Here is a 72,089-nt window from a genome sequence, read left to right on the forward strand (position 1 = left end):
TATATTTTAAAGGTTATGAATAAATAAATGTTTTGTTTTAAGAATAATGAGATCTCATGCTTAGTTATTTTTCATTAAATAAGTCTTTTATTGTATTTATCTTAAATGGTTTTAAATAGACTAGCTAGTGTGATGTCTCAGGAAATCGGGGCATTACAATAAAAATTGTGACAGTCGGTAGTCCCGTGATCCGTTAGGGGAAATACTGGGTAAGCTGTGCAATCCCATACCGCCTGGAGAAGGTCAAGTGGAATGATTCTGAGACTGTGTAGGTATGGGACTACACAGTTGAAGAGAGCTTAAATAGATTGATTTGTACTAATTATATCAACAAGGTGCATCTTGTTTTTGTTGGGTTTTATGCCCTAAATAAAACTCATTTCAATATAATCGGATTTACTTATTAATGTAGATCAGAAATAACATTTAATATTGCATGGTTCACATGATTTATTTTATGATTATATGTACATAATGTATAAATTCATCTGAAAACCTTTTCACATACTTGATCCTGTTTATTGTGCCGTCAACACATTGGAAAGTAAACATGACTATGTGAATAAAGTTTCCTAGATTTATCAGACTTAGGGTTTTACTGATATGATAATCTACAACAGAGTTTACTTGCATTTGGAGAAATGCTATGTTCTTTCCAGAGCATTGGTTAAAGTAAAGCTCAGGTTGGATGCATGGAGTATGCATCGGAAGGGACCGATATTGAACTTTGACTTAGATTTATTCAACTTACCGTAATATCTATTCAAGTCAATATCGCCTAGTTGATCCTAGATCGAATGATCTTAATCCTGTTATGATTAGGCTCAATCTCAGGAGGCTATTCGTGTTCTTTGATTTGTTAGTTAAGCCTACATTTAGGCGAGGGTGATACGTACATTTTGGGAACACGGTAGTGCAATTGAGTGGGAGCGCTATCATAAACATGAAATCTATAGCTTCTATCTGGCGAATAGTAAGTAAAGGATGATCTCCTTCGAGCTTGACCAAACGAACAGAAATGGTGGAGTACACATTTCACATACGCTGAAATATCATTTATACGGGGTCAAGTGTTTTCAAGATAAAATACATTGTAGGGTGTAACGGTAATCTAATCCCTTTACAGTGTAGATCATTCATATAGAGGATCATTGATCACATTAGGATTATAACAATGGATAACTAATGATGCGTCTATATGGTGGAACATATAGAGCATTCTATATACTGAGAGTGAAATTCTAAGTTCTATGCGTGGATTCAACGAAGAATTAATAAGTTAGTGAATTTTAGTGCTAAATTCTTGATCTACTTATTGGAAGCTCGGTTATATATACCCATGGTCCCCGCACTAGTTGAGATAATATTGCTTGTAAGACTCATGTAATTGGTTTTGATTAATCAATTATAATTCTTAAATTAGACTATGTCTATTTGTGAATTTTTTCACTAAGTAAGGGTGAAATTGTAAAGAAAGAGTTTTAGGGGCATATTTGTTAATTATGATACTTTGTATGGTTCAATTAATAAATATGATAAATGACAATATTATTTAATAATTATTTATAGTTATTAAATAGTTAGAATTGGCATTTAAATGGTTGAATTAGAAAATTGGCGTTTTTGAGAAAATCAGATGCAGAATTGAGAAAACTGCAAAATCCAAGTAAGGCCCATTACTGTACATGGCCGGCCACTTGGTTTGAATTTTTAAACTGATATTTTCATTATTTTAATGCCAAATAATTCAAACCTAACCCTAGTGGAATGATATAAATAGATAGTGAAGACTTCAGGAAAATTACACTTAAATTTTCTATTTTTCCTTCAGAGATATACCTGAGCCTTCTCTCTCCCTATCTTTGGCCGAACCCACTCTCTCTCTCTTCCTCATTGAGATTTTGAAATTCTTAGTGTATGAGTAGTGCCCACACACAGCAAGTGATACCTCAACCATAGTGAGGAAGATCGTGAAGAAAGACTTTCAGCAAGAATGAGTTTTAGCATCAAAGATTCAGAGAAAGAGATCCAGGTTCAGATATTGATAATGCTCTGCTACAGAAAGGAATCAAGGGCTAGATATCTGAACGGAAGGAGTCATTATGTTCCGCTGCACCCAATGTAAGGTTTCCTAAACTTCATATGTGTTTATTTCATCGTTTTAGAAAGTTCATATTTAGGGTGTTAATAAACATACTTGTGAGTAGATGTAAGATCCTGGTAAAATAATTTCCAACAGTTTTTCGGTAGCCCATCTCGAAAGAACTCCACAGTTAAATGTGCTTGGCCTGGGGCAATTTTAGGATGGGTGACCTCCTGGGAAGTTTTCCCAGGAATTGTGTGAGTGAGGACAAAGCACGCTGGAAACACTCGTGTTGGTCTGTAGGGCCAGTCATCAGTCCATGAAGAAGCCAGAGTGGCGTACTCGTGTATAAGAGCCATTATTCTGTGGTTGTAACGGCCCAATGGAGGCTTGAAGCAGGAACGTTACAAACGGTATCAGAGCCTTGACCCAGTCGAAAGTGTTGTCGACGAGGACATCAGACCCTGTAAGGGACGATGATTGTGACAGTTAGTAGTCCCGTGATCCGTAAGGGGAAATACCAGGTAAGCTGTGCAATCCCACACATTTTGGGGAAGGTCAAGTGGAATGATTCTGAGACTGTGTAGGTATGGGACTACATAGTTGAAGAGAGCTTAAATGGATTGATTTGTATTACTTATATCAACAAGGTGTGTCTTGTTTTTCAGTAGCCCATCTCGAAAGAACTCCACAGTTATGCGTGCTTCGCCTGGGGCAATTTTAGGATGGGTGACCTCCTAGCAAGTTTTCCCAGGAAGCGTGTGAGTGAGGAGAAAGCACGTTGGAAACACTCGTGTTGGTCTGTAGGGCCAGTCATCAGTCCATGAAGCAGCCAGAGAGGTGTACTTATGTATAAGAGCCATTATTCCGTAGTTGTAAGGGCCCAATGGAGGCTTGAAGCGGGAACGTTACAAAAAAAATATTTCGTTAATGATTGTGATTCAAATAATTTTTGTAAAGCTTTATATTTTATAGGGTATGAATAAATAAATGTTTTGTTTTAAAAATAATGAGATCTCATGCTTAGTTATCTGAAATGGTTTTAAATGGACTAGTTAGTGTGACGTCTCCGGAAATCGGGGTGTTACAATATGGTATCAGAGCCTAGACCCAACCGAAAGTGTGATCGATGAGGACGTCGGACCCTGTAAGGTGGGGTGATTGTGACAGTTAGTAGTCCCGTGATCCGTAAGGGGAAATACCGGGTAAGTTGTGCAATCCCACACCGCCTAGGGAAGGTTAAGTGGAATGATTCTGAGATTGTGTAGGTATGGGACTACACAGTTGAAGAGAGCTTAAATGGATTGATTTGCACTACTTATATCAACAAGATGCATCTTGTTTTTCGGTAGCCCATCTCGAAAGAACTCCACAGTTAAGCGTGCTTGGCCTGGGGCAATTTTAGGATGGGTGATCTCCTGGGAAGTTTTCCCAGGAAGCGTGTGAGTGAGGACAAAGCACGCTGGAAACACTCGTGTTGGTCTGTAGGGCCAATCATCAGTCCATGAAGCAGCCAGAGTGGCGTACTCGTGTATAAGTTCCATTATTCTATGGTTGTAAGGGCCCAATGGAGGCTTGAAGCGGTTATGTTACATGGAATAACCACTGGTTTTACATTGTGATTACACTAGTGCTATAGCCAATAGTAAAGAGCCTCGAAACCACAAGAGAAGCAAACATATTGAGAGGAAATACCACATCATTAGGGAATATGTGGCAAGAGGGGACGTACTAGTGGAGAAAGTTGATACTAAAGACAACTTAGCTGATCCATTCACCAAAATTTTGACTGTAACTACATTTGAAAAGCACATAGTGAATTTAGGATTAATTGAAATGTATTTATTGTTTTATGTTAGTGCAAGTGGGAGTTTGTTGGGATTTGTGCCCTAAATAAAACTCTATTTCAATGTAATCTTTTATATTCATTTATCAATAAAGAAACAGATTTATTTTCATTACTTATTTAATGTGTTATTTGGTTCATGTGATCATTTATTTATTTACTTGATTTATAAATTCATCCAAATCCTTATCGCATTGATATTATTGTTTATTGTGTTGTCAACACAGTGGAAAGTAATCTAGATTATGTGATTAAATGTATTCCTATGATTTATCGGTACAAATGGTTTAACTGATAGGGATATCTACAATTTAGTTTACTTGCACCTTTGATAAGTGTTATGTCCTTTCCAGGGCATTGGTTAAAGTAAGCTTGGGATGGATGTACGAAGTATGCATGGAAAGGGACCGATATTGAACTTGGATAAGGTATAATAAACTTACTGTAATATCTATTCAATTCAATATCACCTAGTTGATCTTAGATTAAATGATCTCAATCCTAAGATGATTAGGTTCTAGTTCAGTTGTATTATTTATGTTTTTCAGTCTGTTCGTTAAAGTCGACCAATGGATCTTCTCGTGCCATATAGATTAAGGACATGGTAGTTAAATTGAGTGGGAGCACTAATCATAGATACGGAATCTATAGCTTCTATCTGGACATAGAAGTGAAATGATGATTTCCTTCGAGCTTGGCTTAATAGAGATAAATGGTTGAGTACTCATTTCAATGATTATATTAGTTCAATAAAGTATCATTTATAGGTAGCTAATTGTTTTAAGGATAAAATACATGGAAGGGTGTAATGGTAAATTTGTCCCTACTCTATGTAGATCATCTATAGAGGATCATTGATTATTAGGATTATAATAACAATGGATAATTTAAAGCGTATCTATATCGTAGAACATATAGAGCGCTCTATATAATTGAGAGTGCAATTCCAAATCTATAGTGGTGCAAGGAGGAATTAATAAGTTAGGGAATTTACTTAGTAAATTCTAGATCTACTAATTGGAAGCTCGGTTATATAGGCCCATGGTCCCGATACTAGTTGATACAATACTGCTTGTAAGACTCAGTTAATTGATTTTAATTAATCAATTAGAATTCTTAAATTAGACTATGTCTTATTTATGAATTTTCACTAAGTTATGGCTTAATAGTGAAGAAAATAAATTTTAAGGTTTACTTATTAATTAAGAGACTTTGTGGAGTCTAATTAATAAATAATATAAATGATAATTTTATTGATAATTAATTATAATTATTAAATAAATAGTCTAAAATTTATAAGATTAAAATTAGAAAATATTGTATTTGTGAAATAATATATAAATGGTAAAAAAAAAGGCAAAAATATAATTAGTGGGGCCAACATACATGGTCAGCCACTAATTCCCTATTTTCGTTATTATTTTATCATTTTTTATTTCATATAATTCAATCCTAACCCTAAGTAAATTTTTATTAAGAGAATAGGATGGTCTCATAATCCAACTAATGACTCTTAACCTAGTTTACAACTTGTCAGACAACTAGAGAGTTCTTGAGACTTTTTCCTCTTCTTTCTTCTAATTTTCGAAATTCTTAGAGTGTTCTTCATAAATTTTAGATCCTTTGTGATTGAGTGCATGCCCACACATAGCAAGTCTAGTACTTAATCATAGTGTGTGAGACTGTGAAGAATCCAAACACCTGAAGGAGAATCGGGCTCAGATCTTGATAATACTCAGTGACAGAACGGAACAAGGGTTAGAGATCTGAGTAGGAGGAGTCATTTATTTTCCTCCAATCAATGTAAGGTTACTCAAACTTTATACGTGTTTAAATTCTATTGTTTTAGAAATTCATATTTAGGATGTTAATAAACATACTTGTTAGTAAATCTTGGTCCTGGTAAAAGATAATCCAACAGAATGTGCCTTACAAAACATTTGCTTGGTCCTCACCATGGTAGGCTCGGAGTGCCTAGCAATAACAACCGTAGTCTCACTAGTAGGAAGGTCACTAATTGATAAAATTTCCCGACCTATGGGAAACGTAACATGCACACTGTCCTGGACAATGTAAGTCTACAAACTAAGGAGGAACTGCCTCAACCCTTGGTTCAGCTCCTAAATGAACCGACTGTAAAATTTACTGCCTATTTGCTCTAAATAGTAGTGATGCTAGACTCAAGGGGCTAACAGAAGAACCCCGGAAGAAGAACTGGATGAAAGGGCTGGGCGATGGTCTTCGAAGAGAAGACTAAGAAAGTCTTTGTCGATCTGGATGTCACCTCCCTAAAAGTCACGCGGGTTCATCTACACACAAAAGACAAGGGGAAGTGAGCAACTGATAAAGATGAAAAGACTTAGACAAAGTACTGATCTACTAAACCTTAAGGTATTAGTTAGTATCCTAATGTACAAAGCCATAGGAAAGAACAAGATCCAGGTGCAAAACCACAAGTGACATTGAGTTTAGATCACTCACTAGCCAAGGTAGACTCAACCTAAGATATGTCGTACATAGTTCTTGAAGGAACCAAGTAATGGATAAAGGTGAGACAGGCTCAAAAAGCCATGAGGATTCCTTACTAAGGTCGAATAAAGGCCTGAACTGACCAAATTGCTAGGACTGAAGCCATGTGTCGGCCTGAGTCCCAAGACAAACCATGCACCAGCCAGAGATTCAAGACCAAAGAAAGTGCCAGCCAAAGTTTCAAGACCTGGGCATGAACCGGCCATCTCCCTAAACTAAACCCATGTGCTTATTAAAAACTCAAACATTGTTCTTCATGTTCTTCGTGACTCAAAGAGTTAAGAATCAAACGAAGCTCAAATTTCATCGTTTTCATTAAGAAATCATACATTATACATCTTAAAGTTGTCATGCGGATTATAACGTAAAAAAGATTACAATCTAACGTGAGAATCAAGAATTTAAAAAGCTTGAAGTCATCAATGGAAAAATCAATAAAACAATAAGAAAATGAGATTCAAAAATTTACCCACTGATTACAACTAATGGATGCTCGTGGGAAGGTCGGATCTTAGAAAAAAAAAAGTAAGAACCACGGGAAAGAAGAAGCTTAAGGCATTAGCTTGCAAGAGGAAAATGAAGAGTTTTTTTCTTCTTTTCTTGAAGGAAAATTTGAAGAGGGAGAGAGAGAGAGAGAGAGAGAGAGAGAGAGAGAGAGAGAGAGAGAGAGAGAGAGAGAGAGAGAGAGAGAGAGCGATTTAAGTGAAGATGAGAAGGTGCCCAAAATGAACCTTATATAGGATCTGATACCCTGTTTCCTCCAAAAATTTAGTGGGCAGTTACTCTTCCAACAAAATGGCCATGAAGGATACTATGATACTAGAGCCTATGAGTGGGATCGTGTGAAGCAATCAAAATATATATATTCCCATAATGATTGGCAAAAAGTCATTTTTTGTCATGAAGTGGGTATGTGAAATGCCAAATATCTGGCCAAAAAAGAGATGCTCGATTAAGGTTTTAATTGCCAGAGCTGAAGTTGAAAAGTCCTTATCCATACAGACATCTGCACAGGGACTTGTTGGAAAATGGTATCCTAATTTTTGCCCACATGATGTGGCATGTCCACACAGGCAAGATTGATGCCACATGGAATACAACGTGCCACTAGGTAGGCCAAAACCCTACACAACACCTCAATTAACAAGGAATCCAAGAAATCAAACAGGGTTAAGTTACAAGGAAATGGCTAGCCAGGATGGTCATGTGCCAGCCAACCCAAAGCAAAAGGACGGTCGACTATCATGGATAAAGAGCTTCAAGAAGGCCCATTCGAATGGGAAGGGTCCACAGTCTTCCTCCTCCAGGACCAGAACATAAGTTCACTCATCAGACGACTTCAACAACCCACAAAAATGTTAACCCAAGATATGTTTCCAAGAGGGGGTGAATTGGAAAATTAAGCTAATTTTGGTAAATTAAAACTTTTAACACAAAACTATACAATTAATATACTTAATCCAGTAAATGCAAGTAATATGGAAAGCAGTTACATAGAGCAAATAACTAAACTTGTAAGTAAAGAGTTTAATGGTAAAAAATTGCAAACTGTCGATTTTTATAAGGTTTGGTAGAACCAAGCCACCTACGACCTTGGTCTTCAAAGTTATAGACCTAGCTTTGAGTTCCACTATCGAGCCAAGTTAATAGGCTTGACTAACCCTTATCATTGAGAATTTTTCACCAAGGTGTTTCCAAACCTCTCACAATATTTTTGCACCCCCAAGGACTATCAACCCCTTTCTCGGATTATTGTAGTGACAATCTCACTCTAAGAGGGTTGTTTAAAATACCGGTGGCAATCTCACCTCAATTAAAATTTGGAAATTTTTTTTGAATTACAAGCAAACTCACTCTAGAAGTATGATGAAATAATGAAAAAACTAGAGTGATTAGCAAGCACACTTGAAGAAATTAAAACAAAATTTGGCTCAAAGTGTGTCAAAAGTGTTGTTGGATTTTAAACTTGTGAGCTCATAAAATCTCTTGAATAGGTTTGGTATCTGAAATAAATGCTCAGTCAACTTAAATTTCTTAGTAAAAATTGAGTTTATATAGTGTTGGAGTGAAATATAGTCGTTTATAGCCGTTAGCACGCATTTCAAGGAGAATTCTACCATGCTCTAGAATTCCAGATTGGTTAAAACTAGAATTCTGGATTCCAAACAAAATTTTAGATGGCTTACAGTGATAAAATTTGCATTTTTTTAACTAAAAAGTGCATAAATTTTTACTCGTTTGTTAATTTTCAAAAATTTTAATTTTGTGCTCTTAGTTAAATCAGATGTGATCTTAAAAGTCAATTTAAAAATTTTTAATATCATTTTGTGAAATAACTTGTCGCACAAGTTAGTGAGCCAAAATTCGTACTTAAAACATTTTTAAGTATGGACTTGAAAATCACTATACAGTACTTTGAAATGTAAATAAACCTTCATGAAGTCTTGCATTGAGTTCCTTGAGTCTTGGAATGCACTTCGGGTCACTTTTGAGAATTTTGATAAAATTACCATTTTGCCGTTGGAATTGATTTTGCCTTAAGAAAATGCTCAATTATCTTTAATTTGTGCTACAAAATTAAAAAATTATTAGTGAAAAATAATAATCAAATATTTTTTAATCATGGAAACAAGAAGGCTTAAGAGTTTGGGTCAACAATCTCCGCATTTTTGATGATATCAAATATTTGATTATTTTTAAAAGGGAAGGGAAATAATATTGAAACAATATATTAGATTAGCTCCCCCACAATATGTGCAAGGGTTAAAAAATTAAAAATTAAAAATTTTACCTTTTTAACTTTATCTTTCATGATTTTGTAAACTCTCCCTCAATTTATTACTTATATTCAAAAAGCATTAGAAGTCCAAATATTAAGTTGTTGCCAAAAAAAAAAAATCACTATGGAATTTGTCCCACTTTTGATTCATCAAAAAGGGTGGCAAGGGCAAGAAAAAAAATCATAAACACCATTCATTAAAACATAGAACCATAAACATAGATAATCATATCCAAACAAACATATCATCCAAGCATAAAGAGAAAAAGCAAACAAGTAAAACATAACACACTAACACATAGAAAGTCAAGCATATTAAGTCTAAAAAAACATAAGCATTAAGAACGCTGCTAAAACATGATGCAAGGGACTAAGTGGTGGGGCTCCAAAGCAGTCCATGTAAGGCTTTCATTGGGTCATTTCCCTTGGATGTTGTCAAAACCTTACTCCATGTCTCCCCTCAGGGTGGCCATTTTGTTTTGGATGTTGGTAAATTGTGTGTTCATTTCACCTCTTAAGTTTTGGAAATGAGTGCCAACCGAGGTGTGGAGACGAGAAAATTCCAATTTGATTTTAAAATGAGGAACTTGAGACATTGGAGGTGCTTGAGATAGTGATTCTTCTGCTTCACTCTCACTTGCAGGAAAGTTAATATTCTCCTCTTGGTCTTCATCATCACTTTCTTGGTCAACTTTCATTCTTTGTCCTCTTTTAGGTGTGAAAACCCATACATCATTGATAAAAGTGTAACCCATAGCCTTGAAAGTTTTGGATCCGAATATGTCATTAGAGGTGGGTTCAGCTTTCTTTTCATGTGAGAGAGGGATTTCCAAAAGAGGAAAAGGTAGCTAAAAAGGAAATCAAATGGGATAGTTTTGACCATAGCAGGTTTGAACATATCAATAATTACTTTGAGAATGAGATAGCCTAGGTTGATGGGTGTAACTTTTGCTATCATGAGGTGCAGTGTAATTGATCTATGGAATTTATCTCATCTTGATGTCCACTCCTAGGTGCAAGGTTAGCCATAATGAATTTATGAAGTATTTTGGCTTCTATGGTGAGTTGATGTCTGTTTGATCTCATGATAATGGGACTATCACCACAAAGGTTCCTAGAACACTCATCAAAGTTATAGGTTCTATCATTTTAAGAGAAAGTTTAGGGTCAAGCAAAATACCGTTATTAGGTGCTTTTAACAATTCATTGAGCGAGTCAATATTAAGTTCAAAAGCTACCCCTCTAAGTGTCCTTTTAACACATAAAGGTGCATAGCATGGTTTGATGTAAGCATAAAAACCTAGTACAAGCCTAGGATATAAGGGTGTCTTGATATTGATAAAAGAGGTCCAACCTAAAATATCAAAGTGGTGGCTAAAATCAACATAATCAAGGCTAGGGAGATCACATATTTTACCTTTGAAGATCTTCCTAAAGGAGAAATCGTTGACATAACGTTGGTAGTCCTCTTGATCATAGAACAAAGTGGGTTCTTGCTTTGCTTTTTCCCTTAGCTCCCTTTGTTATTGAGCTGTAGCCAATTTCATTTTAGCCCTTGAGGCTGGATTGGATGAGGAAGCCGTGGAAGGAGAATGCTAAGAAAAGAGAGCTTTGAGTTTTGGAAGAGATGAATGTTACGGTTTGGAAGGTAAGAAATGAGATAAAAAATAATGGGGTGTTGGAATTTATTTTACCAGGATCTAGATTTACTAACAAGTATGTCTTTAACATCCTAAATATGAACTTCTAAAACGATATAAAATAAACACATAAAAGGTATGAGAAACCGTACATTGGTTACAGCAGAATTAAATGACTCCTTCCGCTCAGATCTCTAACCCTTGTATCCTTTCTGTAGCAGAGTATCACCAAGATCTGAGCCCGAAACTCCTTCTGTTGTTTCGATTCTTGACAGTCTTACACACTATGATTGAGGACTAACTTGCTATGTGTAGGCATGCACTCAATCACTAAGGCTCGAATTTGATAGTGAAGAAAGCTATAGGATTTCAAAATTAGAAGAATAAAAAGTCTCATAAACCTAGTTGTTAAAGAGAAAGAAAACTAGGTTTAAAGCCTTTGACGCATTAGTTGGATAATGAGATCATACTTTTCCTTTTATACTAATTTCACATAGGGTTAGTGTTGGGTTTTATGCCCTAAATAAAACTCTTTACAATCTGATTAGTTATCAATATAAGAAATTTGAAGTGATTGATGTTTGCATGAATTTTACATGCTAATGGTTTAAATATGTTTATTACATTTACACACAGAATCAGTTAAATCCAGATCATATGTTTATTCACAATTACAGTATCGTCAACACAGTGGAATGTGATTGTGATCATATGAATCAAAAGACTTGGTCCCTGTTTCATCAGTGTTATTGGATTTACACTAATGTGATAATCAGCGATGATGTGTACTTACACTTGGAGTAAGTGTTATGTTCTTTCCAGGACATTAGTAAAGTATACTAGTTTCGAATGTATGGAGTATACATTGGACTGGATCGATATTGCAACTAAGTTAGGATATTACAAACTTACCGTTACACATATCTTTCCAAGTCAATATCAGTAGTTGATCTTAAGATTAAAAGAATCTAAATCCTGATATGCTTGGGCTCAACTCAGGAGTGCTATTCATGTTCTTTGATTTATTAGTTAAGCCTACTTTTGGGTCAGGGTGATACGTATATTTTGGGAACATGATAGTATGATTGAGTGGGAGTGCTGAACATAAATATGGAATCTATAGCTTCTACTGGTGTATAGAAGTCAAGTGATGATTCCCTTCGAGCTTAGCAAATAGAAGTAAATGGATGAGCTCTTGTTTAACTGGCTAATTATTAGATCATTAAACACCATATACAGGTAGCTAAGTGTTTTAAGGGGCAAAATACATTGAGGGGTGAGAACGGTAAAGAAATCCCATCTCGATGTAGATCATCTATATAGAGGATCTTTAAATCACAATAAGATTATAACAATGGTTAAATGAGATAGCATATTGATATCGTGGAACATACAATATGCTCTATATAAGTCTGAGAGTGCAATTCTAAGTTCTAAGAGTGGATTCAACGAAGAATTAATAAGTAGGAATTTACTTGGTAAATTTGGTTCACTTATTGGAAGCTCAGCATATAGATCCATGGTCCCCATTCTAGTTGAGAACATTCTGCTTGTAAGACTCATTAATTGATTCGTGATTGATCAATTATAATTCTAAAGTTAGACTCTGTCTAATTTTATGAATTTTCACTAAGTAGGGGTGAAATTGTAAAGAAAAGAGTTTCTAGGTTTATTTATTTATTAATGGACTTTATATGTCTAATTAATAATTAAATTAAATGACAATATTATTTAATAATCTATTTTAGTTATTAAATAATTAGTTTTGGCATTTAAAAAGGTTAGAATTGGAAAATTGGCGTTTTTGAGAAAATAGAGATAAAATTTGATAAAACTGCAAAATTAAGTGAGGCCCAATAACACACCATGGCCGGCCACTTAAATAGGTTTTTCAAATTAATATTTTCATTATTTTAATGTCAAATAAATCCTAACCTAAACCTAGTAGTTGCCTATAAATAGAAAGTGATGGCTCAGTCACATAACATGCTTTCATTAGTAATCTGACAGAAATTTCTCTCTTCAGAAAAACTGAGCCTTCCCCACTTTCTATACTGGCCGAAATCTTCTTCCTCTCTTTTCTCCTTCATCTTTTTCGACCCTAGTGAAAGAGTAAGTGCCCACACACAGCAAGCAGTAACTCAATCATAGATTGGAAGACTGTGAAGGATCAAACTTGAAGAAGAAGGACATTCGGGCTCAGATCTTGATTATACTCTGCTACAGAAAGGATTCAAGGGTTAGAGATCTGAGTGGAAGGAGACATTAATTCCGCTGCATCAATGTAAGGTTTTCTTAACTTTATATGTGTTTAATTTATCGTTTTAGAAAGTTCATATTTAGGGTGTTTAAACAACATACTTGTGAGTAGATCTAAGATCCTGGTGAAATATATATTCCAACAGTTAGGGCTGATTTATTTGGAATAAAAAAAATGATAAAAATAGAGCAAAAATACCCTTAAGGGGCGGTCATAAAGTGGGCCCTACACTAGTGAGATTTTTGCAATTTTTCTTAACTATTTATTTATTTTTCAAAAATACTACTTTTTGCACTTTCAACCATATAAATGTCAAAACTATTTCTTGAATAATTAAAATAATTATCAAATAAAATTTCCATTTATAATATTTATTAATTAGACTCCATAAAGTCTCTTAATTAACAAATAAACCCTAAAATCCTTTTTCTTCACAATCAAGCCATATCTTAGTGAAAATTCATAAACTAGACATAGTCTAATTTTAGAATTATAATTGATTAACTAAAATCAATTCACTGAGCCTTACAAGCAGTTTGTCTAAACTAGTATGGGGACTATGGGCCTATATAACTGAGCTTCCAATAAGCAAATCTAGAACTTACTAAGTAAATTCTCTAACTTATTAGTTCCTCATTGCACCACTATAGAATTTGGAATTGCACTTTCAATTATATAGAATGCTCTATCTGCTCCACGATATAGATACGCTATAAGATTATCCATTTGTTATTATCCTAATAATCAATGATCATCTATAAATGATTTACATTGAATAGGGATTAATTTACCATTACACCCTTCAATGTATTTTATCCTTAAAACACTTAGCTACCTATAAATGATATTTCAGTGAACTAATATAATCACTTCAACGAGTACTCAACCATTTATCTCTATTAAGCCAAGCTCGAAGGAAATCATCATTTGACTTCTATATCCGGATAGAAGCTATAGATTCTGTATCTATGATTAGCGCTCCCACTCAATTGAACTACCATATTCTTAACCTATATGTCATGGGAAGAACCATTTGGTCGACTTTAACGAATAGATTCAAGAACACGAATAATGCATCTGAACTAGAACCTAACCATCTCAAGATTGTGATCATTTGATCTAGGATCAACTAGGTGATATTGAATTGAATAGATATTTCGATAAGTTTATCATATCTACTTCAAGTTCATTATCGGTCCCTTCCAATGCATACTCCATGCATCCAAACCAAGCTTACTTTAACCAATGCCCTGGAAAGGACATAGTACTTATCCAAGGTGCAAGTAAACTACATTGTAGATTATCCTATCAGTTAAACCCATTGTACTGATAAATCATAGGAATACATTTAATCACATAATCTTGATTACTTTCCACTATGTTAACGACACAATAAGCAAGAATATCAATGTGATAAGGATTTGGATGAATTTATAAATCAAATAAATATATAAATGATCACATGAACCAAATAACATACTAAATAAGTAATGAAAATAAATCTGTTTCTTTATTGATAATTGAATAGAAAAGATTACATTGAAATAGAGTTTTATTTAGGGCACAAAGCCCAACATGGGGTTATTAATTTAGGGTAGAAAATCAGAATGGGGGAATAAAACTTGGTGATAAGGTTTTTATGTGGAAAAAATCACATTTAAAAAGACAAAAGGGCCCTTGGAATTTGGATCCTGCGTCTGGAATTTTGGTTGGTGCAAAAATAAACCTAAATTTTCAAAAATGCGCCAAATTTCTTTTTTTTTCTTTTTACCCAAATGACTCCAAACCTTTTCTAACACCTTAATATGACAAAATAAAGATGCTCAAATAGGAAAATCAGAAAAATGTTAAAAATTGACAATTTACAGTAAGCTTTTCAAAAATTACCAAGCAAACTAGAACCTTATCAAAAATGAGTCTTATGCAACGAGATTGAAATATTAATTATCCAATAGTTTAAGAATATAAAATTTGAGGTATAAAAACTTATGGAATTGAAAAAAAATTTAAAAAGAGAAAGTTTGGCAAAAATCACTCTTTTAGGCCTAAAATCCTATAAATCAATATGTAGCATACCAAAAATTAGTTCAATGCATATTTCAATTATAACAAGCTTATAAGCACACTAAATACACTTAATATGACAAGTTCAAGCATATAGACACAAAATCTAATCATATATGCAAACATTTACATGTTCACTTGTTTCAAAACAAGTCTAAAGTTCACCAAAAGTTCACATAATGACCTATAATTTTGATTTTTCAGCAAGTATAGTTCATGTAGGTCAAGCATCAAGAAATTTTCTCATCTATGCATATAAGTCATGTAAATATCATATTCGGAACAAATATGCATAAATAGCTAGCAAACCTTATATTTAATTTAAGTTGGTCAAGCCTAGCTCTCTTCTAATGAAACTAAATCTCTCATCACTAAGAGGCTCGGTGAATATGTCTGCTAGTTAGAATTTGGTGCTCATAAAGTCTAACATGATATCACCTCTTTGGATATGGTCTCTAAGGAAATGGTGACTTATGTCAATATGCTTGGCTCTAGAATGCAGTATTAGATTCTTAGAGAGGTTAATGGCACTAGTATTGTCACACTTTATGGGTGTACACTCAAAATCAACATCAAAATCCTTAAGAGTTTGTTTCATTCAAAGTATTTTTGCACAACAACTACTCGAGGCTATATATTCAACTTCGATTGTGGATAGGGCTACCAAGTTTTGTTTCTTGGTAAGCCATGACACTAGGGAATTTTTTAAAAAGTGACATGTTCCACTACTACTCTTCATATCCGTCTTACAATCAGCAAAGTCGACATCTAAGTAGCTTACTATTTCTAAGTTTGAGTTCTTAGGATACCAAACTCCTAGATTAATTGTGCCTATCAAGTATCTAAAGATTTTCTTAACGGCACTCAAGTGGGATTCTTTGGAACAAGATTGGTACCTAGCACAAAGACCAACACTGAACAAAATATCTGATCTACTAGCGATTAAATATAGTAAAGAACCAATCATACCACTATACTTGGTGATGTCCACATCCTCAATACTTTCATCTTTGTCCATCTTTATAGACGTGCTCATGGGGGTTTTCATGGACTTTGCATTTGCCAAGTCAAACTTTTGCAGTAGGTCTTTGATGTACTTGGTTCGACTTATGAATATATCATCTTTTTGTTGCTTGATTTGATGTCTGGGGAAAAAGTTGAGCTCTCCCATCATACTCATCTCAAACTCACTATGTATACACTTAGAAAATTCTTTACAAAGAGAATCATTAGTAGTACCAAAACAAATATCATCAACATAAATTTGTACTATACTAATGTCTTTTGATTTTCTTTTTATAAAAAGTATATTGTCTGCTTTACCCATTGAAAAACCATTTGAAATAAGAAAAGTACTTAACCTCTCATACCAAGCTCTAGGAGCTTACTTTAAACCATACAAAGCCTTTTTCAATTTATAAACATGGTTAGTGTATTTGTGATTTTGAAAGTTGGGAGGTTGAGAGACATAAACCTCTTCCATAATGTACCCATTTAAGAATGCACTTTTGTAACGCCCTAACAAATAGGCACGCTATGACATCCGTTAATGTAACCTAATCCCGACCAAACCGAATTTACAAGAAAATAAGAGCGAGAAAATTTAAACTTTAATTTACTTACAGAATGAAAATATAACTTGTAATAACTTAAACTTTACTAACTATTCCAAAATATCATACATGTTTCGGGATTGCGTAAAAATTTTCATAAAACATTACAAGTTGCTTTTACATTCACTGGTAGACCCAGCCCCGCGTGGTCTAGTGTGGCCCGAACATGTACAATCCACTGCCAAGCCCTCAAACTCATGGCTGATCTTAAACAGATTTACCCTATAACGTCCCCACTTCAAGCCTCCATTGGGCCCTTACACCCATGGAATGAATGATTCTTATACACGAGTACATCACTGTGGCTGCCTCATGGAGTGATGACTGGCCCTACAGACCAACACGAGTGTTTCCATCGTGTTTTGTCCTCACTCGTGCGCTTCCTAGGAAAACTTCTCAGGAGGTCACCCATCCTGAAATTACCCCAAGTCAAGCACGCTTAACCTTAGAGTTAACACGGTGCACCTTGTTGATATAGGTAGTACCAATCAATCCATTTAAGCCTTCTTCAACTATGCAGTCCCATAATATACAGTTGAAGAAGGCTTAAATGGATTGATTGGTACTACCTATATCAACAAAGTGCATCTTGTTTTCTGGTAGCCCATCACGAAAGAACTCCAAGGTTAGGCGTGCTTGACCTGGGGTAATATCAGGATGGGTGACCTTTTGAGAAGTTTTCCCAGGAAGTGTGCGAGTGAGGACAAAGCACACTGAAAATACTCGTGTTGGTTTGTAGGGTCAATCATCAGTCCATGAAGCAACCAAAGTGACGTACTTGTGTATAAGAGCCATCATTCCGTGCGTGGAAGGGCCTCGTGGAGGCTTGAAGCTGGGACATTACAAATGGTATCAAAGCCTTGACCCAGCCGGAAGTGTGGTCGATGAGGACGTCGAACCCCTAAGGGGGGTGATTATGATAGTCAGTAGTCCCATGATCTGTAAGGGGAATTACCGGGTAAGCTGTGCAATTCCACATCGCCTGGGGAAGGTCATGTGTGATGATCCTGAGACTGTGTAGGTATGGGACTACACAGTTGATGAGGGCTTAAATGGATTGATTGTACTACCTATATCAACAAGGTGCATCTTGTTTTTTGGTAGCCCATCATGAAAGAACTCCACGGTTAAGCGTGCTTGACCTAGGGTGATTTTAGGATGGGTGACCTCCTGGGAAGTTTTCCCAGGAAATGTGCGAGTGAGGACAAAGCACGCTGGAAACATTCGTGTTGGTTTGTAGGGTAAGTCATCAGTCCATGAAGTAGCCAGAGTGATGTACTTCTGTATGAGAGCCATCATTCCGTGGGTGTAAGGGCCTAATGGAGGCTTGAAGCAGGGACGTTACATACCCTTTCTTGCACGGTAGGGCACCCGTGGGCCAAGCCTAGCAAGACAGTAAAATAAAAATATACACAATAATCAATGATCACTTAATTATTGATGCCACTGCATCTATTCTCTATTTGACATAGACCTACGTGTTATGCTCACACGTCTATTTATGTCTATAAAGCATAGACCCACGTGTTACTCTCACATATCTAATTATAATAAGGCCTAAGAATGGTTTATCTCGAAACTGATTACCGAGTCTAACCTAATAATGACTTGGGCGCATAATTCTTTGTTTCAACATATATATCATGGCATTGCATTCAAAATCATTTAATCACTACACGAGTAACCCTAGGTCATATAACCACTCACTTTAGGGTAATAACCCTAATCTTGGTTCCTCATTTAATCACAATCATAATATCAAACATGAGTGCCACCACGCTTAACTCTACATGTTAACTACTGTCTTACCTGGTATCCCAAGTATGTGGATATTCCAAACCACTGGGTTTTCCTTTACAAGCGCTGGTAATCCTAGTCACAATTCTCGAGAATTCACAAATAGGGTTAATCCCAAAATTCAATTTCATATAATCACATAATTGGCATTTCATTTACTGATAGGCATAAAGAGCTTGGAACGAGCTTTCCAACAATATAAAGAACATCCCAAACGGAGTCCCGAGTCAAAAGTTATGGCAAAAACAAAAATGTGAAAATTCCCGAGAAAGACGGGGCCTCGCCGCGACGAGCAAGGCCATGGCCGCGGCGAGGGGCCCTGTAACCCAAAAATCTACCATTTTTCATAACTTCAAATTTCAACCATTTCAAACCCAAAACTCATTCCAAATCATACACAAACTCATAATCAAAACTAAAATCACCCTAACCATTACCAACATTGAATTTAGGGTATAAAACCAAACTTCAAGATATGTAATTAGTCAAGCCTTTCAAAATCATCACAAACAACAAGCTTTGAACTCAACTTTCAAAGCTTCAATCTATCAAGAATAACCCAAAAAATTTAGAACATAACCCCAAAAATTAAACCCCAGACTACAACCCTAAAATCATACAAAGCTCACTAGATACAAGCTACATAGTCCCAAAAGCTTAAACACCCCAAAAGCATCAAAATAACACATAAAGATTACAACATGCATCAAGAAAATCTCAAGAACATCAAGCAAAAATTCAAGCATCAAACACAAGCTCAAAGCTTCAAATCTAATTCAGAATAACATAATTAAAAGAGATTAAAGGGCTACCAAAGTTCATAAGCTTCAACTAAGCAAATCCCCCACAAATCCTCACTAATTAAGCCTTGATTTTCCAAAATTGCTCAAAGTTTGAAAACAAAGAGAAAGGGAGAGAGAGAGAGGGGTTGGGCCAAGCTAGAAACCAGAAAATAAAATAGAACTTTAATTTCTAAAATTACTTTTGTTGAAATTTGCTTAAGTGGCCAAATGACCAAAATGCCCTCAAGGCATAAAAATGATATTCACACATAATAAGGGTAACATTGTCCAAACTAACACATATAATTTCAGATTATCTCACTTATCATATAAATGCCAAAATAAAATCCCAAAAATGTATTTTGGGCCCAGAACTTGATTCGGCTCAAAATACCTGGTTGTGACTATACCGCGCCGACTTGTCAGAAAATACTTGTAGATAGACAGAATAAACATATTATTTAATAATATAGCTCATAAGCACAATATATCATCAAATTATGATTTTACACTTCTCAGGTCCAAATTACGAAAAATGCCCCTAGTATACCAACGGGGTCTTAAAATACAATTTAAAAGTATAATTCCATATATTAAGTTATATAATAATATAATTCCACATTAGTACATAATTAAACTAGTTAGGGTTGCTAATTTGGTTTCCAAAACCTTAGGGTATTACAGCTTTTTACATCCATTTGGTACAAGATAAAATTCATGTGGCATGCAAAAGCTAACAACATTCTTATGAACTCAAGTCTTGCTATTGGGGCAAAGGTTTCCTCATAATCAATTCCTTCTTCTTTATTGTAACTAGGGGTGTTCATCAAACCGTTTAAACCGCTCAAATCGCCCACACCACACCGCACTGCAAAAATATGCAGTTTGAAATTCTTTGCGGTGCAGTCGCGGTTTGAATTTTTCCTAAATTGCGCAGTGCAGTGTGATTTGCAGTTTTAAATTATTAATATGAGGTTCAAACCGCACCGCACATTATAAAAATACTAATTTTTATATTTAGTTAGGTCCAATATGTGAATGTCCAACCCAAAGCCCACTAATTATTGTATTATTGAAACTTAATTTTTTTTCATATTTATTCTCAAGCCTTATGGTATTTTTGACAAGTGTTACTCAAGCTTTGTTGTATTTGTGGTAGTTTAATTATTGGAGATAGTCCAAACCGCACCGCACCGCACCATTTTTTGCGGTGCGGTTTTTTAATTTCGTGGTGCGGGTGCGGTTTGAGAAATTAGAAAAACTGCATGTGCGGGTTGGTTTGAAAAACTAGTCAAAAACCGCACCACCCGAACCGCGAACACCCCTAATTATAACCTTGGTCCACTAATCTAGCCTTGTTACATACAATAACCCCATGCTTATCTACCTTATTTCTATAGACCCATTTTATTCCAATCACCGACTGATATGACAGTCTTGGAGCTAGTCCCACACATTATTTTTTATAAATTGATTAATTTCTTCTTTGCATAGCTAGATGCCAAAATTCATTGAATTTGGTCTCTTTAAAATTCTTTGGTTCAATTTGAGAAATAAAAGCAATGAAGTTACACAAGTTTCTAAGGGAGTTTCTAGTAGTGACACCTTGAGAAGGATCACCTAGAATTTGGTCTATAGGATGTACACTTTTGAATTTTCACTCATGTGGAAGGTTAGAATTCATACCTTGGCTTTCATTTACCTTTTCCATCGGTGGTTCCTCTTTTGGAGTTTGTGATGGAGCATTGGAAAACTCTCCAATATCGAGATTTTGAATCTCATCTCCCAAACCTATAACATCATCATCTAAACTTTTACTTGTAGGCGAGTTAGTCTTATCAAAAGCAACATGAATAGATTCTTCAACAATATTAGTTCTTTTGTTATATTTTCTATAAGCTTTACTATGTGTTGAATACCCTATTAAAATTCCTACATCGGATTTGTCATCAAATATTCCAAGGTTTTCCTTGATGTTTAAAATATAGCATTTACATCTAAAAACTCTAAAATAGCCAATGTATGGTTTTCTCCCTTTCCAAAGCTCATAAGGGATTTTATTCATTTTGGGCCTAATGAGAACATGATTCAAAATATAGCAAGAGGTATTAGTGGCCTCGGCTCAAAAATATTTTGGTAGTGAAATTTCATTTAGCATTGACCTAGCTATTTCTTAAATTGTTTTATTCTTCCTTTCGATAACTCTATTTTATTGTGGAGTTCTCAGAGCTAAGAAGTTATGATTAACACCATGTTCATCAAAAAATTATTATAAGGCATCATTGTCAAACTCACCACCATGGTCACTCCTAATGGAGATAATAGAGTAGCCTTTTTTATTTTGCACACTCTTAAAAAATTTAACAAGATTTTCCAAAACATCACTTTTGAGTGTCAAGAAAATAACCTATGTAAATTTAAAAAATTATCAGCAATCACAAATGCATAGTATTTACCACCAAGACTAGCAATTCTAGAAGGACCAAATAAATCAATACGAAGCAAGTCTAAAGGTCTAGTGGTTGACATCTCTTTCTTGGAATGAAAACATGTTTTAATTTGTTATCCAAATTGGCATGCATCACAAATTTTATCTTTGAAGAAAGGGATAGATGGCAAACCAATAATAAGAGCTTTTCTAACCAATTTTGAAATAGAATCCATACTAGCATGTCCTAATCTTCTATGCCACAATCAAGAATTATCATTCATAACAGCTGAATATTTATGTTTTCTATCAAAGGAGTCAACATCAATAACATACACATTATCCTTCCTTTCTCCAAGAAAAATAACTTCATTAGTTGAAGCATTTTTAATGGAGCACTTTAAGGATTCAAAAAACACGAAAACCTTTATCACATAATTGACTACTACTAAGAAAGTTATGTTTAATATTATTAAAAAGAAGCACATTTTTGATACATAGAGAGTAGACATTACCGATATCATCAATGCCTAAAATTTTCCCTTTTGCATTGTCTCCAAAAGTGACAAAGCCACTTTCCTTACTCTGAAAGCTTGAAAATCTTGAAGGGTCACCAGTCATATGCTTTGAACATCCACTATCCAAGAACCATAAGCTATGGCTCTTTCTTGTTAATTGCTACAAAAACAAGTTCATTTGTTGTCTTTTGGTACTCACATAACTTTGGGTCATTTCTTTTTAGTTTTAGAACCCTTTGGTACCCATTTAGTCTTACCTAGATATGTAAATTTCTTCACATGACCATCTTGGTTACAATATGAGCATGTAAAGTGAGGTAGACTAGATGATTTTACAAAGAATTTTCTCAAACACTTTTGTTTTCTACTAGGATCATAGCCAATGCCACTTTTTGAAAAACCACATGATTGACTTCCTAGCATAAGATCATAGTCTTCTTTACCTCTAGTAATTGTATATATTTCATTCTTTAGGCTTATCATATGAGCATTTAAATCAACAATTTATTTCTTATATGAGGAGCATGTAGCACGTTGAGACTTAGCTAAAAGTTCATTTTCATTTAATTTAAAAATCTCAATTTCTTTTAGTAGCATGTTGGTCTTCTCTCAAAGATTTTTGTTTTTAGCAAGTAATTTACAAAAATCATCAAATAGTTCCTTAAATGAATTAGATAACTCATCATATGACATATCTAAGTTATCATCATCATTTTCACTATCATAAAAATTTTGGCTAGAAATTATGACCCCATCATCAAGTGTCATCAATCATGCACATGTTTGCTACTTCATTCTTCTCCTCATTTTTTGAGTCCTCCTCATCACTATTGAGCGAATCTGCCAACATCGCCCATCATTTGTATTTGTTATTCTTTCTCATTGGATAATCCATTTTCATGTGTTTGAGCTTCTTACATTCAAAGTAAATCGGTGGATCATCTTTGCTCTTTCTTTCTTTTGAGTCACTCTCTCTTTGTGGCTTCTTCCCAAAGTTCTTTTTGAATTTCATGAACTTTTTGTATTTCTTCGAGAAGAGTGTCATGTCCTCCATGTCACTACACAAACTATCCTCGTTTTCTTCACTAATGGCATGGGAGGAAGAAGACTTGAATACAATAGTCTTTTTTTTCTTCTCAACTTCCTCTTTTCTTCTTGAGTACTCATAAAGATTTCATGGTTCATGAGTGAACCAATTAGCTCTTCCAAGGGAAGTGTTGGGAGATCTTTAGCTTCTTGGATGGCAACCACTTTTTTTTTATAAGCTTTGGTGAGACTTCTCAAAATCTTGGTCATCGTGTCTTTTTGAGTAAGTACCTTACCAAGAGAGTTCAAATCATTAGTAATTGTGGTAAAATGAGTATACATGTTAGCAATAGTTTCATCCGCTTTCAATATAAAGCTCTCATATTGAGTGGAATAAATTGAAATTTTAGTTCTTTTCATAGCATTAGTTCCTTGATGAGTAACTTCAAGCATTTTTCACATATCAAAGGCGGTAGAGGCTTGTTCAATATTTTTAAATATATCTCTATCCAAACCACAAACAAGTGCATATTTAGCTCTATCACTCTTAGAAAGTATTTCCTTATCATTCTCATCATATGCCTCATAAGTCTTAATAACTTTTACACCATTTATAAAATGTGTTAGCAATGTAAGAACCATTGGACACTATATGCCACAAATCATAATCCATAGATTGGAGATAAGTTTTCATTCTAATTTTCCAATAACAAAAATCTACTCCATTGAAGTATGGTGCTCTATTTAGGCTCAAACCTTCTAACATGTTATTTTGCGAATTACTTGGAAACTCCATGCTCTAGATTGTGAAATCTAATCAAATAAATGAGCACTTGCTCTAATACCAACTGTTAACCCAAGATGTGTTTCCAAGAGGGGGTGAATTGGAAAATTAAGCTAATTTTAGTAAATTAAAACTTTTAACACAAAACTATGCAATTAATCACCTTAATCAAGTAAATGCAAGTAATATGGAAAGCAATTATATAGAGCAAATAACCAAACTTGTAAAGTAAAGAGTTTAAAGGTAAGAAATTCCAAACTCTCAATTTTTACAAGGTTCGGTAGAACTAAGCCACTTGCATCGCTGGTCTTCAAAGCTATAGACCTAGCTTTGAGTTCCATTATCGAGTCAAGTTAACAGGCTTGACTAACCCTTACAACTGAGAATCTTTCACCAAGGTGTTTCTAAACCTCTTATAATAGTTTTGCACCTCCAAGGACTATCTACCTCTTTCTCGGATTGTTGTAGTGACAATCTCACTCTAACCAGGTTGTTTACAATACCGGTGGCAACCTCACCTCAATCACAATTTAAAAATGTGTTTGGAATTGCAAGCAAATTTAACTCACTCTAGAAGTATGATGAAACAATGAAAAACCTAGAGTGATTAACAAGCACACTTAAAGAGATAAATACAAATTTTGCCTAAAGTGTGTGAAAAGTGTTTTGTTAGATTTTAAACTTGGGAGCTCATAAAATCTCTTGAATAGGTTTGGTATATGAAATAAATACTCAGGCAACTTAAATTTTTGAGTAAAAATTGAGTGTATATGGTGTTAGAGTTAAATATAGTCGTTTATAGCTGTTAGTACGCATTTCAAGGAGAATTCTACTGTGATCCAAAATTCTAGATTGGAACCGAAATTCTAAATTGGTTACAATCAGAATTTTGGATTCCAAATGGAATTCTGGATAGCTTATAGTGGCAAAATTTTCTGTTTTTTTTTTACTAAAACGTGCATAATTTCTTACTCGTTTACCCGATTTCAGAAATTTTAATTTTGTTCTCTTAATTAAATGATATGTGATTTTAAAAGTCAATTTAAAAATTTAGGATATCATTTTGTGAAATAACTTGTCGCACAAGTTAGTAGGCAAAAATTCATACTTAAAACATTTTTAAGTATGGACTTGAAAATTACTGTACAAGACTAGGAAATATAAATAAACTTTTAGGAAGTCTTGTCTTGAGTTCCTTGAGCCTTGAAATCCACTTCGGGTAAATTTTGAGAATTTTAGTAAAATTACCATTTTACCCTTAGAGTTAATTAATCCTTAGAAAATGTTTAATTGTCTTTAATTTGTGCTGCAAAATCAACAAATCATTAGTGACAAATAATCATCAAATACGTGTTAATCATCAAAATAAAGAGGCTTAAGAGTTTAAGTCAACAAAAAATAGGGTTTCAACCCCAAAATATCTACCTATCTTTTAGGGATATTAATTAGTTATTTTTATAGCTTAATTATATAATAAAAAGAGTAATATCTTCTATTTTTAAGAGATATTAACTTATTTGAATCTAGATCTTTTGTAAGCTCTAATCTATATAAAGAGCATTAGGCTAGGATAAATGGAAAAGGACCTAAGTTCTAAGTCTCGAAAGCCCTATAGCACTCTTATTCTCTCTCTCACACACACCACCTTTAGTTCATTAGACACTAAGTTTGTCTCTCATCTCACTTGTTCAAGATCTGTCATACATTATTCTAACCATCGTAACATTCATAGAGACTCATACTAGAAATTACAAGGTAAAAGCATGTAATTTATGTGGTGTTATCTCTCGAATCAATACAACTAAAAGGAGAGTAGGTCATTACCCACAAAACTAGACGGTCGAACCTTTATAAATCGATGTGTTAATTTTTTTATTTACTTTTATTGTTTACACGTGGTGATTGTTGATCATAAATAAGGTTCCACTGTTAGTTGACCGAATCAGAGGTCAATAATTTTAACAAAACTACTATAGATTTACCATAATCTTTAAGTAATTTACTTCTAATTCTTAAAAATATATATATAGAAAATTATTGATATTTTTTATAGTAAAAAATAATATAAAAGAGTCATTTGTCTACAATTAGGGGTGTTCATAAAATAGCTGATCTAATCTAATCCGCACGATCCAATCTAATTCAATCCGCAAAGTGCGGATATCCGCACTTGTGCAGATTGGATTGGATTAGAAAATTCAAAATCCGCACTTATGCGGATTGGATGTTGTTTGACATGTAAAAGTAACCGATCCAATCAAATCCACGCATAATTATAAAAAAAAAAAAAAATTAAAATTATATATACAATTAACATTTTATGTAAAGAAAATAGTACTTTAAAAATCTAATACATATAATACAAATATATTTCAAAACTTAATAGATCAAATGTATATTATATTCTTATATATAATTTTTTTACGTACAATTTAAAACAAAATTAAATATTTCTTTATACCTACAATTTTTTTCTTCTTTTGAATTTGTTATTTTATTTATTTTAATTTGTTGTTGGAGATATAAAATAAAAATAATTTATTTTATTTTGTTGCTAGTTATGTGAAAAAAAAAATATATATTTCTATAAATATTAAATAATTTAATATTAAAAAGTAATCAATCCAAAATAACTGATCCAATCTGTACTTTTGCGGATTGAATTGAATTGAGTTTGAGCTATTGTGCAGATTGGATCTAAAATATGAAAACCGCACTTAGTACGGATCAGATGCACTATAAGCAAAATAGTGCGGAATGAATTAGATGAACATCCCTTTCTACAAGTTTTAAAATGAAAACATTTACTTACATAGTATTAAAATTTTATAATTTGGCATTATTTATTATAATTTCCCTTTTTATATTACTCGCGGTTTTTATGCTTATATTGGTCATCTTTTAATTTTCAAGGGATGCATAATTGCTCTTGAGCAGTTTGTGTCGAACTATGGACGATGTCTTTCTTATTGTTTCTGAAATTTCCAGTTGTATTTCAAAAACACAATATTTATGGCAAATTGCAATGATAATATTCAACCATAAATCTTTAAAAGCCTGGAGTTGGAGAAAGGAAGATAAATAGAAAAGCTTAGTCTAATCAGAAGATCTCATATCAATTGACAAACTCATGTGCATAATTTGGTTTGGTAAAAGGGGACCACATCACCAACATTATTTTGGTGTGTATGGGCAGTATGTAAAGGACCTATTATTAACCACAGACGTGGCTACCTAAAAGAAATACTAAAAACCACCTATATCGGCTAATATGTAATCTCGGTCTAATTCAATAATAAGAACCCTCAACCAATAATAAAAAACTACCTCATAATGGTGCTAGCTACCTAAAATTGGGAAATGGGTGTTGCAACTTACAATAAACAGTCTTCATTTTGCAAAAAAAAATAAACCTTACTTTGGTATTGGCCAATTTCAAATTGTTGAAAAATAAAATAAATTGAATGAGAAGAGTTCACGTGAAGACTTAAATGATATTTTAAGATGATAATTGTCCTTCCCCTTGGTTGGCATTCCAGGTAATGTTAGGTAACAAAAACTCTTTTTTGAAAAAAATAAAATAAAATAAAAGCTAACTAACTCATCCAAAATATGGTTCATAACTTGAATAGGCTCTTACCATTTTGTCAAAAGGTGAATATGATATATAATCTATTCTATTTGGTTAAGGTAGCAAGCTCTTTTCATGCTATCAAAAACCATAAATCTATAGTTGTAATTTGTATTCAATTTGCATATGACTTTCAGAAGACCACAAAAAGATTTGCAAAAAACAAAAATGAAAAACAAATAAAGATAATAATGAAAACTTGTGAAAAAAGCAAGGAGTTTGATGCCCACAATTGATATGTACACCAACGTTCTTACATTATATGAATTCACGACTATTTTGTTGCCCAATTCCAACCACAGACAACTTTGGCCAGTTTTCTTTTTCTGATTTACCCATCTCACTTTATATTTTCCTTTTCGTACTCAATGCTTTTACTCCCAGAAGGATTTTTGAAAAAAGAACCAAGAGAAAAAACTTAACACAATAAAGTACACGAAAGAAAAAGACCCAGATGAGAGAAAAACAGCAAAAAAAAAAAAAAAAAAATCAAAAAATCAAAATTAAACATAAAAAAAAAAATGAGATTTATTGAATTTCACCGTATAGAAGTAATCACTTTTCCATATACAATCCTAACACGAATAATTTCCCCCAAAGAAGAGAAAGGTAATCCCATTTTCACCATACCCAAACAAAACACTGAAATCTGATCTCACGATTTTCTTTTATTGTGTTTTTGAAGTAACATGTACTTATATAGAACCAAGCCTCAGATCTTTCCTCCTAAACCTAAAAAAATAAACTTTTGTTTTCACGAAGAAATTTCTACATCTTAACTCATATAACACCAAGAAAAACAAAATAAAATAAATACGAGAAAAAAGAAATCACAATAAGCTTTTACAGAAAATTCGAAATATTAACTATAAGAGTATTTGCATGAACAATAACAACAATGCCCCCTCCCCCATTAACACTCTCCTCTTTCTTTTTTCGTTTGTTAAAGTATAACAATCAAACCCATTTCCATAACCCAAAAAGAAAAAAAATAATTATTAATTTTTTTTTTGTTGAAATAAAGAGAAAGAGAATTAACTCCTGCACCTCGAAATGGAGGAGCATTGACGGTTGTAAGGATTGGATTGCGCCCCAGGCTTGCAATTGTAGTATGAAGCTCCACGGCGAGAGCAAGGGACAGTGTTCCTCTGCAGCGCACCGTAGCTGACGTACTTTTTGGTGGCTAAGATGCGCCTGTTGCTCTCCGAGTCCAACTCAAACTCCTCTTCCTCAGCTAAGCACTCGGCTATTGACCCATCGCAGCCTCCCTTCGATCGAACCCACCCGATGAATTCGCCTCCTCCGCCGGCTTCAACAGTAGCCGACAAGCTCACCACCATTATTAAGGCGCAGATCACGATGATACCCACTGACCAAAACCTCGCCATTGTTATCGAGATTGATGACCTTTTGTTTACTTTTATTTTTTCTTTCTCTTTCGTCTTTGAATTTCTTCAGACTTGAAATTGAAAAAGCCTTCTCTCTTTCGTGTTCTTCTTTCTTCTCTTCAGCTCTCTTTCTCTCTCTCTCCTCTTTCTCTTACTGGACAAGACAACTAAGACAAACAGCTATGGTTTGAGGACTTATAAGTGGTATGGGCTAACAAAATGACATGGGTTTTGCAACTTATTTACGTGATTGCCACTACTACTCTTGATGGGGTTTACTTTGACATTTAAAAAAATCAATATGGGCAACCACTAACTTATTGAGTTAATTCTTTTATAAAAATTGTTATATTACTTTAAAGCTTATGTTAATATTCAAATGACTTTGATTTAGTCATTTATCATGTGAAACATAAATGTAACCAGCTAATTCTGTAACGGGGTGATTATTTTTTTTTTTGTGGGGAATTTTAGAATAATATTGTTTGACCAATTGTGAATGTGATTGCTTTGATGTATGATAGTTGAAACTTGAAAAACTTGAGAGGTGTTATTTAGTCATAGAGTTGTTGGTGGTGCTCAACACCTTGCTTGCTACAACTTTTATTTTGGATTTTTTTTTCTTTTTAATTAATCTATTTTGTCCATGGATGAGTGGAGTTAGTAGTTGTTTGAATGCAATTTTATATATACATATATAATATACAAATCGCTATTTATAATATTACTAAACTTTGTAAATGAAAAACTACTAGTTTCAATTATTGAAGAATCTCAAAAGAGTGATTTCAACGATAATATAATTGAATGGCTGCTTTGCCTGACAACATAAAAAAAATTGAATGGCTGCTTAAGATTTTCTTTAATTACTTACTTTTAGGAAATAATGGAGATGAGACAGGCTCTACTCTTAGCTAATGGCAATTTCGTAAATAGTTAAAAACCCATGTGCAAATTGACAATTCGACCTACAAACTATTTACATGGGGTTGACTGATATTGTTATTTTGTATATATTTTTGCACAAAAATAGTAGAGAGGCAATAATATTTAAAGCAAATTAATTAATAAATAAATAAAAAGAGGAGCAAAGACGGCATCTAGGGTTAGCACAAATTCCCATTTGTCTATGTCCATCCAAGAATCTGTTAACCGTAACACGTTTTCTAAATCTCTATTCCAAATTTTAGTGAACTTTAATAATATATAGTTCACTCTCTCTTCAAGAGCTGCCGTCACCGTTAACTAAACTGTTGTCATCTTAACTCTCGATTTTGTTTTTAACGTTACCGTTAACTACACCACTTTATTAATTGTTTCTGTTTATTTATACAGTAGCACATATTTTTTTTTTCTCGCTAAGAGACTATTAATTTTTTGTTTTTTTTTATGTAAGCAGTATTTTAACCATTAATTAATAGCTTGTAGTTTAAAAATTTTGTATAACATCTCCTTTTTTTCATCTCTCTCTCACCACTAAACTAGTTTGAGTGGCTTAACGGCTTAACGCAAGACAATATTACAATATCTATTTCTTTTTTCTTTTCTTTATTTTTTGAAACTCATATGTGCTGTGAAGATAGTTTATTAATTAATGCACAAATATAAATTTACATTGGTTTTGTTAATAAATTATACTTTTGGTAAGTCACAATTCCATTCTTTTATCACTTGAGGCTAGCTCAAGTGGCCATAGGTGGGTGGGTGTGTTTTGGAAGTCCTCGGTTCGAGTCTCAGGTAAAACATGATTGTAATATATAAACGCTCATATCAAAAAAAAAAAAAAATCATTCTTTTGATCCCAATCAAATTTTTGAGTAGGGTAGAATGCTTTTTGTTTTTTTTTTCTTTTGAAAATAGTATTCAGCATTTCTAAACTTTTTCTTTTCATTTTGAAATTAACTTATTTAATATGTAGTACAATAATTAGGGGTGTTAAAAAAATTACAAACCGCCCTATGAAAATAAATTACTCAAATCAAATTGAATAAACTGACAAAAAATAAAACCTAAAATAACTTAATAAAAATTCAAACTATCCAATAAATATATTAAGTGAAAAATTATTCTTGTTATCCATGTTTCTAGATGAGAAACACGTGATATTTTAGAGGAGTATTTCATCCGCGTAATGCTTGGCCCAAGCCTTCAAATATGCAAAGATGGAGCCCATTTGGCCTTCTAGAAGAAGGAGCAAGTGGCATCCTCTCGACAGGCAATGAAGTATATCTAGACGGGAAGCCCAAGAGGTGCTTCCAAAAGGCCTTATAGGGTGACGTGGCTGCTCTCTGATGCCTGGGCCTACCAAATCAGATATTATCCCCTATGTTAGGATATAGTAGTGTGTGTAACGCAAGGAGATATATATCCCTTTGTCCAACGATGTTCCTATGACATTCTTGTCTACTGTAGCTGCACACACGTGTGACACCTGTCTAGATCGCACAAGCTCTCCTTTGTACGGACACTTCCGCCCCACGAGCCAAAATTCTGTTGTGAGCTTCAAAGTCATGTATTTAATGTATTTATCCCAATAGTAGGCCCATTTTTGCACAGAAACCCTAGCGGGTTGCGGATATGCCTGGACTCGAATCTAAGCCTATATAAAACCCTTTATGCCTTCATGAAAGGGGGACAGATAGAAACATACTGAGAGATCTCTTTTAATCTTTCTTCTTCATTAAGAGAAACCTAGAGGAAAAATACTACAGCAAGAACTAGGGTTCTCAAAGTTGTAAAACTTCATATGTAATAAATTTAAAGCCTTAAAGGCAAATGCATTGACTCATGGACTAGGGTTTAGTAACACCTAAACCACGTAAAAATCTCCTTCTCATTCACTTAGTCGTTTGTTTAACATATTAAAGCTCTTAAATATTTAGTTTCCAAACATCTCGGTAAATATTTTGGTGCTTTCATTGAGAACTGTAGAAAGACACAAAGCTACCTAGCATTTATAAGAATGGTGGCTACTAGGAAAATCGTTATCGAGAAACCTCTTCCCTCAGGCTAGGATGTCTCCATGGACGACGCTAATCCACCCTCTCCAAAGCACGCTGAGTCGAGCCATGTGAGGGACGGAGAAGTGTTTGAAACTGATGGCTGAACGGCTAAAACAAACAAACGACGAGAAAAATCTGTTGAGAAAAACCCTGAAGAAGAGGAAGAAGAGGAAGAGGAAGAAGAAGATGATGGTGAAATTAAAGATGACTACTATAAAGATGGATACTACTATGAACAGGATACATGATTCGAGTATTCGACAAGTTAGCTGAAACTCAACAAAAGTTGGCATGTCAAGAAGAGTTCTCTCGTTGAATGGAGAAAATGATGGCTTGCCTCCGAGCAAAACTTGGTGACCTAGAACAAGATTTCGAAGAGGATGTTTCGAAGGAACCTGTCAACAAAGAAAATAGGGCAAACCCTGTCGACGTTGGATCCTCAGCTCCTATAAAGGACAAGGGAAAAGCGAATGTAGGCGAACTTCAAACTAAACCTTCCCTATTGCCTCCCAAGAAAATGTGAACACAGCCATCCAGCCCTTACACACGCAGAAGGCCACCAACGCCTCCAGGCTGGGATGCCCTTATGCTCCACAAGGCAATATTGTGCCAATCAAAAGGCTTGGTACAAAAGTATTGAAGCCTAAGGGAAGAAAAAATTGCGCTAGTGATTTTGTTAACCAGGATAATGGGGTGGAAGAAGTTTTTCTGAAAATAGCTAGTCTACTATAGACCTTTAGAGATGTCTTGACGCCAAGTATGAAATGGTGAAAAGGGAGAAGGTGAGACCCTGAGGGAACGATCTCCAAAATCATCTAAATAATAAGGTTCACATATGTGATCTCCCGGATAGTGACACCAAAAGGTTGAAAGAATAGATTGTTGCTCTAACAAAGTTGGTTCGGAAGCAAAGTGGAGCCATCATAGACTCAAAATATGAACACCCAAAACCGTATGCCAAACGGATCATTAAGGCTTCATTGCCAAAAAAATTCAAGATGCCACAAATAGAGCTGTATGATGGCCAGACAGACCCCCAGAACCCATTTGTTCAAGTACAACAGAATGATGCAAGTGGCAAAAGTAAGTGATGATGCAAAATGCCTTTGTTTCTCGCTGACATTGACGAAGTCTGTTAAGGACCAGTGGAAGGGACTAATTCCCGAATCAATTCACAGTTGGAAAGAGTTGCAATTCGCCTTCTAAGAGCAATTTATAGTTGCTAGAGACTACGCTATGGAGGTCGGGTCCTTGAACTACCTTAAACAACAATAAGGTGAAAGCCTAAAGAACTTCATTTAGCAAATGATGGAAGCAGCTACGAAGATGAAAGTTAGCAATGACATTCAATTTGTAGCCCTCCAATCTGGACTAACAGTTAGCCCCTTCTTATGGAGCGAAATGCAAAGAAAAATGGTCGAAACTCTATCTGAATTCATGTCTAAGGCATAAGGAATTATGCGATTGGAAGATGCTTATTTACAAGCCTTTAGAATCTCTCCAGCACCGACTCCACCTGTAGCATGGCCAAGTTTTACTCCACAAGTTCCAGTTCTAGTAGTCACACTTTTGGGAACTCATTACTCTCCGGTTGTCTATGGAGTCGCTACCTCTGGGAACGCACCTATTCAAACCCATTTCTTTGAGTATGAAGCGGCACAAAGTAGATGCATTATCGCCCCCAAACAATTGAAGCAACAAGCAGATGTTTCAAAATCAAATGTGAGTCATTCTTAAAATAAAAGAGGCATGAAGAATCAGAATTGGAGCAAGGCTCCAAAGAAACCAAGGAAGGAATACAAACCTAAATACTCCAAGTATACAAGTCTTATTAAAACTCGAGAAAATGTTTTCAAAGCAACATGCAATATGGTCGACTACCGGAAGCCTCCGAGGATGCCTCAAGGAGGGAAACACAAAAGAGATCAAAGTAAAGAGTGTGAATATCACGGTGATGTGGGACACACCGCCAATGAGTGCACTTGAAAGATGAAATTGAAACGCTAGTCAGTGCTGAACACCTGGGTTAGTGGATTCGGATCCTAATAATTTGTCCCAAACAGGGGGTAGTTCACAGAAAGCTACTTGCTTCAGAAAAATAAGGAATTGTAAATCCCCCTTAGGGGGTAGGTCTCCCTCAAGCTCCTAGAACACAACTTCTAGCTTTACCCGCTCTGCCAGCACATGCTGCAGTAACGGTCCTTGTTCCAGGTTCAAGGAACCCATATCCACCAGGTTTGGCTCTGCCACCCATTGATGGACATGTTGCCACTATTTTTGGAGGACCGCACATTGCAGGAAGCATTCGAAACTCCTAAAAGAGGTATTTGAAGGAGTTGGATCATGAAAGGGAGATGTCCGCCTTGGTACAATCACCAGTACAGTGCCCAAGAATGATGAACCTTCCTATCACTTTTACCGAAGAGGATGCCAGGCACGTATATTTTCTCCACAATAACCCTCTAGTAATTGAAGCCCAAATTGCCAGTTTTTAGAGTAGTAAGGACAATGGAAGCTCTATCAACATTTTGTTCAAATTCACTTTTTAGGTAATTGGATTAACTGAGACTAATTTGTCATCTTGCCCAATACAACTACAAGGGTTTAACAGAGATTCTTTGATGCCAATGGGGAAAATCCAACTTCCAAACATGTTATCTGAAATTTTAACCACCTGACATGGCATGTCCACGTAAGCCAAGACCAAGTACACATGAAATACAACCTTGCCAATAGCAGAACAAAGTCTCCTTACAAGATATGACAAAATCGTCAAGCAACAAGTGAAAAGAGTTAAGCGAGCCGTCAAGGAGTTGTACCACCATGCCAGCCAAGGGGAGCATATAGGCCAGCCAGAATGCGCTTATATGGCCAGCCAAGCTTAGGCACAAACTGGTCAGCCAAAAGGTGACTTTCAGACTAAGGAAAGGTCTGTTCGGCCAAGGAAGCCTAACCTCTGCAAGGAAAAGGTGTACAAAGGCTAGCCTCCACCTACAAAGGCTGGCCTCCACCTACAAAGGCTGGCCTCCACCTATAAAGACTGGCCATCACCAAGGTTGGCCATAACTAAGGCTAGCCATCACAAAGGCTAGCCATCACCTACTAAGGCTAGCCAACACATACAAAGACCTGGTCAACTCTTGACAAAGTTGGAAGGAACATGACCTACTAGACTCTGGCAGGAACATGGCCGACCATACCTTAATGTGCAAGAATTGTATGGTCGGCCAGCCTTTGGCCTGACAAGTTTTGATGTGTAACTCTCATTTGTGGACAACAAGTCAAGCAACGGTTTGGGCATTGAAAGCCCACAAAAATATAGAGAAAATATCTATTTTCAAGGGACAATTCAGTCATTTGAATTTTATTACTTAATTATGTAAATAATGGCTTCATTTACCTATTTCTAAGGGATATTAAGCATGTAAGCTCTACTATATAAAGAGCATTAGCCTAATTCTAACACCCTAGGTCATTAAACCTCTAAGCTCCCTACACTCTCAACTCTAAGTCTAAAAACCCTAACTCTCTCTTCTCCTCTCTTCTACACGCCCCAAGGTCTCTCTCTCTCTCTCTCTCTCTCTCTCTCTCTCTCTCTCTCTCTCTCTCTCTCTCTCTCTCTCATTAGAGATTTACCTATTGATTCATACATTGTAATCTTAAGAGAGCTACTTAATTCCACAATAATTGTGGTCTGCGTAGTATTATCTTTGGTATCAATATAACCAAAAGGGGAGTAGGTAATTACCCGCTAGCTAAGGGGGCCGAATCTCTATAAAATCTCGTGTCTTATTTACTTCTATGTTCTTATTATGTAACATGTGGCAAGAATCAGCATTAAATATGACTCCGCTATCGGTTGGCCAAATTTTGAGGTCAACAGTTTATTGATTTTATTGAGAGCGAGTTGTCAATTAATCTGATCAAACACTATGGTTAACACAAAGAGAACTTCGACTACAACCTTAGCCTCATTGGGTCTTCCTTAAGACCCTATGGCGGCTGGTCTTAATGTTCATGTTCCAGCCACAACTTGAATCTCCATGAACCTGACAAATGCAGCCACACCTGCCACCATGGCAAGCACCACGAACCTGGCCACCACAATTGCCCAGGTTGACACCACCATTCTAGTTGGTCTCAATGGTCAACCTCTGCCACCTAGGGAAGACCCTCCACTAGCACCTCGAACTGAAGAATGGTCAATATGGAGCAACCCCCGGGCACCATAACTAGATCTGGTCCGATATTGTGCTGGAGAGACGGGGCTAGGAATTGGCGAGCTAACCATCAGCGAGCCCCATATATACTTGGGAGAAATATGTGTTGGATCTTAAATGTATTTCCTTAACATAGAGACATGAAATACATTGTGTATTGTTGACAAAGCTATGGACAAGGCTAAATAGTAATCTACCAATATTACCTTTTAAGAATCTAAAAAGGCCTTGTAAATCTAGGACATAGCTTGCCCTTTTCCAAAAATGCTTAATTTCTTTCATTGGAGATACATGTAGGAAGACATGATCACCTACCTGAAATTCCATATCATTGTGTTTTAGATCTCCATAACTTTTTTGCATGTTCTTAGAAGCAAGCATTCTGGCCTTGATCTTCCCTATAGCCTCACTGGTCCGTTAAACGTATTCTGAGCCTATGCATTTTCTTTCTCCAGTTTCATCCCAGTGAATTGAAGATCTATATTTTCTGCCATACAACATCTCATCGAGAGCCATCCCTATTGTACTCTGATAGCTATTGTTGTATGAAAACCCTATCAATGGTAGATAGTTACTCCAAGAGCCTTCAAAATCCATCACATAGGCTTATAACATATCCTCTAGTATCTAAATTATCCTTTTAGGCTGACCATCTGTCTGAGGATGGAAAGTTGTACTGAACTTCAGCTTTGTACCCATGTCTCATTAGATACTTACACAAAACTTGGAAGTGAACTTCAAATCCTATCCAAAACAATGGACTTTGGAGTCCCATGAAGTCGTACTATTTATTTTACATATAGTTCTACATACTGATATACTGAATACGTTGTTTTCACAAGCAGAAAGTGTGCTGACTTGGTAAACTGATCCACAACTACTCATATGGAATCAAACATACCTGTGATTCTAGGTAATCTAACCCCAACATCCATGGTGACATCCTCCTATTTCCACTCATGAAGTGTCAAAGGCTATAACAAACCTATAGGTCTTTGATGTTCAGTCTTAATCTGTTGACAAGTCAAACATATGGTCTCATATTCCACCACACCCTTTTTCATACCACACCACCAATAAAAGGGTTTTAAATCTTGGTACATCTTGGTGGTACCGGAATGTAATGAATAGGGAGTGGTATGAGATTCATCAAGAAATTCCTTTTTAAGTTTAGCATTACTCGGAACATAAACTCAAGATTTTTAAAGTAACATTTTGTTACTCGGCACTGAGAAATCTTTAGCTTTACCAGCTAAGACTTCTTCTCCTTGAATTTTCACCAATTTTGGATCCACTAGCTGAGCACTTCTAATTCTTTCTAACAAGTCTGATTGAAGTTTTGAATTGTAAGTCTGACAACCACAAACTCAATACTTGATTTGACCATATCCACTGCTAATAGAGGGGAACTCATAGCCATTTTGAAAACTTGCCCGAGTCTTTTCCTACTTAGGGCATCCGCCACTACATTGGCCTTCTGGAGATGATAGAGAATTTCACAATCATAGGGTCCGTTTGGCACAGTTTTTTAAAAAGGTAAAAGCTGCTTTTTGATAAAGCTAGGATAAAAATGTGTTTGGTAAATAGTCAAAAAACAGCTTTTCGAAGAATTTTTTGAGAAACTATAGCTAAAAGCAGAAGCTGCTCCAACCCAACTTTTAGAAAAAAGCTACTTTGTTTAAAAGACTATAATAATTTCTTTTTGTACTAAAATCATATTTACTTATTTATTACATATTAAAAAAATTAAAAGAAATTAAATAAACTAATTATAATAAAATAAATAATTATTTTTTTGAAGAAAAAATAAATAATTATTAAATCTCTTATTTTTTTTAAACAAAAAATAATTTATATTTTATTTTATTATTAACAAACAACATCAACTTAAAATTTTTCTTAAAAACTTGAGTTTCTAATTTTTTTTAAATATGATAAAACATAATAAGAAATATTACAAATTATTTTTATCAAATGCATATAAATTTATATTTTAAAGAAGATTAAAAATATATAAAAAAAAATAAAATATTATATAAAATAAGTTTTACATATTTATGATTATAATAAACTAGATTACAACATTATCATTATCATTATAATAGATCTTAACAACTCACGATACTTTGAAATTTATAATTTACCAAACACTCAGCTTAGCTTTTTTCCACAGTTTTGCTACAGCTGCTTTTTCTCACAGTACAGCTACAGCTGCTTTTTCTCACAGCACAGTTGTGCCAAACTGGCCCATAGTCTTTAACTAACTCCAATTACAGCCTCTATCTCATATTTAAATCTTTATGAGTAAATAAAAATTTAAGGCCCTTGTGATCTGTGTAGATTTCACACTTTTCTCCGTAGATATAGTGTTGCCAAATCTTCAAAGCAAAGACCACTGCAGCAAGTTCCAAGTCATGAGTTGGGTATCAATGTTCATACTCCTTCAACTGATGAGAGGCATAAGCAATAACTCTATCAGCTTGCATCAGAACACACCCCAGACCTTGTCAGGATGCATCAAAAGACCACGAACTTTTCTAATGGGAAAGCTAACACAGGAATCGTAATCAATCATTGCTTCAACTCTCGAAAACTTATTTCACACTTGAATGTCCATATAAACTGCTACTTCTTCTTAGTTAACTCAGTTAAGGGCGTTGAAATCCTAGAAAAGCTTTCTACGAATCGGCGGTAATAACCAGCTAAACCTAGAAAACTTCTGACTTTAGTAACTGTATTCGGTCTTGGCCAATCCTTGGCAGATTCAATCTTCCCCAAATCAACCATGATTCTATCTTTACTAATAATGTGCCCTAAGAAGGACACTTGGGATAACCAAAATTCACACATCTTAAATTTAACATAAAGCTTATGTTCTCATAGTCGTTATAAAACAATTTATAGATGTTGCTCATGCTCTACTTCTGATTGAGAGTACACAAGGATGTCATCGATAAATACTATGATACATATATCTAGAAAATCCTTGAATACTATATTCATCAAATCCATAAAAGTTTTTAGAGCATTAGTTAGTCCAAAAGATATAACAAGGAATTCATAGCAGCCATACCTAGTATGAAAGGCAGTATTTGGAATGTCCTCTTGGATTCTCAACTGATGATTGCCCGAGCGAAGATCAATCTTAGGATAGATTGTCTTCCCTGAAGTTGAACAAACAAATCATCGATCCTAATTAGAGGGTACTTGTTCTTAATTGTCAACTTGTTCAGTTCCCGATAGTCAATACACATACGAAGTGATCCATTTTTCTTTTTAAAAAATAACACCGGAGCTCCCTAGGGTGACACACTGAGTCGGGAAAACTCTAAGTCAACCATCCCCTGAAGTTGTATCTTTAATTTCCTGAGTTCAGCAGGAACCATTCTACAAGGTGGAAACTGGCTTTGCTCCAGGTGCTAAGTCAATGAGAAAATCAATTTCTCGGTGCAATGGTAACCCTGGAAGTTCTTCTGTAAATATGTTAGGTTATTTTTAGTATTAATTTTAGATTAAGTTTAGTATATTTTTAATTAAGTTTTAATCATGTTTGGAGCATTTTTACGCTTGTTATCTTTTATTTTTGCAGATTTAAAATAGAAGAAGATTAGAAAAATATCAGAGAAAAAGATGGGAAAAAAGATAAAAATATCATGATATTTAAAATAGAGAGAACTGTGCAAGAAAATAATGCTGAAACTTCAAGCCTGAATTCGACTATCTTCTGATTAGATTTTGGAAAAAGTCAAAACATGAAAGTTCTAGATCTCTCTTTTATCTTTCTAGAACATCTTGAATCGTTCAATTCCGAGCAATATCGAGAGAGTTATGACTAAAATACTATCAGTCGACGCAGCAGAAAAAAATATCTCGTTTGAGGTTTCCCAAAAATTTAAATTCGAATTAGAATTTAAACATGTGCGTTTTTTCCATCTTTTTAGGCCTTCAATGCCTATATAAAGGGAAGAAGGGAGTTGATTTCAGCAAGCAATTTCAGAGAGAAAAAAAGTGAGAGTTCAGATACAGAGTAGAGAGATCAACTGCAATACTGGAGACATACTGCTCAGGGTTTTCAGCATTCTTCTTTTCTTCTCTTCTCTATTTTTCATCTCTTTTCTATCAGTTAATATGTGTATTTATGCTTCAATGAACATGTGTAGCTAAACACTTTAATTAGGGTTAGATGGATATTGTTTAACATTGTTTATGGTTTAATATGATTAATTTTCCCCCTAATTTCTATGTATTCTATTTTATTTGTGCTTAATTACTTTTAATTGCCTGATCACCAATTATCTGTCTATGAGTTTGATGCGAGATCTGAGAAGTGAGTGTCAAATATGCTATAGTAAAATAGAACTGAATTTCGATATAGGACGAGAGTACCTATATGGTTTAGATAGCTTATAAGGTTTTTTATGCTTAATGCCTGTTGCATGTTAAATTTATCACGAGAGTAGAAAGTTTACATGTAATTGAGATTTATATATCTGAGAAGACTATAAATTACCTTAGTAAACCTGCTATTGCATAGAAATTAACATTAGGAAAATAATCATATTAGGCCATATTCAATAGAAACAATTGAAGTCGAAGCCCTAGTTTTTATTAACTTTCAATTTTCTTGTATAATTGTTTCTTACTAGTTTCTTATTCTTAATTCTTTCTTTATTTTTTATTTAACCAAATAGAAGTAAAAGTTTAATTTTAACGTACTTAACTACACTCCCTGTGGGATCGACCTCACTCCTAGTGAGTCTACTACTTTAAACGATACGTACACTTGCGTGTGCAAAAATATCGCAACAAAATACATCTAAGAACTCTTGTACCACCTTAATGTCCTTAGGTCGGACTGACTCTGGTTGGGTGGTATCCAACACTACTGCTAAAAACCCTACGCATCCTTCATGCAACAAGTCTTTAGCCTTCAACATTAAGATTATTGGAATTCAAGAGCCTTTAACTGACCCCAAAAATACAAATAGTTCTTCACCCTCAAGTTGAAAGGTTACCATCTTCCACTTACAATTAATACTAGCAGCGTACTTGGACAAGAAATTCATTCCAAGTATAATATCAAACTCTGCTATACTCAATTCCACTAGGTAAGCACTCAACTCCCTATCCTCAATCCTAATCAGCGTAGACCTAATCCACATTTTAAAGATAACTAATTCTTTGCCATGCATCAGGGTTCCAAACCCTATATCATAATTGCCACATAACCTATCCAACTTATCATTTACTTTGGCTGCCACATAGGAATGTATGGCTCCAGAATCAAACAATACAGAGTAAAAAAAGTTGTTGACTAAAAGCTAACTTGTCACCACTAAAGGGCTAGATTTAGCATTGACTTGAGTAAGGGTAAACACCCTAGCTAGAGCGGGTTTGCCTCTATTTTCTACTCTTCTTTCTTTAACTTTAGGCAATCTCTTTTATAATGTCCAGGTATACCGCACTGGAAACATGCTTGGTGCTTACACTCACCCAAATAATGCTTCTTACAACTAGCGCATTCCAGGTAAGTGTAACAGCTCTCAGAACCACCCTGTTGATTACCATGGCCTTAGTTTTCTCAGAACTTCTTATTTTGACTCGAGCCACCGAACACAAATGGAACTTTCCTCTTTTGATCAGTGGTTAAGTCGCTACCACCTACTGAAACCAGAGGTAGGAGAAGTAGTGGCCTCACCAACACTTTGTGTCCCAGGGACTCCTAAATCCATTCTATTGTGCCCTCAGCTTATGGTGCCTTCTCTACCATAGCATCATAAGTAATCGTGTCATCAGTGGTAATCATCAAATCATGTTTGATTTCATGTTCAATCCCGCTAAATACTTTTCCCTCTTGTTGAAATTGATTAGCATAATTCTCGAGGCTAATCAAGGCAATCTACTAAACTGGGTCATGTACTCTGTAACCGACATATTGACTCCTCAAGCCAACTAGGTGAATTATTTCGTTTTTGTACTATGAAGTGCTTCATTATAGTACTTAGCGTTAAACAAATCTTGGCACTCTTTCCAGGTAATTTTAGTAATGTCACGAGTAAGGGACACTATATCCCACCACACCAGGGCATCCTCTTGGAATTGAAAGGTGGCACAGGTCACCTGATTTTTGCCAGTGACACCCAGTATTCTGTTGATAACTGTTAACCATTGCTCGACTTTCATAGCATCTGGACCTCCCAAAAAGACTGGAGGTGCTTGCTTACAAAACTTTTCATATAATGGTTCCATACAATTACCAACAACAACCTACTCCACTTGCACAACAGGAGCAAGAGCTATTTGCACCTCAGGAGCATGCATCACAGAAGCACCCTTCTGCCTTAGGCATCAGATTTCTTCGTCTTGATCATTAATTTTGCCTTGAATTTCTACAAACCTCTACTCCCAATTCTAGGCAGCCTATGGTGGGTTAACGTTATTCGACCATTAGCTACACCTCTTCGACCTCTGCCTCGACCATGAACATTAGGGGGAATATGAACTCCCTAACCACCACTTGATCGGATCAAATTTCCTTGGCTTCTCGTGTTTTTCCTAGCATCCATTCTATTGAACTAGCCTGCAAAATCATAAGTTAGCCTGGTCAGACCGCAATCAAGGTTAAAATCTAATTACCGCTTACTTGGGAATTTAAAAAATGTGCATATTCAGCTATCGGGCTACTAACATGCTTCCTAACAAACTTTTCTTATTTCATATTGATAACCCAATCTACTAAATCATTTAAAAGCTTACTAAATCGTAAGTTGAGCTTATCTCTAATGATGATTGTACATATCGTGACGATCTTTGAAAGATAACATGGCGGCTTTGATACCAAAGTGTCCTATTATAGGCACATTATCATGATTTTAAATTACTTTGCGCTCCATTGTTAATCAAAGAGTTTACCAAAAACATGAATAATTAAAAGTTTCTTAATTAAACTTAATTTTAAATATATAAGTACTAAACGCATTTCGGGATCTTGTTTACAAAGTTACATTAGTGTTCAAAATACAGTTACAAAAGTTGTTGTCTAGCGACTATCAAAATAAAACTTGTTGTCCCGTATATCTAAACACTCTAGGTTTAACTGCCTTCATATGTACAATCTTTATCTAGCCTGGCCTCACTTTTGTTCAGCCTTTGCTTTGCCTTTACCTACACATGTAAATAATATCTGTGAGTCTACAAACTCAGTAAGAAAAGCATGAACATAAACTGGACTATAACCAAGTGCCATACACCCAATCACAATCCTATTATGCGTCCAACACGTACTAGGTCTAGTATGTTCGTTCGATAGTATGATTGACCGCAATATTAACTTATACTTGGTACTCTAATCGTTATCGATGTGATAGCGTCAATCCGTAGTTTGCCAAATATATATTTGTCGGTATTCATTGCAACTCTACGTACACTAATATTGCTCTTATTGATATGATATCTACTAGGCAATCATAAAACATGTAAGCTAAATATATAAATATGGATGCAACTATTATACTAATCTTACCTTAATTCTGATTTCAGGTGTGTCGGTCAGCTTGAGTGGAAACAGTTGCTTGAAGATTTAGAGGCCTCTAAGTCACAACATATAAAAACTGGTAAGTGACTTGTTAAATCACTTTTCGAGAACATAAACTCAAAGCTAAAACTTTCTCTATCGATTGATAGCGTGACAATACCCTAAACATCGATAAAAGGCAGATTAATGAAACTTGGGGAAAAATACTCCAAAAAATAGCAAGTTGTATCTTAAAAAACGACGGACTATTTTTCCTGGGTCCCTGCCTGCTAAAAATGATAGACCACGATTTGTCGTTTTCTATTACAAATTTTCCAAAATTCTCTTTCTCAACACAAAAGCCCAAAAACTTTTATAAACCTCCAGAATACATATTTCAGCCATAACTAACTTAATTCAACCAATAAATTCATCATCAAAGCTCAGAATCAGTTTCTACCATTCAAGGACCAAGTTTGAGCTTAAAAGTTCAAACTTTGTCCAAACTCATTAATAGGCAATAAAACCCACTTAAAACAACACAAACAACTTAGAATTAGCATCAGGATTAACCCTAAACACTTTAAGCTCATGTAGAAACTAAACTCCCAAAACTACAAGAAAAACCTAGCTTTTTCACTTAGAAAACAAAGAGAAAAAGGAGTAGAAGCTTACCTTGGGTTATTCTTTTACTAACTACTCAAATTCTTGCTACAAGCACTCAATATTTTGGTCTGAATTAGAAGAGAAAAACTGATTTTCTCTTTGGTTCTATAGTGGCCAAAGGTGAAAAGTAAGAGAATGAGATAGGTTTTGATTTTTCTTATCGTTGGATAAGTATAACTTATCTAATTTAATTCACCTTATGATGTAATTGATAAACTTAGGAATTACCAAACACTCCCTTTAAAATTAAATAATAACAATGGAGAGTAAAATGATAATTTTACTTTTACTTAACCATAAAGTAATCCAAATAATCTTAGAGTAAAATAGTCTAAAATTACAATCCTGAATACTCTTGACATTTCAATGTCTAACTATCATATGCCCCGCTACTTCTAAAATACTACACTGTATCTAATAGGGGTGAGCATAAAATCTGAAAAACTGAAAAAAAAACCGTTCAAACCGACTTACCGAACACCATTGGAACCGAAACCGACAAAACCGAAAATCGAAAAAACCGTTAACGGTTTAAACCGCCATTGAACGATCGATTTTTTTTTTGTAATAAACCGACCGAAAAAACTGAAACCGACCGTTATACATATATATTAATTTATTAAGTTTTTTTTTCATGTATTATAGTTAATATATTATTTTTTTTATTAATAATAAACTTAAAAGAATAGGATAATTAGTTTTTGAACAATTAGTTTATATGTTTATATTTGTAAAATGTAAAATAATGTATTTATAGAATAAATTGGATTATTTTTTTTTTAAAAAAAAAGTTCAGTTTGGGCGATTTAAACCGACCAAACCGAAGTTCAAAACGATCGGTTTTAAGATATGTTCTGGATTGGTCGGTCGGTTTTCGAATTGCACCAATCCAAACCGAAAATCGAATTTTGGATTTTTATATAGAAAAAAAACCGACCAAACCGACCGATGCTCAACCCTAGTATCTAAATGAATCTAATGGCCAAATCGTTGAATTCTACTATTATTAGATATAAAATATAAAAAACATAAAATTTCATATATAACATAATTAATATGACTAGAATTCAAATATATCTTCAAAATTATGAAAATAATAATTTAAAGCCTATTTTTAACAATAAACCTTAATTATCTGTTTAATTCTCATATAAAGTTAAACGGTCATTACAATATCTTTGAAGCTCTTCAATTAGCACATCTCTGCATGAAAAATGAAACTCAATTTGGCATATTTAATTTGCTTAGAGAATTACAAGACATGGAACCTGTTTAGATAATACTTGTTGAAAAACTAAATCTAATCGTTTTGCCTTTGAATTATTCTGGACGTTACCCTCAAATAAGAATACCATGTCTAGGTACAAACATGCTCCACACATATTATCCTACAAAATGTCACATCACCTTGTGTAAAAATTAAAATAACACTTATCATGACTATTAGATCATTTTAATCAAATGGTGTAAAATTAGTGTAAAGAATGTGTGTTAAGCTGTCCCTTTACATATCTATTTATGATAAACAACTCATTTTAGTGTTCATTATTTAACTTCTTTATTAGTACTATACATGTATATCTGCACATAACAACTCGTCATACTTTAAAAAAGTAGTTAGCTTACTTTATTTTCTTTTTAAAAAGCATTTAATTAGCACTTCTAATAATCGCCATTTATTAAAAGAAACTGCACAAAAGGACACGGATAAATCTATTAGACTGAGAAAGAACCAATTTTATTTAATAAAAAAACACTACTCATACAGATTGTACAAAGAATCTAGCAACTACCAAGTCGAAATTTGAAGATGAACATAGATGGCAAATCATTAGCATGATAAAAATATGAATACTTGTTCAATCAAACCGACGTTAAGGAATATAATTGAGGAAGAAACAAAGATGAAGTTAGTTGAACTCTACAATCATTACAAGCCATAAAACTTTTTACAAGTAAAATGTAGTAGACTTTACATGAGTCATGACGAATAAAACTCCACATCCCATCCCACAGTGACCTTTTAAGTAATATGATATTGAGAGCATCATGACCCTTTTTGCGGGAATATATATAAATGTACCATGAGCTTCTTTACTAAATAATTTGAAAAGCACAACAACGGCTATAAAATTGTCATTTTTTTACCCTGTCATTTATTTTATAGACGGCGTCAAAAGGTAGTGAGAGTAAGCGCTGCACGTCAGATCGTGGGCCCATCCCAGATCGCTAAGGCGGTGTTTGCGCGTTCTTCCTCATACCAACCCTCTCCTAATGCCAGCTAGCTACTACGTCTTAACAATCTTTTAAATTATTTATTAACCCTTTCCTTTTTAATATAATAAAACTGAAGAGCTTTCTCTTTCCTCACGAATCTTTTCTTACTTAATTTAAAGGAAATAGAACAGTGAAGACATTCTCTCACATGGACAGAAATACCCTTCAGTCTTCTATAATCCCGAACAACCGACTACGCTACTAACTGTATTTTTGTTGTCCTAATCTTTGGTCCAATATCAATATGGTCCAACAGCTCCAATACCCAGTTGCAAATATATTATCAGTCAGTCTTAAAAACACATCCAATTAACGAAATAAATTAATAAAATAAGAACAAACAATATCCCAAGCGCTGATATAGGCAAGTATGCACTATAATGACATCCTGGAATGTAAGCTTGGTTCAGGGATCGTGTCATAAACAAGAAACACGAAAAAATCCTCATCTGTCCGTGGCAACTAGGTGTTAATTGGGTCCCACATGCAGGTTTTTAAAGTATAATAATAATGTATAAGCCAAGGCAGTATCAACAAACTTAGTCACTTGATAATATATGATTCATTTGAAGTTTTCAGTCAGTAAGCTAGAGGAAGCAGACTCTCTAACTTATTATTAGCTAGCCACACAGAACTCAATCTCATCATTAAGAAAATATTGCTATATACATCTGACTCAAAGCTATGGTGGACATTTACCTGTCACCAGTTCTTTGATCACATTCTTCTACACGTCCAGTCCAGTCTATTACATTTTTATGGGCATATTTCGATCTTGAACAAAAAGGTAGGCATCACTGCGAGAGCAAGCAACCAAGGTACACCAAACAAGTGTTAGAGTTGGGTGACCATGTCAAGGCACAGATTCACTACAAAAGAATCTCAGAGGAATTAGCATTGGAAAATTTATATGCAAAGAACAATCCTGCAAGTGCTGCAGGGTTTTGAGGGATTAGTTTGTGTTTTTCAAATGGAATGGAGATCCTCAACACAAGGAGGTTAGTTTGTAACTCATCCATGCTTGGATCAATGACAATGGTGAGAAGATGGTGGAAAGAGTTACATTATTTTGCATGGAAGAGCATCATCGACTTGAATTACACAGTAAGCATATCAATCCAAATGTTCGTATGGAAGAGAACCACTTCCTAATTACTGTTTTTCATTTATCACATAGCACTTCTGTGATAAAACAATTTCAAAATGGTACTTCACCAGTTCGAACAAACTAAAGAGTTTCAAGTTATAATTAAAATCCTTAATCTTATCAGGCTGTGGATGGGAAGTTTCTTGTGTGGAAAAATAAAGAAAAGAACAATCAACTTGACATTTCCAAATTCCATATCTCTAGAAGGAGCTTGCACCATATTTAAGATTGTGACCCTTTATCTAATACAATTTCAATCTCATGTCAGCAACGAATAAACAGGGAACACTCTAGCAGATAATAAATCAGCATTGTTGCTTAAAAACGGGAGATTAAGGTAAAGGAGAAATGTAATTAGTCATAAAAATAATTTTACAGAAAAAGCACATTCTATGGGTAGATGGAATCTTACAAAAGAAGAGAACAGATATCAGCTGATCAAACAGTGCACTGGAAGCTCTAACATTCTTAATGATATGGTGGTGTCGACTGAACATAAATTTCAGCCTCTTCTTCCTCATCATCGTCATCATCTTCATTGGCATCCACCCAGTTACTGAGATGGCGTTGTGAAACACCTTGACCATTAATATCTGATGCACAACAATAAACCACAAGTTTCTTCATCAAAAAATTAAAAACAATAACCCACAGTGACATCAGTTAATGCAGGGAAATACAATTGCACAGTTAACCCAACATGCTTACTAACCTTGATGTTCGTTGATACAATCCTTTTCCATGTTGAAGCTATTACAACAAGTCAAGGAAATGCAGCTAGAATCCTAAACAATTACTAACCCATTCATACAAGACTTCTGAAATTTGATAGAAAAGTTGAAATTATACTGTCTGCCCCAAGCACAGCGTGCAATGTTGAAGTACTTGGCCCAAGAACATGTAAATAAAGACATGAGAGTGCCAGTAGTACATAATATAGGGAATCAAAAGCTAATAGTTATTGAAGCAATAATCAAAATTGTAAGATGGTGTATTTGCAGCAACATAATATAGACAGTAAGAATTAATTGGACATTGTAGGAAACCATAGCTTCAGGATACGTGTTAGGGTTAACAGGTTCATTTTCTCTATCTGATGCCGATTTAGATATATGCATTGCACTGATCCTATTAATTTCTCTCTGTTCACTAGCATTTAAATTTTGTTCCTCTCGAACCTGTCTTCCTTCATTGCCATTTCCATTTTTTGCAGCGCTTCCTGCACAAGATACAGAATTTAAAGCAATTGAACAGAGATTCCCCTTTGAAACTTTGAAAACAAAATCGTTGACCTGAGAGATCGGACCAAATTCTGGTGTGGTCAGATGGATGCTCAGAAATATTTGCTCCAGTCTTGACTTGTCCTTGGGACGCCGTTCCATTATCAGCCCCTACATGCCTTGTGGTATCAGCTTGTGCACTTTGCTGAGGATGGCTTTCATGGAGTTGTGATGTCAACATGGTTGCAAGTACAAATGTGGCGTCAAAGTTTGAATTAGAAGCATCATCTACACCAAATTTTGGTGCCATAAGAATAGGCCTGTTTCCGAGACAATCATTAATATCAAATTACATTGTCTTAACTTGACACTTGATTCTTAAATGCAAGAAAAAAACATTTGTAACATTAAGGGAAGGTACATTTTCTTATATAAAGAATCAGCTACTTAGTCCAAGACACTGTGTAAGACTTTCCAAATGCCTGTTATTAGTCATGAAGGATTTTCAAATGAAATGATTAATGGTGTTTTTAAACTAAGAATATTGCAGTAATATCCCAATATTTGGAAAGTAATTTTAATGGCTTGTACTAACCACCAAACTAAGAATATTGCAGTAATATCCCAATATTTGGGGTTTTTGGCAAGTTTCTAACCGAATGGTACAAAGTACAAACCATTAAATTACTTTCCTGTGGTTGGAAGCATATATCTATAAAGGGGAATAAAACGGCTCGAACCATAAATAAAACTTCAATTCCAAATCTTCATGAACTCTTGCAGTTAAGAACTCACATGCAATAAATGTGATTTCTCGTAAGAGAGATAAAGATACTTTGTAAAAATCATAACATGTTATGTGGGATTCAGCAAATTTCAATAGAACTGAAATTGATGAGCCCGCTTTGATTTTAAAGCAGGTTTTTGTACTTAATCCCAAATGTTTAATTTGGCAGTATATTAAATTTTAAAGTTAACACCCATCCCAAATGATTATATGCTTATTTTGAAAATCAAATACATATGAAAAATAATCATTTGGGGTAGAGGGCAAGAGGACAAAAGCAGACAAAGTTAGAGATAAATGTGCTGGATGAAAACAATATCTTACTCGCCAGCTTTCTCAAAGAATAGGTGAATGTCCACTTCACAGCCTTCACAAAAAGAAAGAAATGCCTGCCATATGAAACAATCAGAAAACATCGCCATCAATGAAATTAGTCCCATTTGCTTTCCAGAAAGTGAGAGTGAGGGACAATGAGATCACTCATAAGCACATATTGGCAAATGTATAAGTCAGCTTTCACAGAATGGCATCAAGTAACAGAATTAAATGCTGGTAGTGACAGCAAGCTGAAGAAGGTCATTAGTAAAACTCAACATTAATGTGTAAAGCTTTCCCTTACAGTTTATAACTTGATAGATATTCAAAACTGTGAAGGACTTAGTTAATAAACCTTCAATTCCTTCACACCAAAAGTCACATCTACCGGGTCTCCAGTGTGGGTGTACTGAACGAACTCCTCCATGGGATCTATCCATAGTTGAGTATGCAGTGATGAGTCATTTTCTGCAATTAGAAACCCAAGAATAAATATGCTAGTTGCTGTAAGTTCAGTAATGCATATTATAGACACATATGGAGTGAAAATAGAAAAAGCCTTGACACCTTTCGTTGGGTCTATATAACTTCTAAGTTCAACAGCTTTGCCTCCAATTTCACTTGCTACATCACAAGGCAATGAATTGGGTTCTGTTGCTATAATAGTGATCTCCTGAAGGGATGATTGAAAGTTAGTTAGCAATCTGTTGAGATCTCGAGGCTTTACTACAAAGTTACTTGGGAATTTTCTTCTATCCAGGGACAACTGTTGTATATTTGGTTCGACGTTGCAAGTAATCCAGTAGGTTTTTCTCATACCTGAACAAAATAGAGTGCAGACATTGATATCTTGATGATTTAAATGAACATCATAACACTGACCAAGAAAGATGGATAGTTTAGCTGTTTTGTATAACATGACATGCCATCATCTTTTAATACAAAGAAGAAGATGTATATCTAAATAACCAAATGACAAAATGCAACTTCTGTGTGTTGAGTATTTGTAACCAAATGAACAACATGTACAAACTTTTGCGTGAAGACAAGTTTCAGGTATATCTTATCAAAGATATTACCATTTTCTATTATAATATTACAAGTATTAGAAATACTGACAAATGAAGAATCCTAAAAGACATTCTTTTTTATTAATCCAGTGGAGAGCCTAAATCTGAAGCATTCTTGAAATCTTTCCATGGCTTCACAGTCGTCTATTGAGACCATTTATTACCATATATCAGTGTCTAGCCAATATGAAGCTTCATTCTAATAGACAATAAAATTTAGAAAGAGAAATAAAAAAATTCCAAAATTGAGGCTACCAAGACTTGTTATCATACTATAGATAGCCTTATAAAACCGAACCCATATAGATGGTGTAGCAATTGTAAAATCTATAATCACCTCAAAATACATCTAATCATAACATGAGGGTCCAGATCTTCTGTATCAGTTCTATCAAAAAAAAAAAAAAAAAAAACAATGGGGCAAACAGAAAAATAGCTAAATCAAAAATACCATTAAAGCACTCCAAGGTCCACTGCACTTTCGATGCATCGGAATCAGGCAATTTAATGCTCAAGCTATCTATGCTTGCTACAGGCGTCCTTAGTACAGAACAAACAGCCTGAAGTTCAGACAGAGTCAGTAAGAAACCAAAAAAAAAATTCCTGTTAAACTATGCAACATGAAAAAAATTAAGACAGTTTTCAAAGTACCTTTAACAGCACGCTACATTCGACTTGATTGCCAGAAATTGTATAGATATCAAAGAAGCCAGGTTTAAATGTAATCGAGTTAAAGGCAGACCGCGACGAATTAAGAGTGTGAAGAGCAAGCTGCACAAAGTACACAAGAGCAAATAATGAATTAGAAAAAGAAAAAAGAAAATTGATCTCAAGCTGAATTATAGGAAACTTAGAGTCTTCCAAAAGCTTAACATCTATCAGAACCCTATGCTAATTTCTCGATGAAAAATCAAACTGCCATTGCTGAAATTAACCGGCAAAATTAGAGAATCCAATCTTATGACATAAATAAAACATATGTAAAGAAAAATGATGTTGCGAGCGTAATTCGAGCCACAAACACAAAAATCCAAGAATGGGTATGCTGTAAGAAACACTAATTTTGAATACAAGACGAATGCACAGGTAAAAAAAAAAAAAAAAAAAAAAAAAAAAAATAAAAAAACCTGAGAAGGAGAAGATTGAATGGCTAGGTCGTTGCCAACACGCGCAAGGCAGGTGACGGAGCGCGCGAAGGTCTTGAGGGCGTTCCCGCTCAAACTCAACTCCATTGCTTCCCTTCGTCAACTTCAACCTTCTTCTTCCTCTTCTCGTCTGCCAGTGGCGGGAAATTGCTGGAAATACTTATTATCTAATCATAGGAGCTAACATTTTTTTAAAGATCTTTAAAAACATGAACCGTCACTTAAAAATATACTATTTTATTTTATATTTTTTTCCACATTATTTTTAATACTTTTTATTCTAGCATAATCAATGATAAGCATTTTTAAAAATTATTAAAATAATATTATATTATTATTTAGTAAATATTAAATAAACAAATTTTCTTAATTTATGATATAATAATAATAATAAATTTAAAAAAAGAAGATGTAAAGGATGTTATGTTAAGACATTTTTTGTGACATTCTTTTTCATTTCAATAGTAAGTATTAATTAAAAAATATTAAAAATATATCTATGTCATCAAGTATCATTCATAGCATCTTCATCTTAATAGACTTAAATTCCTATTACTTAGAAGGCACTCGTGTCCTTAGGACCAGTTTGGCACAGTTGCCCTGTGAGAAAAAGTAACTATAGCTGTGCTATGAGAAAAAACAGTTATAATTGTATTGTGAAAAAAAATAGTATTTAGTAAATATAATTTTAAAACAACTGTGACTTAAAAAAGTTGTTGTTGACCGAGATTTTCGGCAACTATTAAAATATGATTATAGTAAAGAGCTGTAAGAAAGTGAGATGAGGATTTTTACGTGGTTGGGGCGTTAATGAGCCTTAGTCCACGAGTCTGTGTTATTAATGAATGTATTTAATACAGATTCCACACTTGAGAGAATGTTCTTCTCATAAATACAGAGAATGTTCTTGGTGAGTATTTTCTCTTCTGGCTCTTATGCAACCCAAGATTCTCGACCCCATTAAATGAGCTTTGAGGGGGTATTTATAGTGTTTTGGTGGGGTGATCCCTAGGATTGTTCTTACAAATGTATCTGTAAGTATCCATAAAGTTGGGTATTCCCAATGAATGTACCATGGGTGATGCATGGTCAAATCCCTAGGCGCTGTAGGGTTTTTATGAGGAATGTCCTTTTTGCCTTGTGATTGACGTGACTCTTCGCAGAGTAGCCGTCGCTAGACTTAAATGATCATTACTGTAGCGCTGTTGTTTGGGGGTTGTGCCGTCAGACTTTATTGCGTGTTACAGTCCCAACACGCTTCCTCCCATGCGGCATTAAATGCGACTTGATTACTCGGGAGAGGCCTGACACATCCCGGAGAGGCTTCATGCTACGCGAGCTTCCGGGAGTACCTTGTACTCCGGATGCCTCCTCCGGGACCCATGCCCAGGGTGCTTCCTTGTGGCGCACAAAGACTTATCAAATATTTACAAGTTATCTGATCCACGTGTCCCTTTTCGACTGGTCCACGTATTTTGGGCGAATTCAGGGGCAACATTTACCCCCCAAGCCTTGTTTACTTGGAAAAATAAACCAAGGCTTGCTCAAGTGCCTCCGGTTGACTCCTCGTTTCCCTGGCTCAAGCCCAGAGCGCGTGAGGGCACATTTAATGATGACATTTAATGCAGCGATTCGCTTTTTGCAGGGATGTCTCCGGCCGCCTCCTTGGTTTCTTGACATGAGCTTGGGGCGCGTGAGGGTGCGTCTAATGATGGCATTAAATGCTGCGATTCGCTTTTTGCAGAGGTCGATTCGTTTCACGCCCTTTGATTGATGCGGCGCATTAATGGTGTCAGACGGATACTCAAACGTTTCCACCGCCTTTATGGCAGCTTGATCTGATCCGTTGATTTTCGGGAATTCGAATCGTGCATCTCCCCCACCGTACGATTGGTAGGTGGTGACGCCTGTTCCTCATGCACTTTTGCCTATAAAAGCCACCATCTTTCCTTCATTTTGGTTACTTTCCATTCCTTGCCATTTTTGTTCGAATTTCCCAGAGAGAAAATTCTTCAAAACAAAGATTTAACCTGCCTTAGCACTTAGACATTTCTTCCACTTTTCCAGTGTTTGCTTTCACCAGTTCTTCTCAACTTTTACTCGACCACATTCAGGACCCCCAGTTCAACGACTTACTGTAAGTTTCTTGCATCCTTAGATAATAACATGCTTTTACTTGCTTCGTTTGTTTTTCTGGGTTCATACTTTGAGATTTCTGGGTGTGCGAGTGTTTAAGTTCTTCAAGTGTTCTGTTTTATGTCTACTGCTTTAGTTGTAGGATCGCCATTATCATGTCTCTGTTATAATGTGTATTTTTGTTGAAGAGAGCCATGTGTTCTTCATTCAACAGTTGCTTAGGGCATAGAATGGTTTTTTTTTTCTTTTTTCTTTTTATTCTGTAAAACCACTTTCTGCGATTTCACTGCACCCGACACTTGTTCAGGGGATCTTTCTAGGGTTTCCCATGTGACACGTGTCCGGAGGGGGCCTCTTTCCAGCGGTTAGGGGACCCCCACTCCCTTTTTCTTGACTTAGGGTTTGGTATGGGACCTAACTGCTGGAATTTTCTTTTTCCCTTTTTGTTTTTCGCAGAACACAAAATTCCTGCTTCTAGTTCGAAATCTTCGAAGAAGAGTGGGAAAAGCATGGCCACGTTGGAGGAGGTTTCCCTGGGGCCTGTTGCCCAGGAGGGGTACAAATCTCGAGCGACCGGGTGGGAAGCGGCTGAGCTTCGATCCACCCTAATTTGCCCTCACCAGCTGGAGAATATTATAGAAGTTGCTGGGATCAAACCCTCCACTTCAGGGACCTATCACCGGCCTCCTCGCGACTCGGAGACGCCTAATCACAACTATGACGGCTTCGGGGCTTGGAGTTAGACTCATTTGATGGTCGGTGCCATGCTCCCGCTTCAAGATTATTTCGTTAATTTCCTTGTATTTGTCGGCCTTGCGCCATACCAACTCATTCCTCAAGCTTACCGCCTGCTTTCAGGCTTATTTATTTTTTATACCGCCCACGGATGGGGATCTCCCAGCCCGGCGGAAATTTTATATTTTTATGAACTTGTATCCGTCCCCAAGAAAGGGGACAAACTTAAGGACGGTTTTTATGGGTTCCGGATCCATCCTGCTAACGAGGGGGTGGTTCCGTATAATAGGTAGACTCACGTTAAGGAGTATCGCCATCACTTTTTCTTCTCCTCCGGGTTCAGGGCCGTGGACCACCCGGAGCTCCTCACGGAGTGGGTGCGGATCCCACCTTACCAGCGGACGCCCCCTACTCAAGCTTTCCTCCGAAGGGCCCAAGCCTTTGCTTCCTACGACCGCGCCGATCTCGATGTTGGGGGCTTAGTCACCACGGAGAATTGTAGGAAGGCCAAACTTATCCTTCCTCACCAATCCGTGGAGGACTCCAACCTCTCGCGGGTCATTTGTCCCAATGTGAGGGCGCCGGTTGCGAAGAAGGCCTTCCGGGATGAGCTCATTGCCACGGCAGAGAAAAAATACCAAGATTATCTCTACCGGAAGGCCTAGGAGAAAGCATACTCTCATGCCCAGGCTGCCTCTGGGAGAGGACTTCGCGTGGGGAGTCCGGTGGTGCGAAGGAGTCAAGCAATTGCCAGGAAGTCCGAGGCTAAATTTTTTGACAAGATTCTTCAAGAAGAGATTGGGGATCGTCCTGCCAGGAGGCCCCTTCGTATTGAAGATTCTTCCGAGAAGCAAACTTCCCGGTCACAGCCTTCGGTCCCCGAACCAAACTCGGGGGCTCCTGGTGCTAGCACCTCTGGTGCCGGCGGTAAGTCTCCTTTGATAATTCGTTATGTTCCTTCCGTTGATGAATACACCAGTCGTAGGCCTGTAGGGTTCGACGAGCGTCTTCGTAGATTTAGGATGCCATCGACCCGGTGGCGGGATCGTTTGAAGGAATTTTATTTTTCGAACTTAGGAGATTACCTAGGTCGGTCCCGGATGGGCTCCGGCCCTCCGGAACCTATTCCCTTAGGTCCTTCAGCTTACATAACGTCCAGCTGGTTCCGGCCCTCGGACAGTTATCTCGGAGATGACGCTGCCAGCATTAAAGTTCGGGACTTTGCTAGGGCCGAATTAGGAAGTTCGGGTAGGAGTAGCTTATTTGTTGTATCTTGTATAAGCGGTTCCTCACGGACTTCTAACACTTGCTTATTTTGTGAAACAGGTATCTCCATGGATGCCATTCTGGAACAACTTGCCGGAGTTCATACTCCCGTGGCCCCTCCGGCCTTTACCTCCTCTCCCCCGACCCCTTCCTTGAAGGTTTCTTCCAGCGCTCCCCCCGACACTATTGACTTAGTGGATGACGAGGAGGTGCTTCCGGGAGAAGGCCAAGGGAAGGGATGGGACTTCTCGGAGGAAGCCGCTGAGGGTGCGGGAGAGCCTCGAGCCCTTCCGGAGGAAGCTGAGGAGGGCGAGGAGGAGCTTGAGGTGGCTCTGATTCGTAAGCGCAAGGGCAAGATGATTGCCCAGGATGAGCCGAAGAAGCCTCGGAGAGCCGACACTCCTGCTCATGGTCTGGACGGCGGGGTCTCCCCCATGGAGGAAAATCCTGCTCCTCCCAACATCGTGCTTACCCCGATTCCGGGGGACGAGGTGAGGCAGGAGCTTCGAATAGCCAAGCATAACTATGCTATGGATGAGTACTCCCGGGGGTACGCCGAAGTGGAAGCCCTTAGGAGGATTCTGCGGGCGGAGGTTGAGGCGAGCATCAACCACCCGGATTACCAGGATCCGTGGAACCTTAATCTGGACCCCTTATCGGATTGGTTCCGTCGCTTCCTAGGGCCCACCTTGGCTCCTTTTGCCGCGGAGATGACCGGCGAGTTCGCTTCTCAGCTTACCCGATGCGCGCCTAAGCGGTTCGCCACTTGCGCTTCCCTGAACTCCATCTTCCAGGTCCAGGACCTCAGTCATTCTCTCACGGTGGTAAGTACTTCGCAATTTTTGCTTTTCCTTTTATCGTTTATATTTTATTTTTTCTTTGAGAAACTTCTTCTTCTTATTCTTGCATTATGGTTCAGCTTGCTGCTGAGGCTGGCCGCCTCTCCAAGAACATCATAAATCATGGCTTCGTTCTGTCCGACTTTGGGGACATGAACGATGTCAGGAAGGTCCTTCAGGACCTCACAGCGGAGAGGCAGATCTATCAGGAGGCTGCCGAGCGCCAGGAGGCGGCTGCCAAGGCCAAGGAAGAGGAGGCCAAACGGAGGGAGGCCCAGGCGGAGGCCATGATCCGGGACGAGGCCCAGCGGAGGGACAGGATGGAGGCCCAACACCAGGAGGAACTAAGGGCTCAAACCGATGCTGCTGACAAGGCCAGGCGAGATCTCCGGGAGGCCAGGGAGGCTTTGGATGAAATGGTCGCCAAGGTGAGATCTTTAGAGGAAACTCACCAGGCGAACATTGAGTCCAAGGCCGCTCTAGCTGCGGAGTTGAAGGAGCTTAGGGATTTCAAAGAACAATCCATTAGGAAGGCCAAGAGGGCCGAGCTCCTCTCTCCCGTTTCCTGCGCCCGGTGTCCGAAGCGCTTCGACGATGGTGTCTACATGGCTTGGTCCACCAATGATCAAAATATCAAGCTTACTTTTTATCCCAAACCCGAGGAAATGATTGCCAAATTTCGGGAAAAGAAGAAAAAGCTTGATGCCGTGCTAGAGGCACGTATTGGACCTCGCCTTCCTCCGCGGGCTGACTGAGCTGTCGTACAACTGACCAAGATTCCACCCGTTCCGTTTATAACTCTTTTTTTTTTTGTACATATTTGCTACTGCCTTAGAACAATATATATATAGGTAGCAGCTTTTATTTGAAGGGGAGACAATTATATTTTTAAGGCCTGTCCCCGGGCCATTTATATGTATATGACCTGCCCTTTGGGCTAGGATATTTTTTATGCGATCTTTCTTTTGTCACACTTATGTTTTTTAACCTGTCCTTTGGATCAGGATTTTTATACTTATGCTTTTTATTTTTGTGCATACTTTCTGACCTGCCCTTTGGGTCAGGATATTTTACTTAGTTTGTTTTTCTGTTCGTCCGTGCGGTATACCCTAGTACCCCCCTGAGTGGCATAGAAACTTCGTTTTTAAGGCACTCAGTTTTATTTAATATAGAAGAGGTATACATTTGGACGGTACAAACCCTTTGAACAAACTCTAAGTTTTATTTCGCTACTGGTAATATTTCCTGAGGTGATCGGCGTTCCAGGCTCTTGGGACGGTGGTTCCGTCCATTCTTTTTAGTTTATAAGTGCCGGAACCGATCTCGTCCTCGATCTCATATGGTCCTTCCCAATTTGGTCCAAGTACCCCCACTCCGGGTTCTTGGGTGGCTGGGAAAACCCTTCTTAGGACCATATCCCCAATAGCGAATTTTCTGTTTTTAACCTTGGAGTTAAAATACTTGGTCACCTTCTTTTGATAAGCAGTCATCCGTATTTGAGACTCATCCCGGAGTTCCTCGACTTGATCCAAAGCTTCTTGGAGCAGTGCCTGATTAGTGGCAGGATCGTAAGTCGTCCTCCTGTGGGATGGGAATAATGTTTCTACCGGGACCATTGCTTCGCAACCGTACGCCATTGAGAAGGGCGAGTGGCCGGTTGTGGTTCTGGGGGTCGTCCGGTAGGCCCATAATACCCTTGGCAATTCTTCAGGCCAGTTATTTTTACAGGCCAGCAGCTTCTTTTTCAAGGTGACCTTTACGATTTTATTGACCGCTTCCGCCTGGCCGTTTGTTTGAGGCCTGGCTACCGCGGAGAAGCTTTTCACTACTCCGTGTTGGTTGCAGAAGTCGGTAAATTCCTCGCAATCAAATTGCTTTCCATTGTCTGAGACTATTTTGTGAGGCAAGCCGTATCGACACACTATGTTTTTGATAACAAAGTCCAATGCCTTCTTAGCAGTTATTGTCTTCATAGGCTCAGCCTCTGTCCATTTGGTGAAGTAGTCTACTGCTACTATTGCATACTTTACCCCTCCTTTCCCCGTAGGTAGAGACCCGATGAGATCTATTCCCCAGACCGCGAAGGGCCAGGGGCTGGTCATCAGGGTGATCTCGTTTGGAGGAGCTCTCGGTATGTTCGCGTACCTTTGGCACGAGTCACACTTTTGGACATAGTCTATACAATCTTTTTTCATCGTTGGCCAGAAGTACCCTTGCCTCAATATTTTCTTTGAGAGGCTGGGTCCTCCCGTATGATCTCCACAGAACCCTTCATGGACCTCTAGCATGATTTTTCTAGCTTCAGGGTCCGATACACACCTTAAATAAGGCATGCTGAGTCCTCTCCGGTAGAGAATTTGGTCCATCATTACATAACGATGAGCACAGTGCGAATCTTTCGAGACAGTGCCCTCTCTTGGGGCAAACTCACCTGTGGTTATGTATTTTATGATGGGGACCATCCAGCTGGGTTCTTGCCCAACCGTTAGTGTGGTCTCTTTTATTTTGATGCTTGGCTCTGCCAAGCGTTCCACTGGTACTACCCCCAGCTCTTCGATTTCGCTGTCCGAGGCTAACTTAGCCAGACAGTCCGCGTGAGCGTTCTTTTCTCGGGGGATTCTTTCTATTTTATAGTCCGTGAATTCGTGGAGCAGTTCTCGGACTATTGTTACGTACGCGGCCATCCTCTCGCCGCGAGTTTGGTATTCTCCGGATACCTGGTTTACGACCAGTTGAGAGTCACTGTAGACTTCCACTCTTTTGGCTCCTACAGCTTTTGCCAATTTCAGTCCTGCTATCAGAGCTTCGTATTCGGCTTCATTGTTTGAAGCTGTGAAGTTAAATCGGAGTGCTGCCTGGAGCCGTAATCCAGTTGGTGATATCATAGCCACTCCGGCTCCCGAACCGTTCTCATTAGAAGCTCCGTCTACAAACACCCTCCAGGTGGGGATTGGTGGTACCGGCGTATTAGCTGTTGCCTCGGCTTCATTGCATTCGGTAATGAAGTCTGCCAAGGCTTGGCCTTTTATGGAGATCCGGGGTACGTAGTGTAAGTCGAATTGACTTAGCTCCATTGCCCACTTGAGGAGTCTTCCGGATGCTTCAGGCTTCTGGAGAACTTGCCGGAGCGGATGATTGGTTAAGATTTTGATCGGATGGGCTTGGAAGTATGGCCTCAGCTTCCTTGATGCCATCAGGAGGCAGAATACTAATTTTTCAATGACCGGGTACCTTGTCTCGGCTCCTATCATGCGCTTACTGACATAGTACACGGGGTGCTGAATTTTTTCTTCCTCCCGGACCAGGGCAGCGCTGACCGCGTGCTCGGAGACGGCCAAGTAAAGGAACAAGTCCTCTCCAAGGACGGGTTTCGATAGGATAGGCGGTTTGGCCATGTGGTCTTTTAACCTCTTGAATGCCTCCTCGCATTCATCCGACCATTCGAACTTTTGGCATTTCTTCAGTACGTTGAAGAAGGGTATGCACTTGTCCGTGGATCGTGAGATAAAGCGGCTCAGTGCGGCTACCTTTCTGGTCAAGCTCTGCACGTCTTTATGCTTCTTGGGGGATGGCATGTCCAGGAGAGCTTGGATTTTCTCCGGGTTTGCTTCGATCCCCCTTTGGCTGACTATGAAGCCCAGGAATTTTCCTGACTTGACCCCAAAGGTACACTTTTTCGGGTTGAGCTTCATACCGTATCTCCGGACGACTTCGAAACATTCTTCTAAGTCGCTTGCATGGCTGTTGCATGCTTTGGATTTGACGAGCATGTCATCTACGTATACCTCCATGTTTCGTCCCAGGAGGCTTTTAAACATCCGGTTAACCATTCTTTGATAGGTTGCTCCGGCGTTTTTCAGTCCGAAAGGCATGACTAGGTAGCAGTATACCCCCTTATCGGTCCTGAAGCTAGTGCACTCCTGGTCTGCCGTATGCATTTTTATTTGGTTGTACCCAGCATAGGCATCCATGAAAGACAGCAGTTTAAATCCGGACGTGGCGTCTACCATCTGGTCAATCCTGGGTAGCGGGAAGCAGTCCTTTGGGCAGGCTTTGTTTAGATCTGTGAAATCTATACAAACTCGCCAAGTCCTGTTCGGCTTGGGCACCAGGACTGGATTGGCCAGCCATTCCGGATAGTACACGTCGCGGATCATGCCACTGGACAAAAGTTTGTCCACCTCTTTCTCTAAGGCCTCGGCTTTCACCGAGTCGAGCGGGCGTCTCTTTTGCTGTACAGGGGGCATGTCCGGGTTGACATTGAGTACATGGGTGATGACATGAGGGCTTATGCCGGTCATGTCTTCTTGGTGCCATGCAAAGATGTCGATGGCGCCCTTCAGTGTTTTTATTATTTAGTCTTTTTCCTCCGGATCCAGGCTCTTCCCTATCCGGAGTACTTTGGTGGAGTCGTCGTCGCACACTGGTATTTCTTCGACGTCCTCCATTGGTTCCACGACCCTTTCGGATCCTATGCGAGGATCCAACTCATCCTCTTCAGCCTTTTCTATCTCAGGAGACCCCCGGACCATGAGTACAGGTAGGTGGGTGGCAACATTGTAACACTGCCTGACTTCTCCTTGATTTCCCCTCACAGTTCCGACTCCGGCCTCCTGGGTAGGGAATTTTAGGCACAAGTGTCAGATTGAAGTAATTGCACCAAAGTCCACTAGGGCCGGTCGGCCAAGGATCGCGTTGTAGGCTGTCGGACAGTCTACCACCACGAAGGTGCAATATTTAAATGTGCTCTGGGGGGTATTTGGGCACAGGGTAACCGGGAGCCTTACTTTTCCCATCGGGATAAGCGTCGTCCCGTTAAACCCCGTGAGCTGTGACCCACTAGGCGAGAGGTCCCGGTCGGTCAATCCTATCGCAGTGAAGGCTTCTTTGAAGAGCAGGTTCACGGAACTCCCATTGTCAATTAAGACCCTAGCCACTACTTTGTTTGCGATGGGGGTCTCTATGACCAGCGGGTCGTGGTGAGGAAAACGCACCGTCTTGGCGTCTTCTTCCGTGAACGTTATGGGTTGGTCCATTAGCCGAGGCCTTTGAGCTGGGAGTTGAGTAACCTCCCACACCTCATTGTGTTTCGCGGCCTCGGCATATCGTTTTCGCTCCTTGCGAGTGTTTCCTCCGATATGGGGACCTCCGGAGATCATGGCTACCCGTCCATTAGGCCGGGGCGGTAGCCCGGGAATATGCTGGGTGTCACCTGCGGGAGCAGCTGGAGGCAATACTCCTGCTGTACCCCCTGGTGTTCCCGGAGGCATACCCCCGGCCACCTGCCCTGGATTAAGGTGGGGCAACCTATTTTTGATCCACTCATAGAGGTGGCCCAAGCGGATTAGATTTTCAATCTCGTCTTTGAGATTCTTACATTCATTGGTGCTATGACCAATGTCGTTGTGGTACTCGCATCTTTTACTCGGATCTCTCCGGGAGCTGTCTTTGTACAACGGCTGTGGTCTCCGGTAGTGCGTATTTTGCCTAGTGGCAAAGTACACACGTTCCTGGGAGTCCGTGAGCTCTGTGTACTGAGTATATTGGGGTGTGTACCCCTTCTTCTGGCGCTTCTCTCCCGTTCGGGTGCTGCCCTTGGAGGACCTTTTGCTCCTCGACCCCTGGGTAGGGCCTGTTAAGCTAGCAGTCGGGGCAGCCTGTGAAGGAGCTCGTCCATTCACCCCGGACGGGTTGTCGTTATGGGAAGATGATGGTGCCAAAGCTTGGCCCTGGCTGTACCCGGGAGTAGCAGAGAACTGTATGCCACTCACTTGTGGAGTCGCGGTCGGGGCAGTACCCGAGGGCGACACTCCTGGCATGTATCCTGCTATCCCGGTGGGATAATAGCCTCCATAAGCCACGATCTGGGCTTCTTCGAGGTTAATATACTTCTGGACCCTTTTCTGGAAGTCCTGGAGGCTAGCAGCACCTTCTTGCTGCAATTCATTCCAGAAGGGAGTCCCAGTGCGGATTCCTGCTTGGAGAAGTGCAAGCTGTTGTCCGTCATCAACCTTCTTGGTCTTCGAGGCTTCCTCTCGGAACCTCTTGATGTAATTCTTCAAGGTCTCGGTGGGCAGTTGCTTGATGTTGGTCAAGGCACTAACCTCCAAGTTAACCTTTCTGGCGGCGACAAACTGTCTCCGGAAGTTGGTTTGGAGTTTGTTCCAACAACCCACGGATCCTGGTTCCAGCTTTTTGAACCATTCCTCCGCTGATCCGCTCAGAGTGAGGGGGAAGCACAAGCATTTGGCGTCATTGCTGACCCGCATGACTGTCATGACACGGTTGAACCGTGACAGGTGGTCACTGGGATCGGAGTTCCCAGTATATGCCGCCATTTCGGGCATCTTGAAGTTTTTAGGGAGCTCCGCCTCCAGGATATGCTTGGCACACGGCTCCCGATCCTCGCTGTCCGAGTCGGAGTCGTCTCCCTTCTGCCTCCGGGAGACTCGAGCAATGTCTTTTCGAAGTATGGCAAGTTCCGCCATAATCCCTTCGTTTAACGTACCCGAGGAAACCACGGGCCTGTATCTTTTTTGGTCAAGGTGATCCCGGAGGTCACCTTGATTCCCATTGATTTGATTTCTCAGATCAATGGGAGGACATCTCTGTCCTCTTCTTCCTCTACCCCCTGGTTCCTGGTGCACAGAAACGCTTTTCCGGTCCCCTCGATCCTGAGGGCCAAGACTCCCTCTCTGGGGCTTGCCCCTCTGCGGACCTTTCCCTTTAGGGAAATCTGAGCGGACCCTTCGCGGATCCTGCACCTTTTTCTTTCGCCCAGGGGTAGAAGTAGGGTTTTTTGTTTGATTTCCCTCAGCAGGGTGCCTTATAGGGCTAGGTTCCCTAGGTTTTCGCTGCTGGGAATTAGGCGAAGACGTCGCTGGCTCTCCGTCGAGCCCAGCGGCCATTGCCTTGGGGTGCACGTGAATACCAGCTGCCTCCATGGCTTTCTGCATGGCTAGCATCACTTCCTGCATTTTTTGGTTTTGCGCTTTCTGAGCTTCGATCTCGGCTTCATGATCGATAGCTTTTTGTCTGAGGAGCACCAGCTCTGAGTAACTTCCTCCGTCGTAGGCATACTCGTCGAGGTTTTCCTCGTAGTTCTCGTCGGGGACTATTTCTTCTTCTTCTTCCTCGGACTCCTCTGCCGCTCTTGAGGCCACATCTTCCTCATTTGGATCTTGAGCATCTTCCAGAGGGCGAGGATGACGTGTACTTCTTGTCTCCACCATTCTTGTGAAGTCAAATGCTTGTTATGTAGCAGCTTTCCTCAGCTCTCAATGAAAGCACCAAAATGTTGACCGAGATTTTCGGCAACTATTAAAATATGATTATAGTAAAGAGCTGTAAGAAAGTGAGATGAGGATTTTTACGTGGTTGGGGCGTTAATGAGCCTTAGTCCACGAGTCTGTGTTATTAATGGATGTATTTAATACAGATTCCACACTTGAGAGAATGTTCTTCTCATAAATACAGAGAATGTTCTTGGTGAGTATTTTCTCTTCTTGCTCTTATGCAACCCAAGATTCTCGACCCCATTAAATGAGCTTTGAGGGGGTATTTATAGTGTTTTGGTGGGGTGATCCCTAGGATTGTTCTTACAAATGTATCTGTAAGTATCCATAAAGTTGGGTATTCCCAATGAATGTACCATGGGTGATGCATGGTCAAATCCCTAGGCGCTGTAGGGTTTTTATGAGGAATGTCCTTTTTGCCTTGTGATTGACGTGACTCTTCGCAGAGTAGCCGTCGCTAGACTTAAATGATCATTACTGTAGCGCTGCTGTTTGGGGGTTGTGCCGTCAGACTTTATTGCGTGTTACAGTCCCAACACGCTTCCTCCCATGCGGCATTAAATGCGACTTGATTACTCGGGAGAGGCCTGACACATCCCGGAGAGGCTTCATGCTACGCGAGCTTCCGGGAGTACCTTGTACTCCGGATGCCTCCTCCGGGACCCATGCCCAGGGTGCTTCCTTGTGGCGCACAAAGACTTATCAAATATTTACAAGTTATCTGATCCACGTGTCCCTTTTCGACTGGTCCACGTATTTTGGGCGAATTCAGGGGCAACAGTTGTATATAAGTGTTTGGTAAAAAATAATTAGATAGTTGTCAAATATACAATGACCAAAATAAGTATCATATGTATTATTTATTCAAATAAATTCATACATATTAACATATTTATAATTTTTTTTATTTTATTAAAAACAATAATAATTTTTTTATAATATTTAATTTTTGTATATATAATGAAATAATTAGTTAGACATTTAAAAATAAAAAAAAATTAACATAAATATTATCTATTAAATAATTTTAGATTATTATAAACTTTGCTCACAGTTAATTTAATATGACAAAATACAATATAATTTAAATAAAAAAAAAAAGAAATTACATATGAATATATTTTAATTATGCCTATCAAACCTGCAACAATCATATCTCTGTTATTGTCCATTTCATTTAAATTTAAAGTTGTAATTGGCTCATCTTCCTTTTCAATATTAATTTAATTATTTGCATATAATCTGGATTGTTTTTAATTTTCTCAAAATGTCGATCACGTTTTGCATGCCTTCGAATGTAATTATGCAAGGCCATTGATGCAATCACTATTTTTACTTGCTTCTAGTATGGATAACTAGGCATATCTCTTAATATTTTCTATCTTTTCTTCCATACTCGAAAAGTTCTTTCAATAACACTTTGAAGAGAAGAATATGTCTGGTTGAATTAGAATACCTCTTTATAGCCAGTAGGTTTGCTACCTTGTTGAAATTGTAGAAGATGGTATATTTGGCCTTTATATAGTCCTAAAAGACCTGTAAACATGCATAATAAAATTCAAACTCAGAACTTAATACACACATCAGAATAAAAATTAAACCATAAATGAGGATTTATGTTATTATTTTCTGAATTTCGGTATTTATTAGCAACAAATTTAATATATTAAGTATTTATGTCACAAATTTTTTAATAGTAAAATTAAAATTTAATATAATTTTATTAAGTGATAATTATTAATTAAAATACACAATTTATTTTTTATATATAATTTAAAATATTTTACTAGTTTATAAATATTAATTGCTAAAAGGGTAAGAATCTTATTAAATATTTAAATTTAAATTAATTATTTTAAAAAAATTACTAATTATGATTAATTTAATTCTAAAAAAAATGAATTTTTACCTATTATAATATACTATTACATGTAAAAAAAATAATGACCATCATGATTACAATAAAAATAATAAAAATGTAACCATCAAATAATCACTCATGTGTAATTTATCAAAGTTGCACACGTTCATAATTATGTAGGTGCGAAATATAATTAATAACTAGGTCAATGTTAGGTTCATCAATCAAATATTTTCTGACTTAGTTTGCTTTCAATTCTTCAAAACTACCAAACTAGGCTCAGCCTAAGTGTTTGTTTCTTTTATTTTTTTTTCTTACTTGGATAGTTGGGTGACTTGAAAAATAGTAGTTGGGATCACCAAAATACTAAGACAAATTTATTTGTATCAATATGTGGTCCATTCCGGTGCAAACCCACATTATATGCTTGGCTGAAATCGATTCGAATAACTTCCTTTTTGTTTTCTTTTTATCCCTTTTCAGAAAAGCTTCTTCAGCCCTTAAAAAAATATTAACCTAATTGCCTTTTTTTTTGGGAGTCATAGTAAGGGAGTAAAAAATGAGGGTTTTAATAAAAGCAACTAAAGCTTTGCAAGATAGGTGTCAAAATGTTATGAATGATTTATTTTTATATGATACATTTGAAAATAAAAGCTCCACCATCTCTTCCTTTTAAAAAGAATTTTAGAAAAATATATAGTAAATCTCATTTAGGGTTTTTTTTTGGTACCTCGTGTTAAGTTTTATTATATTGTATGAATTGGATTATATATTATATTATTATGTAATACTACATTAAATTTAATTTATACTGAAATATTATATATATTTAGATGTTCATAAAAATCAATACCACATATAATTTTATATAAAAATATTATATAAAATATAATTTAATATAATATGATATAATCCAACATACCAAATGAACCGTCAAAAGTAATTTTGGTATATCTTTTATTTATTTCGGTATAGAGAAGAGTTTTTAATTTCATTTTTTCATAATCATATATGTTGTAAATTTTTAGAATCACGGGTAATTTTAAAAAAAAATTAAATAATTTTTAATGGTGAAAGTAGAATTTAAATAATTAATTATCACACGTATAAAACAAATGCCACGTATATATTCATTCCTAAATAATTATAATGCATTGTTCATGATTATGAATAGAAAATGATTTGACGTTGTTAAAACAAATAATAAAGGTATACTGAAACAATATCTTTAGAAGGTTAACTATAGAATTACCAAAAAAATTTGTACCATCTATGTGATATAGTTCCTCTAAATGAAAAGATCTCCATAAGTTGTACTGATTATGAAAGTTCGTTGTCTTTCAAAAATGTGTTTCCGGATAGCTAACTTGTCCATCCAGAAAAAGTTTCGTGGAATGATAGTTACCATCAAGAAGGGTGCTCCCGGATGACTATCATGACCACTCCGGGTGTGGTCTTCAAGAAAACTAGCCTCCCTCTACAAAGGAGTTTTAGATGGCTAGTTGTTCTTCCTGGAAGGGTGTTCCAAATAGTCGACTCCAATTGGCTCTTTTCCTATCCGGAAGCCCCTTCAGCACTTGCTTTTGTCCTTTGTCCAAGAAGTGCATGTCTCATCCGTAAGCACCTTGTCTTGTACTGACATGAAGTTTCTGTTACAAAGAGTTTGTTAAAGTTGTTAAGTCGTAACTAACTTAACAACTTAACGGTTGCATCCACTATCTTAGTATCGCTATCCTAAGCGTATAAATACTACCAACACTTAAACACACTGGATTGACGAGTTTGAGAGAGAAAGAGATTGAGAGGTTCATAGAAAAGAGAGAAAGATTGTGTTTGGATTTTGTATGAAGAATCTTTTGTAGATGAAGAAAATTCTTGAACAAGAGTGTGAGAGTTGTAACACTTTGAAGAGATACAATAGAGAATCTTTCTCAACTATATTGTGTTCGTTCTTGCTTAATCAATAAAGAGAATTTGGTAGTGTTCTAAAATTAGAGTAGAGTCATAGATCATGTTGTCGAGTGAATTTCGCAACACCAAATTATATGATATTATTAGTGACAAGAAGCAATTTACGTGAAAAGACAAGTGCGAGTATTCAACCTAGAATGGCGAGTACTCAACTGGGAATGAGAAATAGTTAACCAAAAACTGGAAAATAACAATGAGACAGAGAAATTATAGTGGTTCAGTCAGATTATGGTCTGCTTAGTCCACTGTAGCAAGAGATTCGTAGGTCGTATTTCACGGTGGATCACCCCTTTATATACAAAGCAGATGTCCGATCAGTTGTACAAGGATTGCATTCATTGTTAATTCGTTTTTACACATTGAATTACAATAATTAAACTAAGAAACGTTAACATTAATAAATGAATGACAGTTACTAAGTTCATCAACGTATGCGTCTTCCGACTCTGCGAGTTGACTGTTCATATTCCGATGTTAAGCTCGCAGGGTTATCATTATGTTTAGGATGTCTGCGTCCTTAGGTAGTCGCTTCTTGTAGACATCGTATGTCGAGCTGATAGAACCTAGACATGTGAGTCTATATTGCATTATAAAGGTTGCAGGGTTCTTAAGACCAACTCGTATTTACAGAGAATCGTTCTCCTGGTTTACACAAGGACAAGGGGAGAATGCTCGCATATATTCGATATATGCGATCTACTCTCTTGTTTCGGATGCGATTAGACTTCGGTCATGCTCGCCACCTCTCACTGGTTATATCTTAAGCGAGGTTTAAAACTTCGAGGAGTTTGCTTAGAAAGGCGTTTATCAATTCGCTCTTGCTGCTTTTCAGAAGGTTCCTTATACACCGGCTCTCTCCAAAGACTCGCGTTCTCAGGGATCAGTTTATGTTCGCAAAGCTTAGCAGTCGTACATAATAATCGCCAGTCGCGATCTTGTACAGGAAGGCTTCCAAGAATTTTTGTTGTTTCTCTGCGAGTCGCGTCGAGTGTGGGACGAGACGGTCTATCTGCGAAAACTAAAAGAAAAGAGTAAGTCAGATTAAAACCTCAAAGTAACTTAGAAAAATGTCTAAGTCAGAAAACATGCGACGTACTAGGTCTACGGTTAAAATCAGTTCTAATCCCTGGGACTTTGAAGATGTAGAACCACTTTGATTTCCAATCTCCCATATTAGATACCATTCCTTCTACCCCGTTAATTTCAGAAGTAGTCCATTTGCTAAAGCAGTAGAAACCATTGTGAAGGCCTACGCTTTTTATGTCGTAGAAGTAGCTGAACTCTTCTACTGAGGAGCCCTATGAACGTACTCCATATACATCGCGTAAAAAGCCAGGGTGGTGCGATAACTATTGAGAGTTAGCTGGAAAGGTGATACATCATATCGCTTGAGGATGGCCGCGATAAAAGGATGGAAAGGGACTGATACCCCACATCGGAGAATGGGTATTGAGATTACCACATCCTCTGTGGGGATAATCGCAGGATTTGTAAAAGGAAGGTGCGCCCTCTGAGTTGGTTTAGGACGTAAAGACGCAAGTCGTAGTAGGTTCAGCCTCGTAAAGGTGGTAAGGTCTGATTTGGTAACCCTCGAAACCAAATCCTCGCACGAGAAAGGCTCGTTCAGCTGGGTGTCATCGACCGAGTCAGTACCGCTCCCTTCTGCCTCTTCCTCTTCATCGCCTGATTCGCGAGCTGGGGCCGTCCAGTCGTCATCTGTCTCCTCGACCTCGACATCAGGCGCATGCCTCGAATGAATAAGGTAGTCGCGGGCTGACACCGTGGACTCGCTGTCTCGAATATCAATGGTCCCAGGCTCAGCGAGCTCTTGCACCATTTTCTCTATGTCCGAAGAAGACATTGGACCTAGCTCTATGCCTATGGTAGGCGCGATTTCCTCCTCTGAAATCGAAGCTGGGAGAAAACTATCTTCCTCCTGGTCCTCGTCACCATCGAATGCGTGGCCTCCCGAGCCGAGCAGTTGACTATCCGACAGGTCGCTCATCTGAAAGATAGAAGATCTTTTCAGCGTGGTGAATGTGCGAAAGCAAAATAAGTGATCTCACCCGCATTAAACTATAAAGTCGCACTTGATAGAATGGTCAGCATCCTTGCGAATGCTGACCACCCCATCAATATGCGAGTAGAGATAATATTAAAAATGCGAATAAGTCACGCATCCTGGGCCAAGCGATATACCTCCAGAAACGGCTGGGAGAAACTCAGTGACTCAAGGGGCATGAATTTTCAAGCATGACCCTGAAGTCACTGAGGTACTCCCACCGTTCCGAGAATATCTACCAGCCAAAGAGTACGCTCATTTGAACATTAACGTATGTCACAAATGCATGGGTGTATCACAGTATCTCAAGGGACATATAACCGCGTATATGACCATTAGAATAATGTGACACACCCACCATTTGGAAACTCAGTTAATGCTCTCGCGACTTAATTCACAGCATATAAAGTCCTAAAAGATCTAGCCAACAATCAGAAGTAAGTAAATTTTGTCAATGTGCGAGTATTCGAATTGTTCATCTGAATACCCGCGAGTATTCAAAGCATGAAACAGTGCCTATTCAAGTATTTCGTATGCGATTAGACTTCGGTCATGCTCGCCACCTCTCGCTGGTTATATCTTAAGCGAGGTTTAAAACTTCGAGGAGTCCCTCAGGAACATCTCAGCTTTCTGTGGAAAATCTGAGTATACGTGTCCTTTAAGTAGGGGTCTGGTCTCGAGTTTCTAGATGAGAGAAATCTCACTATAACACATGCCCCTAGTTTCGCGATGTGACAGGTGCGGTCACAAGGGAAACTATACTCGAGAGACAGGTGAAAGGTTGTCACGAGGAGGTGACCTTTGATTTTCCCTTCGAGGGTTTCGAAAAATGACGACTATAATCATTACTTTTATTGCATTTATGGTGCCACGTCACAAAACTCTTCGGTTTCTGTGTAGGCGTGGCCATCTCTGGCCTTTGGATTGGGCGACTCTAGGCATTCCAACTGCCACGTGTCGTGATCCCAATTAATGAGGGATTTGGGTATTTAAACCCCCTGATTCGAACTAAAAATCCCCATTTTCCCTCATTTTCCTTCAACTCCCTTAACTTCTTTGTTCCTTCACTCTCAGAGAAACCACTTAAGAAAAATTTCCATAAATTGCCCAGATCTTTGCCTTTCTTCGTGGGTTCTTCTTGATTCTACATTGCTGTCAAGGGCGATTCGTGGGAACAGATTTGGCAAAGAAAAAGGTTAGTTTTTCGAATCTTCACCGTGCTTCGTTTTCTGTTTGAGTGGGGACTGTATTTTCTGGGTTTTTAGTGTGCATGAGGGTTGTTTAAGGATGAATGTTTATAGATGGTATGCATGAGGCTATGTTTTTTAGGTAAAAACCTGGGTAACTTCATAGAATATGACCTGTAAGTTGGCATAACCGCATACGAAATACTT

At 37.3% G+C, this 72,089-nt stretch overlaps 2 protein-coding genes and 1 long non-coding RNA gene across 6 annotated transcripts; all 3 read right to left on the reverse strand.

Annotated features, from left to right (window-relative positions):
• Positions 1–28,621: 28,621 nt before the first annotated feature.
• Positions 28,622–29,353, reverse strand: LOC115720581 (rapid alkalinization factor). The gene has a single exon (XM_030649724.2). The coding sequence runs from the start codon at positions 29,166–29,168 to the stop codon at positions 28,815–28,817; it is 354 nt and encodes a 117-aa protein (XP_030505584.1). The 5' UTR covers positions 29,169–29,353; the 3' UTR covers positions 28,622–28,814.
• Positions 29,354–41,228: 11,875 nt separating this feature from the next.
• LOC133035096 (uncharacterized) lies at positions 41,229–44,750 on the reverse strand. The gene is made up of 3 exons (XR_009686372.1): positions 44,579–44,750; positions 43,913–43,979; positions 41,229–42,970 (listed from the first exon to the last, which is right to left on the reverse strand). It is a non-coding gene; the product is annotated as an uncharacterized LOC133035096 (long non-coding RNA).
• An 839-nt stretch (positions 44,751–45,589) lies between these two features.
• On the reverse strand, positions 45,590–52,718 carry LOC115718407 (uncharacterized). Of its 4 annotated transcripts, XR_009686373.1 has the most exons (12): positions 52,513–52,714; positions 52,037–52,156; positions 51,837–51,945; positions 50,883–51,134; positions 50,671–50,783; positions 50,325–50,389; positions 49,286–49,533; positions 49,056–49,212; positions 48,706–48,743; positions 48,406–48,586; positions 47,546–47,643; positions 45,590–45,957 (listed from the first exon to the last, which is right to left on the reverse strand). XR_009686373.1 is itself a non-coding variant. In XM_030647181.2 (10 exons), the coding sequence occupies exons 1-10, from the start codon at positions 52,615–52,617 to the stop codon at positions 48,462–48,464; spliced, it is 1,332 nt and encodes a 443-aa protein (XP_030503041.2). In that variant the 5' UTR covers positions 52,618–52,714; the 3' UTR covers positions 48,151–48,461. The 4 variants fall into 4 exon arrangements, 1 of the variants encoding a protein (XP_030503041.2); XR_004011921.2 differs by lacking the exon at positions 45,590–45,957 and having other exon boundaries at positions 47,375–47,643; positions 52,513–52,718; XR_004011923.2 differs by lacking the exon at positions 45,590–45,957 and having other exon boundaries at positions 47,375–47,715.
• Positions 52,719–72,089: the final 19,371 nt, after the last annotated feature.

Source organism: Cannabis sativa, chromosome 2, assembly GCF_029168945.1.
Source record: "Cannabis sativa cultivar Pink pepper isolate KNU-18-1 chromosome 2, ASM2916894v1, whole genome shotgun sequence".
Classification (NCBI taxonomy): domain Eukaryota; kingdom Viridiplantae; phylum Streptophyta; class Magnoliopsida; order Rosales; family Cannabaceae; genus Cannabis; species Cannabis sativa.

Bases quoted from the DNA above. Each gene is read 5' to 3' on its own strand.
- LOC115720581 (XM_030649724.2), bottom strand. From the start codon at position 29,168: ATGGCGAGGTTTTGGTCAGTGGGTATCATCGTGATCTGCGCCTTAATA.
- LOC115718407 (XM_030647181.2), bottom strand. From the start codon at position 52,617: ATGGAGTTGAGTTTGAGCGGGAACGCCCTCAAGACCTTCGCGCGCTCC. The intron at 49,213-49,285 runs GTCAACGATTTT...TATCTTGTGCAG, and splicing joins AATTTGGTCCGATCTCTCAG to GAAGCGCTGCAAAAAATGGA. The intron at 48,744-49,055 runs GTATCCTGAAGC...TTGTTGTAATAG, and splicing joins GAACCTGTTAACCCTAACAC to CTTCAACATGGAAAAGGATT.